The following is a 72,089-nucleotide window of genomic DNA, read 5'->3' on the forward strand; positions in this document are numbered from 1 at the left end:
CTTAGTGTAACTTTCTATTTTTGTTCCTGTTTCTATTATTACAAAGAGCAATGATGAACATATATATCTTCCAGGAGAGCATAAAAAATTCCAATGTGTTATGTTGTCTGTTATGATTAATTATCACTTAATGTAATTTTAATAACTGTATCTTAAACATCAGCTGTTAAAAAATATGTAAAGGTATGTCTATTCAAAAACAACTTTGTGTAGTATTTCAAATTTCAGACTTTAATAAAGTATTTAAAATACTACTGCTTTGAACTGTATAGTTATATTAATTAACCATACCCATCCGTAATCAAACATTCATCTTTTCATGGTGAAATTTCTTCTGCCTGCAGACAGATATTTTTACTTGGATGTAATATATCTCACATGTATTTAAATAACAGAAAATAGCCAGTAGGATGGCTCAATTCTTTCCATGGACAGAGAAGATTTGTACTTTTTAAAGTGGTAACTGGGTCTTCTTTCATATGAAACATCTTCCTACTTGTGAAATTTCTATCAGTGACTTCTATCCTCTCCCCAGATGTTTTTCCTGCATTATATTTCCTTCTTTGATTAAATTTTCAATCATTGTCCCTAAAATATCTCAATGCTGATCACTTTCAAAGAACTTTATGATAAGACTATTTGGAACAGACTACAGTTTTAAGCGCAATCCATAAATTTAATATGTAAATATTTTTCTTCCATTTTCACATTGTTTTTAAGATTAAGGATGTACAAAAAGATCAAGATATTGGTAGAAAGATGGGAGAAGAACTTGTCTAGAATAACAAATATACCACTTCGTTGCATATACAATGAAGATTCCAGTTCTGAAAATTTTAGCAAGAGAAAAATATTAACTGTGCCAAATAAAAATAATTCCTTGTTAAATCTATTTCAGTTTACCTATCGACATCTTGTTTAGTGTCTAAAGTCCTAAACAAAATTCCCTGTATAATGTACATAGCCTGTTTTGGGAGTTTCTTGTGGTTAATACAGCAGCTTTCTCACTTTTGCTGAGTTTTCTTCATCCTTTTATGCAACATATCAGTTAAGATTATGTTTTCTCAAGCAACTCATTGTAGAAAAGGTATGTCTAAAACTTGTGATTTTTGTTGGCTGCTGGGGGCTTGACTGGTGAAGTGACAGATGCTCCAGGACTATCAGAGACATGAAGGTAACTGACTGAGTTAGCTTCTTGTTCCACAAAATCTTCAGAAGGTGATCTCTTTATGTTGGTGTTGAAATAGGTTAAATGTGAAGATTTTCACTGGAGCAGAAACATGGGTGCTTAGCTACACATTATCAGATAAAAGGTAAAGAAAATTCTCTGACAATAATAAAGAAAGCCACCACTATCAAATATGTATTTGATGATAAATTTGAAGAGAGGAGGTTGATTTGTTCATTTTTGCATTCACGTTGCAAAGAAAACTGCCCCAGAAAAAGGCCACCACCAACCTTTGGAGCCAATATTCTCAGCAAATGCTGCTGCCTGCTACTTGAGCTGCAGAGGCAACATAGATATGTTAATTATTCCAAGAACCATCTGCATGTTAGGAAGTCCTGTAGATCCAAAGCAGCTACAACAGTATTAGTCTGAAGAAATATTTAAAAGTGCCTCACCGAAGACCACAGGTTAGAGAAAGATCTTAAAGCATAAAGAGACAGGGAAGTTAAAGGTATACACAGTAATATATTTTACCCACAAATCAGTGAACAGCTAGAAAGATTTCAGTTCAACAAACATAAGAAACACCCTCTGTCAAAGCTATAAATGCAGCTAAAATGATACCTTAGGAATCACTTTTCTGTTTTCATAATGGGTAAGGAAACATAGCTTGTTTTACCAAGGCCTCCTAATCTCACCATATGCTAAAGCACTTGGAAAAATCGTTCTGTGCATGCCTTCACTGCAGTCACTTGGCTTACACAGGTGACACATAGCATCTGTACACTAACATTGACAGTGACCATCAACCTGACAGGCTGATAGACTTCTATCCTGCAGCAGCCTGATCCAAGGTACATGTATCATATATTCATTTATATTACTGCTCATGCAAAGTAGATTTATATTTGGCTCTGTTTATAATGTAGTTTCACCTTTGGTTGAAGCACAGATTTGCACCTTGTATTACTTAGGGTTGGTAAAAAATCTGGTTGTAACAAATTTTTCTCCTGGGATAAGTGGTTCCCCAGATTCTCTCAGTCATTGCTAAACAGGGAGTGTTTAATCTCTTGTGGCATCTAAAGCTTACATGTTTTTAATAATCTCAAAATAAACCTGAAAAAAACCCCCCACACCAATTTTCCTCATTTTTTTGCAGGTGCAGCCATAAGTTTCCATTTGAAAGGCTGCCCAACTAGCTGGACAGGCAAATCACCTAACATACTAGAGCAAGGCTAACCTACTACCTACCTGGTGTTGGTAACTGAGTCCCATAGGTGTGTTTACCCTGCCTATAAAGCAGTATTTCAGAAGTTGTACAAGCTTCTCTGGACCAGGTCTCGTGATGTTTAGGATCACCACAAACCCTCCAAAAAATATATTACTGTTTGACATTCTCTTTGTTGTTAGGAGAACTTGCTCATCAGTGCTCATCAACGTAAAGTTCCTTAATTACCATATCCTTTTTTCACCTATCATCTAAGTCCTAAGCCTTGCAAGCTGTATCTTTGAAAAGGGAAATATAATATTCCATACATTAGTTTTTGCATTCTTATTCATTTGTAGAGAGCGTGGAAGTTTCCTAATTGTAAAAGCAATCCAATAGGAGAGGAATTTTTCTTCAGAAACGTCAACCCCTTTTTATCCAGCATTAAGATAGAAAGTTCTCTCTCTTCTCAGAACTACACCACAATCCACTAACTCACTGGTATCTCTTGTAAGTCTTGTCTCCTTGTCCCAGCCTTCAGAAATCCAAGTATGAGAACACTTCTGAAAAAGCACTCAGAAGTGTGCTGCAAGTGCTATTGCTTTTACCAACGGCAGGTGCTGGCATTCAGGATGGAACAATTTCCATTTCATTTGCTTCTCTGCATTGCAGCAAACCTTGCCATTTCTTATCACTATCCTTAAAGCAGTCTCTCTTCCATCCTCTTTCATATAACCATGACAGAATCCAAAATTGCAATCAAGAAGGAGAGCTCTTAATGGCTAAAGGCACTGATGTAATTCCCGTCAGTGCTTATTATCACTACTAGGTGTTTCAGTAACTAAGTTTCTTTGACTACAGAAATGAGTGAAGTCAGTGTTAAGATCTTATACTGTAACTGAAAAGGCAGAGAATTATTATGCTCATGTAAGGGAATTATAAAGGGTCGTGTTTGAGACTGGTCTTCTATCTGCATGACGCAGTGAGAATGATCAATGAGAAAATATGCAGGTCTTAATGGAAAGTATGATTGCTATGCTTTCTACACAACTTAACTTTCACCCCTGCTGACTCTGACAGTCACAAAGATCAAACCTTTTCAAATTTCTTTCACTGCCGTGTCAGAAAAACCTAATTTATGTTTTGAATCTCTGAAAAATTGTTCATTATGCAAATCCTATTTTGTGAAATAAATGTGAGAGTGACAGAACTGATTGAGGCTGAAAGGCAAAAGAGGCTATAAGTTATGAGAGATAATGCACTAGAGTGAAAAGAATATTTCTATTCAGGTGCTGCTGGAAAAGTATTTAAAAGTCCAAGTTCATGTTTTTGTTTCTCAGCTTTGTGCCTTACTCATCAGAAAATAAAGTAGCATACAAAACCCTTTTATATTAAACACAGCTCTTTAAACCCCTTTCAGCTTTAGGGAGATACTAAAATCTACTGTCTGCAGTACCTCTGCTCAGCTTAATAGCGTATGACTGTCCCGCAGCACTGCTACTTCATAACTCTTCCTTGGATCATCTCTTGTCCATCAATTTGCTCCAAATGCTAGTGCAAATTTGCTGATACAAGAGCTGCCTTCAGCCCTTTAATCAGATAAAGCTGCTATTAACAAAAGATGGTGGCATGGCTCATTTTATTGCAAGGCTCCTACTACATGTGTTCATATTTCCTCGAGTATGGCAACCATTGACCTTGGCAGGCTGGATTGATTCATCTGGTTCAAGGATCACTTAGCTTCTGTGCTGAGTGATGGTTGCTTGGCTAACTGCAGCCTTTTTCATTTCCTGTTGATTTAATAGTGTTTCTTATTCTATAGATTATCATACCATTGAATTATAAGTTTGGACCCTACTTCAATTTCAGCCTCTCTCAAAGCCCTATCCAGAACACTGTTAATCAAGGAAAGGCTCTGGTCTCTGGTTTATTTCCCAACATACCCTAAATACAGGTATTAAAGAAAACATGCATATGCACATTAGAGAGAAAGAGAAGTCACATGTAATATAATATAAAGCAGTAAGCTCCTCACTAACTTTGATTCATTATTTTACAAATAAGAAGGCTTTGGCTTTTGGAAATTTTATGTGCCGAACTAGAAATTTTTAATATATACTATAATCCAAAGCCAAAATTTAAAATTTGACATGAAGTAAATTTTATAAAATATATTAATCGATAAAGTTATGAGAAGAGAATCAGGAAATGAGAGGAAAATACTAATTTAAAGTATCTGTTCCAAATTATTTTCACTATTATTTAGTCTGGATTTTGTGAGGGCTTTTCCCATTATTATTTTCTTACATTACAGGATTTAAAATTAGCATCAGGGAAATATCTTCAAAACTGATAAATACTTTAAAAATACAAAGGACTATTTTCCTAAGGATAACAATCTAATTTCAAGCATAAACTCTAATAATGTGATAAGCTCAGGAAAATTGGTAGGATAATAGAAAAAGCTGATGCAGTTACTCAGTTAAGAATCTGCCTCTACCAATATGCTGGAATGAATATTAACTTCTTTCTGAGTTCCAAATACAGTTTTGGCTGATACAAAAAAAATCCAGGATGTTACTAAAATGCCACTATTATTCTTTTATAAGTAAATATGTGCAGTAGCTTTCAGTGCAAGGTAGCCATCCCTGAACTACGTGTAAGTGAAGCTATATGCAAATGAAATAGTTCAGGCATTCTCAGCAGAGTAGCTGCAGCAGCATGCAGCTCCTTACAGACTAATTTATTCAGTTTCTTGGCACGGATGCTGAGCTGAATGCAGAAGGGTACTTGGCACAGTGTGCTCTGCAGCACCATGACCTCCAAAAGGGCAGGGCCCTGCTGCACAGCACACAGATCTGCTCAGGCTGTGAGCCTCCCTCTATACCCACCAAGTGCTTTCTCAGGCCACCCCATTCACCTTCACTTGTGTGCAACAGAGTGAGGTTTACCACTTGCACCATACTACAGCTGCTTATGGAAATAAGGGTGCAATTCTTTCTCTATGGTCAATCATTTCTGACCTGACACAGGATGTGTATTTTGACCTCTTGGCGACCCTGAGTGATATTTAAGTTTCAAAGTTTGCTTTGGCTGACCCTCTCAGTCAAAGAAATGACTGTGCTCTGCTAATCAAGCTTTTGGAAAGCTTGCCTTTTCCACACTTCGGTGATTCCTAGCACTTGCCTTTTGTTCCACTGAGCTTCCATGTTTTGATTTTATTTTTTTTCTTCTCATACACTCAGCCTACCAGCTCTCTCAAATCAGCCATTTTACAAATTTCTGTCCTTTATCGGTCATCCCATCCATCTGTCTTCCTCTAGTAATTTTCAGACTACAGGACTTTAGTAACATTTTCTAGCATATCATTTCTCCCTGGAGCCTCTCTAGGCTACTCCATAAAACTGTCTTACTTATGTCTCACATCGGTACCCCCAGCTTCACGCCACGCATCAGCGGCCTCTGGCACATTGCTCTGCATCACTGCCCTTCAAGCCTTTACTCATGGATATTGGCCCACATTTTAATTAGGATAAAACTGAAACCAAACAAGAAATACATGAAGTAAAAATGTAAACTATGTTCAGTGAGTTGCAGGTGCTATCATTTTATCTTAATGAGCATTTGTTATATAAAGGACTTTACAAACCATAAACAATTCTCCTTCAAAAACTCTTGTGGGCTTTATTAACTTTTTGCCAACAGCTTAATTTTGGACCTAAAGAGAGCAGACATCCTGTCATCCAAGACTGCTTCCCCAAGCCAGTAATACACTCCTGTTTTGAATGATAACTCAGTATTATAAGTGTTTTTCAACACCTCCTCTCCTGTCCACAATAAAATATGAACAACTAAAGTGAGAAATACACAAGGATGCTTTCCCATTCCCTGGTGCTGAATGAAATTAGTAAGGTATTACGAGACAAAAGCATACCTAAAATTTTTGTGATACTGTCTAGCAAAGGAAAAGAAGAAAAGATGGAATGTTGCACTAAAGTGAAAATATGTACAGGGAAAAATAATTAGATTCATTCCCTGGAAAGTCAGTGTAGGTTATGCATGTTAAGCCATGTTTCACTTCTTTTGAGTAGTTAAATTCCTATTAATCCTTATGTATGAGCCTAATAGTTCCCAAACTTTACATCATTTTCACATTGGTGCTTTTTGCTTCAGCAAAATGTCAAATTTTCATTCCTTTTATTTGTCCTAACATGTTTATAAAACAGTGTATTAGTTATTATTAGGCACTTACGTAGTCTTTTTTTGTTCCATAGATAAGGGAGGAAAATTATGTGAAGTGCAGGTCAAGGACTTATACTTTATGTCAGTCAAAGTTGTAGTAGTTGTCTTAATCTCATTCTTAAAGATATAAAATAAAAATAATTTCTGCAGTGGATTCATTAATAATTCTGGAGTAAAATCCATAGAAGGGAGAAGAAATCTCTCTAATATTAAAACAATAATTTAAATTTTTTGGATGTTTCCAATATTTAAATTATTTTAAAATATTTAGCTAACTGAAAACAAGAATGCTCAGAAGCTAAGAAGAATTAATATATTTATTCAGGTCCTATGCACAAATATCACACGAATTATAAATTTAACTCTGTAGTGCTGCAGCTACCTCACTCATTAGTGTGAACAGGATTTAAATCAAATCAACACAAATCATGGATTGCTGTCTTAAGAAACCTGCAGTCTACCTTTGCCATTCCATAATCACCATATTGCACCCAAATGTACAGACAAGTTGATCAAGATATCACAGGGAAAGTCCTGTGAGGGTCCCTCTGCTGCAGTGTGAAAGACCTTTCTGTCTGCAGAACATGCAGTGCTGCACACCAGTGAGAGCAAGGCCAGCTTGGTTGCAGTCACCCAAGTAGCATTTTGCAGTCTTGTCAGTCTCTGTAGAGCTAAGCTAACTAATGACACTCAAAAATAACCACCTCATTTTATGCCAAAGAGGGAGCAAGTACTCAAATATTTCTATGCTGTGACTGCATCAGGTTTGAAGTGAAAGATGTATGTGGTGCTAACTCGTTATATGCACAAAGTACTGGAAACAATATTGGTCCTATGTGACAAAAACTCACAGAGTTGTCAATGCCTCCTTGGGGGGAGGAGATGAGGAGGAATACAGTAGCAGACACTACTGTTTAAAGTTTGGGTCATTTTTCTGACAGTAATTAGGAAGAAAACTCATTTTTATTTCACATCAGCTTCTAGATCACTTCATTCTGGATATGGAAATTCAAGTCTACTTGAAGTCCGCTTAAAGACATAAGACTCTTCAGGAAAAAAGAAAACTAATGTCATGGAGTTAATTTGTCAAACATGAAGTTGATCTTTTCATCAGTTTTTTAGATTCAAAAAAGCATTGGAATGAGTGACTTAAAAGTTTTAGAATTGGAAGGTGTACAGAAGTTAAGCAAAGTAGAACACTTCATTTTTGTCATCTCACTCACACCGCATAGAACGGCTGAAAAAGGCTGTATCTCATCATAGCAAAGAATAATTTTGTCCAACTGAAACACCTACTGTAGGTAAACAAGACCCTTGAAAAAATCAGTCCTGTTATTTTACATTTATTCCAAAACTTTCAGCTAGAACTATATGCAAGATTTTCCCACCATCCAGTGAATAATAATAATAAAAAGAAGATGCTTAGCATTGACATTCTAATGTTTCCCCACTCTGTAGACTGGGATTTTGACCAGAATCCTGATATGTATGTGGTCAACATACATTCTAAACACATGAAAATTGAGAGACAGAAAACACAGATGGCATAATGCTGTTTTTTTACAATGCCTAAGATTTGTGTTAAATTCTCAATTTTCATCCAGTTTTGTTCTTCTTTATTTTCTACCTCTGACCTCCTTTTATTCTCTTGTTTCTAACTTCTTTCTCAAATTTCAGTGTTTGCTTTTTGCAGTGAATAGCACATTCTTCTCACTTAGTCTTGCATCCTCCTGCCAATTCCAACCCCCTCCTCAATCAGCCTATGTCAAAAAAAAGTGTCTCTCTTGCTCTAATGGTGTTTAGTATCATTAGCCAGGCATCATTCATTATTCAAATCCAACCTTATTTTCTGCTTCAGTGATGGTAGTTCTCAATTAATTTAGCAGGTTTTAGACAAAATAGATGACACATTAATGTGTCTTTTTTTTTCTGTCAGAGTAAACTAGCATCTGTCTGAATAGTAATCATAGAGAAAAATATAATTTTAGAGTAAAACCAAAATCTTTGTTGTAAGAAAGAAAAACACACAAGAAACTGCGCCATTCTTTAAAAATGTGTTGTGGAACATCACACAGATTGTTTATTTTTTAAAGAGGGAAGGAAGGAACAATAAATAGCCTTAAAATCACACACAACAGAGAATAACATTAATATGTGTGTATGATGCTCAGATTGGATATTGTGGTTAGATGAAAGGTTCAGGAGATTCTACATCCTTTCTTTGATGCTAACTAATAGAGACACCTAAAGAAAATATACAAACAAGGAACACATCCAGAGATGCTTCCCACTACGTCCTTCCAGCTTTCATCAGGGGGTGGATGTGGCTGTGTAGTGTTTTTAGAGTCTTAAATTATTTTCCTCAAATGACTTGGCCTTACTGGTGCTTTGAACACATATTTATTTAACATCTGCAGTGTCTCCTGTCAGAGTTGCAGCACTTTGCAGCTGGCTATCACTGCAGCTTATCTGTGCAGTGTAGAGTACTTCCTTATGTTGCTTTGATTCTGCTGTCTGATAATTTCAGTTTTTACCCTTCTTTCTCAAATTAACAAAAAAATATTGTTTCTAATAATTTTCTCTATATTGCTCATGATGTATAGATTTCTAGAATACCTCATTTAAGTAAATTATTTTCCAGACTGAAGATCTCTGAATATTTCACCAATCTCTCTGCATCTTTTATTCACCTCCACCATCTCCCTCCATGTCTTTTCTATCATTCCAGGAACAGTATGCCTGTAGGTCCAAGATAGCAGTAATTGCAAAGTAATGCACAGTATTTTGACCATAATATTTTCTATCCCACTCCTTGTAAATGCTGCCTTTTGCTTTGTTAAATATCACCCAGCAACAAATTGATCTCATTACAGAACAGAAAAATGAAACCAATAAATATTTTTTCTGAGTGCATAGCCCTTCCCAAAAACAATATTTCCACAGATTTCATTTTTTTTGCATCTGGAAACTGAAGGTCATCTGTCATTTTATTGTCTCAGTATCATGAATACACCAGCAGTTCCACAGAGTCTTATATTGCAGTTTATTAGCATTGGCACAGTTGGTCATTTTCTTTTTTTCCGGATTATTTACAAATATGCCAAACATTGTAGGCCTTGACACTTGAACCCTTCCATAGCAAATACCTGGTCTTTTAATGCAAAGAGACAACAACACCAAAATAAAATATAAAAATTAAATTATAAAAGAAAATTGATTAATTGCTAAATATATTAGTTACTATGGGGCAGATGGACCAACATAAATATATACAGCACCAGCCACTGTCAAACAAATTGAACTTCATCAGTTCTATGAACAGCCTGATTAGGTAAAACCCAGTTATAGAGAGAGATTTATGGTAAAGCATTCTTGAACCATTATTAAAATGAATCCATCTAGAAAAAAAATATTAAAAAATTACCTGATGTTAGGGCTGTCCATCAAAACAGCTCTGCCATCAGTACCTTCAGAGACCACATCCAGGCTCCAAAAAAACCTCAGGTGATTTGGCCTTTTCCTTACAAAAAATGGAGAGTGAGTCTAAGGTGGTTTCTAAGGAAACCAAGATAGTAACCAATAAGATCTTTGTAAATAAAAATCTGCTGCTGGTAGGAAAATTAGGGTTCAGAGCATAACTGAGTGAAATAATGAGTGTGTGTGTTCCTTCATATCTTTTTGGTAGTTGTAGTTTCATTTGTCTCTGTTAGTAGAGACTAAGGCTGAGAGAGAGACATGTATTTTAAGCACTTTTTTTGGGATGTAAAATATTTTCTGTGGACACATCATTTTCTTCCCAGGGTCTGTTTATTCTCTCATACAGTCAACTAGCTTTAAAAGAATCTCTTCTGAGACTTCCCAACCAATTTCTCTGTCTCCAAACCCACAAGGTGTGAACTGCTGCTAGAACACCTTACTAGAACACCTTGGTTTACAGTCAAGCTCTGAAAAAGAAGAGAGGAACAAAGTTTCAGAAGGGAAAAAAAGGTTAAGGCAAGTATTAATTTCATGGTCATGGCGTAAAAGTTCTCAAAGGACAGAAAGATAACTTGTCTGATAGCATACAAAGAAAGTTCAAGGAAGACCATTCATTTCTGCTTCATTAAGTTTATGTTTACAATTAAATTACTTAGATAAATCTAGCAATGGTTAATGATAAGAAGTGCTATGCACAGACCAAGAAAATTTAACCTTAGCAGCAACTTTATCAAAAAAAGAAAAAGAAAAAGAAAAAGAAAAAGAAAAAGAAAAAGAAAAAGAAAAAGAAAAAGAAAAAGAAAAAAAGAAAAAGAAAAAGAAAAAGAAAAAGAAAAAGAAAAAGAAAAAGAAAAAGAAAAAGAAAAAGAAAAAGAAAAAGAAAAAGAAAAAGAAAAAGAAAAAGAAAATAAATGGCCTGACAGCACTGCCTTCATATATTATGGTCAAGGTCAGACTGAAAATAAGCCAGGAAGTGGGGAAAAAATGGGTGCAAGTAAACTACTAATTAATGGGGTTTTCCCAAGGTCATTATGTGTTTTTCAGTTTATGCCTTTAGCTGGGTTAGATCTTTTAGCTCTCCGAGAAGACACAAGAATTCAATGACATGTAAGTAAACTGAATTGGCAATATTTACATATGTAACCATTAATATAAGATAAACTTCTTTTGAGGATATAGTCTTTATTACCAAACTTAAGAGCCCTAATCTGGATAACAGACCTCTTACCATGTCCTTGGTAAATCCTTTCAACTGTTATAATTAAAATGTTCTAAAATTCATTTTAAATACCTGGTTTCAATTGTGAAACCTATGTTCATCCAATTTAATTAGCTGGAGATATATGAATATTTAGTGCTCAATTTTTACAGTTCAATCAGCAGAAATTATAGGTTTGTGTTACCTTATCATTAGAAATCTTTTGCATGTTCTAGTCTTTCATGTTTTTTACCTCTGTTATGTAGCAGGACCTCTCACTTTTTGATAGAAAAAGTGAGTATTTTTATTGCATGTACCTATAAAGTAAAAATCATATAGATTATTTTAAAAAGCAACAGTAGCATAAGTGATTTTTCGTCTCAGGAAAGGGTGACAGTCTTAGAGCAAGCTGGTCACGTGTTTTAGTTTCCATTTTACGTAAGTAATGAGAGGTCTTGGACATAGTTAAATGCTGGAAGGCCTGTGAAGTGTAGAAATCTCTCTGACTCTTTAGGTAATCCTAAAAAAGTTGTACTGTTGCAGAGATGTAGCTGAAATAAACTCCTTGCAAGAGAAACAGAATTTAACTGGGATAGGGTTGTTCTTCTCATCAAGTCTGGTTCACAGAGCCTGTCAGCAACAGAAGATGCTTTTCTATTAAAATTAACTCAACTAAATCACAGCTTGACTGTTCATTTAATGTTGCTATTAAGCACAATACCAAGTTGTCATAGCATCCATTTTTTCTCACCAAAGTAGATTCACAATTTTGAAAAGAGAAAACAGTAAAAGGTAAATAAGTAGCTTAAACTTTTTCTCAACCTTTTTGAAGGTTGAATATCTCACTAAAATATTTTCAGTTGACTTGCCTGTGATGATATGAGCTCCTACCTACTTATATTTGATTCAGATAAGGGAATTACCTTGCCCCACCAAATGCTGTATTAGACCCCTCCAAAAATAATTCTGTGGAATTTTCCTTGCACATAGATAAATTTTTAAAACTTATATTTCTATCCTTTTTTATTACTGTACTAATTCATTTAGATTTAAAATAATAAAGAACTCCTTTCAGAGGATATAGATGATCTGTCATAACATTCATAATATAAAAATTCAGAAACATATTAAAACAATAGTTTCAGAAAGAAGACAATGTATGTTTCAACTCCCTTCTCTTTTAGCTCCAAAAGTCCTCTTGTCCTTCTTTCTTTTTACTCTCTGCTTCATGAGGCATTATCCTCTCCCTGAGTAGTTTCAGCCTTCCCAGAGTCCAAATATAAAATTGTTTTAAAGTGACTTAATTTTATGCTGTTAAAAAGTTCATTGTTACAAATCATAAGATTTCTTTTCTTTTGAGGATGATGGAACTCAAGGAAAAGACATAAGATTTGAAGAATTTATGTTTTACCACCCGCTTTTAACTTTTGCAAAATACAAAGGATAAAGAAAGTTTCCAAGTGAGAAACAAGTAAAAGATCAGAATATCCGCAGTTTCAAAGTTGCTCCAGTTTCGTCATTTTGAAAGATGATTTAAGATCATGGAAAGGAAGCAAGAAAGTCCAAGGAGGAGCACTTTGACAAACAAGTAATCTTGTATTATTTGGTATGCAAGTATACAGAACAGTGAGACAGAAAGAGCAGGTTATTGTGCCAAACAAAAGTATTCAATACAGTAGTTAATTTAATATACATACCTCACACTCTTTCTTTCACCTTTTATAAAACAACCAATTCCCATGAGAAACAGAGAAAATTAAGCAATTCTAAAATCAACAAATCGAAAACAAACAACAAAAACAAAACTTCATGGAATAGTTTGTATTTTGTTTCGTGCTTTAAATGGTAATGTAATTTTGCAGACTTTACGTTGGATGATCTTTTCATTCATTCATCCAGATCGCATTTTCCATTTCATCTCTACTGGGGAGATAAATAGTTATCACTTTTTTAGTTAGAGAACCCTAGGTGAATGCCATGTTTATACCATATGACTATCAGTCCCACCATTTTCTGAAGCTGACTCTTCTGCAGCCATTCTGGGGTTTTACTCATTTAGAAATGCAGACACATTGTCATGATTATTATCATATTCAAAGTAATTAAATAAATGTTATTGTCATGGTCCTTGTCTCCAAATATCAGGAAATGGTGAACAAGTGTAAAAACAAGTATCATTCTCTTCTACCAGTAATATGAAACAAAACAACTAAGAGCTCCTTCAAACATATTTTAGTTCTAATAACCACATTAAAAAAAAAAGGAATAAAACAAATACCCTCTCTTCCTAATACAGTTTCATCATAAAACATCCCTGTAAAAACTATTTAATTTTCTACTACAGGGAGGGAGGATTTGATCTCTTATTAAACATTTTATGGAAAAGTCTAAAAGTGCTTTCAATTATTTATCTGAATTGAAATCTAGGCCTGGGAAGCTGCTGGCATTACACACACACACATAGTATTATCAGCCCACTGAGTGCTATTAGGTCATAAAATGCTGCTGTAGCAACATCTCTGTTACAGCTGCTGGTGCTCATGCAACTTTTACTACAGTTATAAAGCCATTTATTACATTTTCTTTATGATGCTAATGCATTGTGGTCTGTTATTTTAATGCTCCCACTGTGATAAAGACTGAAATATATGATAGTGTGGAAAAAAATACAAACCTAATAACATACCCTGCTGCATTAAAAATCTCTTAGATAAGCTTAAGAGACTCATATAAATATTAACAGGGGATACCAAAAGGGAAATATTTGCTAGGACATTTTCTTTCATTTCTTTTATTGCTCCCCACAGAAAGTTTTTTAATTGTGCTTTGTCAAAATATACAAAAGATAATATTAATGTGACTTCTTTTCTTAATTATAATGCCATCATTGTGGAAGGATATAATTTGCAGTATGCTATGAGGAAACATGACTAAATAATATCTAAATAATCACTGAAAAGTAGAAAAGTCATTAAAAATAATCATTCTCTTATACACAGAGGTACATAGCAGTAGATAATGACAATTTCTTCAAATTGTCTACATTTACCTATTCATTTATCATAATTTTCTTTCAATAAAATTCTGTTTCTTTTTCAGAACAATCACTTCACCTAATTAACTATTAAGCTGGTGCTAAGGTTCATTTAGAGACTCACCCACCAACAGTATAATAATTCAAATAGAAATTCATTACTGTTCAACTAAGATGGAATCTTTAGCTTTTGATTTGGAATTTCTATATGTACAAAATCTCTTTCTTTTTTCTTTAAAAAAACACAGACCATTCTGTGACCACACTGTGTCCCAGAAATAGCACTGTTTCTTCTTAAAATATATGTGTTAAAAACAGGATTGTGAAATGGATTTTTAAAAACTAAATTTCCAACAACTTTTCACAGAATACGAACATCAAAATAATATTTTTAGTTTTGAAATAAACATTATTCTCACAACCCTAGGAAAATGGAGTGGATTCCTCCTTTTTTTTCTGTTGCCTTTCCTAATGTTTATAAACTTTCTGTTTCAATCTAGTGTGGCCAAGCAATAAATGTTTTAAAATCTAGCTCTGAAAATATCTGATCTTGCTATCTCATTCTTGACTGTATCCATTGACAAGAAATAGTAATGGCATTCCACATAGTTTTGAGATAAAAACACATTTATTGACCAACACTCTCTTATTTCTATAAATATCTGACTCCAAGTCACCTTTTTCGACAGATGCACCCACAGCTGCTCGATGTTCTTACAACTTCATCATTTTACAGCGAGTCCTATCATTAAAAGTGTCAGACATAGACTATGATAACTAACAGAATAAAAAAGGCAAGAGGAAAGTTTTTATAGCTTGTTAAAAAAAAAAAGGTGCAAAAGCGAACTCATTAGAGTTTAAGAATTTTCTGGTGCTGTTTTGAAGATGTGCAACATGAAAAGCTTCTATAGCAGGAAATCTGTTACACAAATATTTCAAATTTCTTTTATAAAATATTTCTGTGCTAAGCAAAATATCAGAAGGATATTTTCTGTGTTGTGAAGTACTTAGGCTGTTAAACTGCTGATATATTACCTGAAAGGATGACTGCTAAGAAGTAATAATTTAGCAAGATTCACCCCAGGGTGCAGTCATGACTATAAAGCAGTATTAGAGAATGTTGTAAGAAATAAATAAATCAGCCATCAAAAAGACATCAGTGGAAGATCCAGTGGCAGAAGGAAAAAAAAACAAAACAGAGAATAAAAGAGAAGGTGACGAGTAAGTAATAATATATCTAAGCAAGAAAAGAATTGAAAATTCCTACTGTTATCATTAGGAAACAGCTATTGAAATAATCAGCAAAGCTATAGACAGAGAATCAGCAATATTTGGAAATTATCTTTGGATATTTTTCTGCTCATTTGATAAAGAAGACTGGAAATATGATGACTAATTTTTTTCTTTTTCGTTTTTTTAATATGCAGTACTAAAGTAAAAGTAGAGCTTCTATCTGCTTCAGAAAGTGAACATGAAAGAAGGAATTCACATTAGAAGGAGCACAAAAAACATATGATGAAACCTAAAAGGTTAAAACCCATACACTGTTTGCATCTGATGTAAAAGAAATTTCTGATACTCATCAGTCAGGTTTTTTTAATATAATGGTGTTTATTAAGTACTAGAAAATATGAGAAGAATGGTTGAAGGCTGTCAGAGAGTGGGAGACAATGAAGAATTATTTTATGGTGACAAAGATGCATTGAAGAATGTGAAAAAGCTTTCACGTACGTTGGGTAGATTATGTGAAGCTATGTATTAGTGTGTCATGATTGAACTTTAAGAGTGGTAGAAGTTATGAAGATTTATGGAGTGTTTATGGTATTTATAATGTGCAATTGCTAAGATACAGCTTTGCTTTAAGGATAACAGTAAAATGCCAGATAAAGGAAGAATTTCCCAAGATGTTTTCCATCATTCTAGTTTTCTTGCCTCTCTCTTTCGAGTGCTTTGAGGCATCCAAAGGAAAGCTACCCTAATGACTGCTAGGTGGGAAACCTATGCCACTCTTTTTTTCATAGCTGGACAGAAATTATGATGCCACAATGAAATGTATGTTAATTCAGTAATTAAATCTGTATCCATTTTTGAAAGAGAAAAGAGTAACCTTCAGGTTAAGACATGTACTTATCTCATCATGGTCAGAGAAACTGTAGAAAACTTAATGTAGTAGGAGTCCAAAAAGGTATAATAGAGCAACATTTTGGGTACTGAAAGCTTTTAGGAGTTCTTGAGAAGGAAAATGGCTTCCAGACTACCATAAAAACTAAAGACTCCACAAAGGCTGCTTGAGGAGTTATAGAGTTTGTTGGAAGCAAGGATGAACTAGGAAAATACATTTCATTCAATCAATGTATGTTTGAACTCAGTTTCCCACTATCCCATCCAATTCCATTGTTTACAGTAAGTTATAGAGAAAGCAGGCCAGAAAAAAGGTTTCAACTAAAGAAGAGGCCTGATAACTAATAAGGGGGCTCTGGAACAAAAGTGTATAATTGTAGAAAAGCATATGAGATAGATCTTGGACCTGGTGCCAAAACTAAATGAGGAATTCAGTCCTACTGCGAGCACTCATTAGACACGTAGCAAGAAGAAGTACACAAACATAAACTGATGGATAAAAGACCTGCATAGGATTGTGGAAAAAATTACAAAGACATTGTGGCTAATTATAAGAGGACTGTTAGCAGAGGACTGAGAAGAGAAACTGAGTTTTATGGCTGTGCAGAAAAAAAGATACCCTCAAAGAACATATTGCTACAGATGGTAGAAAAGTTGTCAGTCCAGAGTGCAGGATATGGGCCAAGCTGTGGGGACAATTAGTCTTACTGTAATTGTATTTGCTGACAAAGAAACCTGCTATACAGCAAAAACTGCTATTTCATTAAAATTAAAGTCATCTAAGCCAGTCATTGGGAGTTTTAGAAACACTGCAGCAGTGGGATTCACAAGTGGTTTCCTATGAGCTAAAAGAGGGCAGGTGGAGAGACAGATGTTTATATCCAGTTTGATTGAAACACCCATAACAATCCCAAACCTGAGATGTCAAAAAGGGTTGCAACAATACTAAAAAATGAAAATGTCTTGACCAAGAAGAATATTTGCAAAATTATGTGAAATACTGCCATCTATTTTAGAACAGAGGATCATTCACAGAAGCAGGACAAAATCTTTTCTTTCCCCTTCCAAAGGCTTCATCATCCCGGGATATGTCATCCCACAAAGGAGTGTCCTATTGAGTCTTTTCTGTTGAAGATGTTTCTGTTTATGTTCTGCAGTCACTGGAAAAAAATACTTGAATTTAGAATAACTCATTCAATACCTCAACTGACAACTAATTATCTTGTTTTGCAGCATTGTCTCTCTTCTCTGGTTAATGAAGTATAATCGTTTTACAAAGCCCAGCAAAAATTTTTGTATGCACTTTATTCAATATAAAGCAACATCAATTAAAATGTTGAAAGGGAGGTTTTTGGCAGAATACCCATTTGACTATTTTTAGGGTATTCTCAAAGGAGGTACGATAAAGCTCAAGCCTTTTCTTCAAAGCAGGGGTTTGGCTCTTCTGTGGTCCAGATAACTCATCTAATTGTGGCCTTTGAAGAAAAGCATAACTGTTCTCCCCCAATTCTTCCTTTTCCCTCACAGGATTTCCCAGCTCTTTTTCTATTTCTTAGTTACTGACTTCTAAGACATGAAATCACAAGTGCACACACAATGTACTCTTATCACACTCCTGACTCAGGCAGTCCAAAAGAGATAAAATGAGAAAAAGCCTTATTTTTACATCCCCTGCAGACTAAGGATACAGCAAAAGCCAGGTAATTAAAGATTTAGGCAGCTTTATACATGTTCTGGCACAAAATTCAGTCTTGAGGGACTTTAGACATCACAAAGGAAATTCAGCAGCTGAAAGGGGATTTTTCTGCATGCCAGTGATCCTTAATTAGGAGTTAGTAACCTAATTGTCTCTTTAAGAATCTAAGTCTCTGTAGTGAACCTTCACCTAATATCATGTTGTTCACCATAAAATCAACAGCCCTGTGGTAACTCCTATTTTACTATGCCCCCATAAGAATGCTTTAAATGTTTTAATATATGGGGTTTTAATGGGTTTTCCTGCTAGTCTAACAAGTTGGAGCTGTTATCACAGCACTAATATTTTGATATAACAGATTTCACAGTTGGCTCCTTTGGCTTTTACTAACACCTGATGTCTCATCTACCAGCCTCAAACATTATGTTTTGTGTTATTGTTGTCACATGTTATGTATCATAAGCAGTGAGCTTATTATATAACTGTGAAGTCAGCAATTTTCTAAGCACTAGTGGAACAACATATTTCTCATGCAAAACTTTCAACTTTTTGGTATGCCTTTGTCATATAGAGGGGCAGTGCTCACAAAGTGAGATGAGGAGATGAGGGAGTAAGCTATGTCTTGTTAACAATACATTTAATACTCAACTGTCTACTTTAAAAAAAAAGTTTCAATTTCCTGCACAGAACATCACCAAAACTTAAATCCCTTATATGAAACTAATTCCAGAAGCAGATGGTTGTATACAACTTTGATGGCCCTTCAGTTTCTTTATTGCAAATAAAATACTTGCTAGGTTTGGTAAAACAAAAGTAGAGCACAGCTGTCTTATTTGTGTATTTTTAGACTAAGCACACATAATCAGTCTATAAATGAAGTGGTACAGTTAAAATGCAAAAAAAAAATAAAATACTCACAACGTGTCATTACTGAACATATGCCCCCAAATGAGCAGGCACCAGGTACCTGTCCTCCAGGGGCAATTCATCAAAGCAAAATAAAAGTAAACTACAGTATACTTCTTTCTAATAAGAGGAGCAATCCTTCTGACATGTAAAGGATCCTAAAGCATGGAGGCATAATAAAAGTTATAATTAACTATCATAAGCCTTAAGCAAATGTAAAGCACTATCTGATTTATGAAACTTTGATCAGACTGTGATTAAATTATTTTTAGAGATATGCAGTATGTGTCAGATCTCAATTGTCCAGTGCTACCTTACCTTCAGGGAACTCTTGTTCCATTCAGATGACATGTTTTGTATGGAGTGGCTCTATAAAGAGAAATTTTGGTAGGTTTCTTCCACAAAGATTCATTTTATCCAGCGGCAAGCCATCTGATGATCTCACGTTATCTTTTTTGCTGTTCCTGAAGAGATATGAAGGACAAAACCACTATAACAGATTTTCTGGACTAGAAGAAATAAAAGTATTTTTTGAGAGGAAAACAAATGAGTTTTCAACCTGCAAATCCCGATTGCCTGCCCTATCCTTATAACTGAGAGTAGTGAGCAACAGCCATACCTTTCATGGACAGAAGGACTGAAAATGAATCTGTGGAGCAGAAAGGTCAAGAGTTAGCCATTTGCATCAGCTAATATCCACCTTACACAATGATGCAACACTGACCTGTCACATGCCTTTCAGCAATCTAGACCTGCAATAGTTGAAGTGTACAGGATGCATATACCCTTCACATACCATCTCAGACTTGTTTCATAACTTTCTTCCATCACTGATTTTTTTTCCAAGGCCATATGGCTGCCTTTCTGACAACCCCTCAGTGTCTTTCCCCTTTTTTTGGTTTGTAAGCATGGTGACTGCTCATGCAAATTCATGAGATTTGTGTTGAGCAGGTCCCAGACAAAATTACTTCTCATTAAAAGGACATATTTAATTAATGGGAGAAATTGCAGAGGACCTTATTTTATTACTAAAGGTCACCTTGTTTACATTTGTTTTCATTTCAAAATTTTTTTAGGTGAAATGCTGATTTTGATGAAAATGTCATTGATTGCTTAGCATTAAATAGTACCATCTTTTTCAGGTAAGAATTATGAATGGTTTGCACAATGTCAACTCAGATGGTAGATTTATAGATTTATACAGAACAGACGTACAGAAGACTGCTATACCTATAACCTCCCAACTTATTGTATTCACAACACAAAAGCAAAGTTTCCTGTTCTGCTTAAAAGCTAATTCCCCAGGTCTTTTAGCTTCTAAAGTGAAGTTTACTTTATCACTTCACATATGGTAAGCACTTTTTATGTTCTAGTTTTTAATCAGAGTTTAAAAAGAGTTTTTCTTTCAGTTCCAGTGCTACATACCATTCTAAGTAGAAGAAAGAGCTACTGTGAAAAAAAAATCAAAACAAAACAAAAAAACAAACCCACAATAAAGACTATTTGCAACAATCTAAGCTACTTTTCCAATTCTCTTGCATCTTCCCCAAGCCCCAACTTCTTGTCTACATATTTTTTCTGGTGGATTTTCTGCACTTAAACTTGTCAGCATTAAAGTGTTTTGTTGATTTAATTTTACTGCCAGAGCCCCGCCACTAAAATTGTCTTACTGATTTTTACTATATTTGCAAAAAAGTGCTTTTGCCGGTATCTCTTATTTCAAGGAGCAATATATGCTAAAGTGTCAAGACTTGGTATATGTACAAGTCTGCTAGGGCTTTATTGGCCTCACTGCATCATAAAGTAGCTGGAAAATAACCAAAGTAGCTGAGAAAGCAAAATCTATTAGAGTAAATCAAACATGTCTTCTTTTTACTTTATATAGCTACTGGTAACTAATCCTAATCACCTTCTCCATTATCTTTTCTGGATTTTCACCTTTAATGAGCAGGTGTGTCCTTCACCAGATGGGAAAAAAAAAATGAGGTCTTGTTGCTTATTTTCATGGAATCATAGAACCATTGAATGGGTTACAGCTTAGAAGGGACCTTTAATACCAGATATTTCCAATAAGACCAGACATTCCTAGGAATGCTACCCACTAGATCGGGTTGCTCAAAGCCCCATCCAACCTAGCCTTGGGCACTTCCAAGACTGGGGCATCCACAATTTCTCCAGGTAATCTGTTCCAGTGTTTCACAGCCCTACAGTAAAGAATTTCTGTCTATTATCCATTCTAAATCTATAATTCTCCCCTTGTTCTACCTGCCCACCCTTGTCTAAAGTCCCATTCCAGCTCTCTTTTTGGCTCCCTCCAGCTACTTGAGAGCTGCTATAAGGTCTCTCTGGCATTTTCTCTTCTCCAAGGTGAACGTGCCCAACTCTCTCAGCCTGTTTGCATTGAAGATGTGCTCCAGTCCTTCATGCCCCTCCTCTGGACCCCAGCATGTCAACATCCTTCTTATTTTTCAAACTTTCAGTAAAGCTTTCCACTCTTCCAATAGTATTTATTGTTGGGATTCCAGAGACTGCAAGTCTGGATTCATGTGGGAAAAGGGAAAAGGGTAGCTAAGCAGCCTCCCAAAGCCATCTACAGCATGGAGTCAGGGGTATTGTCAGTACCAGGTCTGGTCAGTCAGTGGGTGCCACAAGCCAGAGCCTATCCATAGCATTCCCCACTTAGCTGTGCATCCAGCATTTAACAATTTGCTAGCTATTCCTACTGGCTTATCAACAGCAGGTTTTAGAAGTTTTGATGTCTCGTTTCCTTTCAAAGGCAGTTTCTTTGCCTTCAAAGTACAGGAATCATTAATTAAGCATAGTGCCCTCTTGGACACCTTTGTCATTAATTATGAATGAGAGCAGTCAAATATTCTATCCTCATAATAATGCCAAGATTAGATTAATATCAACTCTGAACTCTGGGATGCCCTCCAAAGTTCAGAAACAAAAGAGCAAGTAAGAAACAAGAAGTTTTAATGGAAAGTCGAATCTTCTCTCTGAGTTGGCCTAAGGTGGATGATGACAGGTTTTCAGAGCTTCATCTGTCTCAAAATGTGCTCTTACACTGAATAAGCTGCACTGGTTTATATGGGAGGAACACCGGATATTAATTAAGTGAGTATGTGTATTTTTGCTCCATAGGATTTCTTTTACTAGTGGACAAAGAAGCTGGTCACAGATCTACATAACTACACTCAAGAATATGTAATCATGTTCTTTTAACATAATGCAAAATGTGGCTTTGCCATATCAATAGACTTTCAATGTAAAACTCCGAACTTCAATGAAAAACCAATCAGTTTTCCAAAGTTATTTACAAGTAAAAATATAAAATAAATAAATAAATAAAATAAACATTGAAAATTACAGAAATCAATTATCAATCAATTATATTCCTCAACAGTAAGTTACGTCTTGCTGTGAAAGGCTTCACTTTCCTGTCTCAGCCTTACCATCTGCGCCAGGTCTGCAATTCTAGAGAAAGCCAGACTGTAAGAGGAAGAGGGAGAGAGAAAATCCCAGTGCATTCTTGATGTACTAACTCTAATCTATGTAACACTGCCTGCAATAAGGGCACTAAATGAACTGTCCTATTAGCTTCAGTTAGAAAGCCTAAAATGGTGATTTTCAGGGTCAACTGACTCACCTTGGTCATATTAATAAACTATTTTAATAAATATGAATTATGCATATAACTCCCAGATAAAATATATATTAAGACGCTACATGCAATAACCTTATCTCAGCTTTATAGTGACACAAGGCAATAACTGTATGGTTATGAAAAATACATTTTAAAGCTTGAAACTCTGGATTAAATTTAGCAGGTTTTTAATGGCATATTTTTTTATTATATAGATAATTTTTTCTCACTAGATATTACTTTTGGACCAAATTAAGACTGTGTGGTGACTTTAATCTCACACTTCTGATTTTAAAATTATTAGAATTCTTGTAAGGGTAAATTAAGTTTAATTTGGAAGCCTTGAATCCTTGCACTGGAAGTAATGGCAAAATTCCTGTAAAGTTTGACTTCTTTATATTATTGATACATTTCCTGCTTTAGAACTCTTATTCTCTCCCTACAGAATTAAAAAGTAGTTGAGAATGCATGCTAGTATATGCTATCCCTAGCTGGGTGAAAATGCAAATTATTAGAAATAAGTAATTTTTAAAATTACTGTTTGCTTGAGGAGCAGATTTACAGTTCCATCTGGCCAGTGGAAAGCAAGTAGCGTGCTCTGACCCATAAACCATGCTGCTGAACCAGAGCAGGAAAGTCAGTGTGATCCCTGACTTGTCAGGCTCTGTTTGCCCATGTAAAGCCAAAAGCAGGAACAGCCCAAGGCGTGGACCTGCTGGGCTGTGTTCCCACTCCCCTCCATCCCTGCACTGCTGTAACCAGTGAGTGATGCAGGGCATCAGAGCCACATGGAGCCCGCACAGGGCAGGCGTGGTTAATCCATCCCTCACCTGGGGGCTGGTCAGCTTTCTGTGAAGCTTTCAGGTGATTCCTCACCCTGCATCTGCTTCTGATAGCTCTGTTCAGCGATTTGCTGAGACACTCTTCAGAACATCTCTTGTTTGTACAATTACTGCAAGCACAATAATATTTAATAAGGTAATTTGATTACCATGTAAGCAGAATTTAGATGAGATTTCGCTCCATTTCAGCTCTATAGACACAGACTATTATTTTGATCTTATCTATAGTGATATAGAAAGCACGAACACTGGTGCTAAATTTCCTAGAGGAGCCAGTGTGTAATTAATATAAGTTAATAATTGAAATCTGCTCTTTGCCCAAAAAACAAATGTTGCAATTTTGTGAAGAATGTGGAGTCTTGGTCAAAGAAAGGAAATATGTTTAATACCTGATTTAAATGCAGAATCAAATTCTTTAACTCAGGAGCTATGGCAAAGCTCTTTGTAACTGCAAGGAAAAAGTTTAATTATTATTTCAACAGTTAGCATACTGTTATGTAGAAATAAGTCACTGTTTATACTGTATTGTACTTTACAATATTAGAAGAGTTGAGAGGGATTAGATCAATGGAATAAGGCAGAAGACACATTACTTGTGACTTTGGTGGAGTGCATCTCAGAATTTTTGCTCCATATATATGATTTTTCATAATCTGTGTTTCATGATGCTTTATTATGATAACCTGAGAAGTGGAGAACATTATAAACTGCAATATTCATCAAATGGGCAGGAGGAAAATAAGGACCTTCATTCATTTTTCTTTTTCAACAATTAGTTTGGTATGCATTTTTTACTCCTATTGAGTATATAACTGATATTACCGTGAGACTTTCTAGTATTACCACAGGATCTCAAACTTGTCAAAGTTCATAATTACTTATGTGAAATTAAAGTGGATTTTATCCAATAACATCACTTTCTACTTACCTGCAATGAATTTTTATATGCCATTTTGTTAACCACTCACTCATCGTCATAGTGTTCTTCTCAATTATTGTGTTCTCTCACTGTCAGCGATGTGAATAATTTTTTATCATCAGCAAATATTCCCATCTCACTGCTTGTCTTCCTTTCCCAGGTCACTGTGACTATTTTAAACAGCACAAGTTCCAATACTGATCCCTTGCAAAACTTTACTGTGACCTCCTTCCTTGCCAAAAACATATATTCCTATCACTGGGTCAATTTTTAAAACTATTTGACAAGTGAGTTTAAATGATGATTAATCTATGTGGGGAAACTCCTGAAATCACTGCCTAAATTTCTTAAAAGCTTTTGGTGAGGGATGTGTCCAGAATTATAGGAGAAGTCCAGCATGTTTTATCAGCAAGATCACTTTTACAGACATTTGCCGACACTTTCAAAACCTGCAATAAGCAAATTTCCCCTTCACACTGACTCACTTCAGGTAGGTTATATTGACTTATGTAATTGTACATACATGTCTACTAAATTTGTTCTACTAAATTTGTACTTCTCTTAATTGATTTTGATAATTTTCTTTGTATAATTCAGGGACTTTTCACTGCTGAACATAATGTGTGCATGTCAATTTAATCTTCCTTTAGACATCAAAGACATTTGTTCACCTCTATCTCTGACTGCAGTTGATTGAATCTAAAATTAGAAGATCAGTCTAATTTCATCTGTCTGATGTCTTTCATTTTAAAATTATCTTGAAAACTACTGACTAAAGTAGTACTAAGTAATTCACATTGTGTTCTCTAACCATAATTATTATATAGCCACATAACCATAACAGCCATATTTGAGTGTAAAAAATGTTTTGGTCCATACGATACAAATGCTTTGAAAGACAAGCACAGAAAAGTTACCAGCATTCTCTTTTCAAAAAGTACCCTTACCTGTGAAATCAAAGAATAGCAGTATTTTGTACTTACTTGTCCCTCATCTCTAATCCACATCTAGTTCACGTATATACTGGCCAGAAACAGCATATGCAGTCTGTCCCTTTATCGTCGTAGACATCAAACACAGCATTTTAAGTGTTTAGACTACAAGCAATTCTTTTTAGTCAGCTCCTTAAAAGCTCCTAAATTACACTGAACACTACTGATAATCCTCCCATATGTCTAGTGATGTTGTTGCCATGGCTTCTGACATGATGACATTGGGATATTAAGACATCCAGAAATAACATTTGGGGGGTGATTTTCTGATAGTATATCTAATTAATTGATGTTCCTGTTCGTGAGAGGAGCTACTTGTACTGCAGACACATGCTGGGTGGAATTCCACACAGGCTTGCCAATTCACCTGACTCATGACCCATGTTTGCTCCCGTCTTGGCACCAAAAGATTTGTGACAAACTGTGGGCCGATCTGTGCCCAAGAGATATCGCTGGTAGCTGAAATTATGCTACAGCTACAATGCTCATTTTGCATCACTGTGACCAAAAATAGGCTAAGAACAGATTACACACACTGACTGTACTGTTTATAAGAAGAATGAGCTATGTCAGACATGTCTGACATTATACCCCCGTGGTAATGTTAATAATGGACAATATGCATGATTTTAGTAAATCATATACATATTTTTAAAAATAGTAACTGTTTGAGCTCTGGTTGTTAAAGCTTGGATTAAAAGAAAAAAGAAAAATCAGATTTCCAGCTTTGATATTTTACAGACGTAAGGTGCCAGTAAAGGGTGTGAAAAGTCATAAATACCCTCATCATAGAGGAATCAAGATATATTGTAAACCTAAGAAAACCTCAAGTCCTGTAGGAATTCTAATCATGATTTACGGACAAAATAGGCCTGGGTGTATTAGGATGAATGCACAGTTTTTCATAATTTGTCCTGTGAAGCTCAATTTCAAAGTATTTTAAGTTAATGCATCTCTAACTGGAAACAAAAAAGGGATTTTCTTTCTTGAGATAAATGGGAGGTATCAAACAAGACAGAAGAATTCTGAATCCATCTTCCAAAATTGTCTTTAATGCACGTTCCATCAAAATAAATACTCATGTTATAAAGGTTTCTTCCTTCTAGATGTTCTTTCCACTGTATTTCTAAATATTATTGACAGGATGACAGAATGCTTATCTTTCACCTTTTCTTTAATATTAATAAAAATTCTATCATGAACTTTTGCAAAAAAATCCTCATGCAGAATTTTGCATCAGAGATCTGTCTGAGAAGTAATGGCAAGATATCTTTGTAACCACACAGACAAACTCTTCAAGTCCTAAATCACTTACTTAACATGGAAAAAAAAAAAATCTTCCTTGACTACTGGATAATTGCATTCCACTTAGAAAAGGCTTTTTAATGTATCAACAATGCTGGTGTTGACATCTGCCAAGGCAATTTTGATGCAGTCTTTTATAATTACTCATTTTCATGAAACCCACATAGACTCAAAGCGTGCCTTACTTTCCTTAGAGACGGCAATAATGGAAACCTAACAGCATATTGAAATGCTTACATTGTCATGATAGAAGTTGTTCAGGAATTAATATAGGCATCAAGGGAAAGAGAAAGGATACTACACCTGAATTTCAACCATACTAGGAATCCCTGGACTTTTGTGCATATAGGCTGAGCTATGGATGCTATTTAGCTGTCTCCTAAATGTACAAATGATGTATTTCTCAGATAAAAACATCCATCTTGAAAATGGAGTCTCAGAAGAGATCTCTAGACATCTTAGGAAGACCAAATGATTGAAGAGGTCAATAGAGACACTAAGAAAGAAGCAACCTTAAAGTTCATTATGTACTACTTCAGCAGAGGGCTCCAAAATACTTCCGAGACAGATAAGGATACAACAGACTTCTTCCAAATTTACTGGAGCAGATCTGGAACTTGACCAGATGCAGAAGCCATGCTTAAAATATTTGAGAATCACTGGCTGCTGATCAGATTGATCTTTTCCACCTGCCAGCTAGTCATCTGCTTCTATTAGATCTTGAAGATTTACTTGAGGTTAAATTGTAAAAAAAAAAAAAAAAAAAAAAAATATTTTTTAAAAAAATAAAATATGGCTACTTATAAAGGAATCATCCTGAGAGGGAGAATACCTTTAAAAATTCTATGATGATTTATCGCATCAGGAACTAAAATTGGTTTTAGATATCAATTCAACAAAGATGGAAATAGGAGGGAGACAGAAAGGGCAAGTAAACAAATCACTCAGGAAATGTAATATTCTGAGATAAAAAACCTTTGATTTTATATAGAATTGTACCCAACCAGTTTGAAGAACTGAACATTGTTAGAAAACTGCATCATTTTCCTATGAGTCATGTAAGCCAACTCAGCTTTACAGTTTCCTGTATTAAATGTAATTTTGAGCAATGCCAAAGTGCTAGAATGAAATTATATATATATATGTATATGTAGTTAATGCAATGTGGGAGGTTGTTGTAACAGAGAGAACAGCTTTTGTTACTAAGCTATTGGTCAGCAAGAATTACCCTATTTAATCAAAGCAGACAGTTCAATACATTGATTATTAAAAGTATCAGTATAATCTGCTACTTTGAGTGGTACACACTGCTGAAATTTCAGAGACTAATATTCACAGTATTCATTTTCATCTGGTTTGTGTTTTAAAAGGTGAACACATGAGGGGGGATAAAAGTATGTAAAGTAAAATTCACCCTTTGGTTTGTTCTGTACCTTGACATAACAGGATCCAGAAAATGCCAATTTTTGCCCCTTCAGTCAGCAACTGAGCCCAAGGACAGTACTCTAGAAATGGCAGTATCTGTGCCACTGAATCTGAAGCCAGGATCTGTTAAGATATGTCATTTCTTTTGCTTACCTATGATTTAAGAACCTCTATTTCTTCATATACTGAAAAAAAAACCAGTCTAAAACAGGGCATAAACTAAATTACATTACTTTGCTCTGCACAGAAACATGTTTTATAAAAGTAATGGTGGATGACACTATAGACTTTGCAAGTGAATATGAAGTGTTTCTCTCATGTCAGTACAACCATGAAAGAAAAATATTGCTATGCTTTTATTGCCTGTCCAGTTAGTGTGTGTATAAATCGTAATGGTTTACAATACTTGGGCAGCCACAAACACATACAACCTAAATGTCATCTTCACAATATTATCCCACAATTTAAAATATTTAGTTCCTCCGAATCCTTCTTTATTTGATTTACCTCCTGCACATTTCTTTTTATGATTAGCTGTAACAAATATAAACCTGGAGTAGTAAAGAAAACCTTTTGCTGCAGCATAGTAACTGTTTCTGACACCTTCTGTCTGAAGCAGATGGATGATCTCAAAGAAAGCAACTGAAGAAGGAGTTTATAGGATAGGCCCTCCTCTAGTATGCAATGAAGACACTTCACTTTTCAATAATGAAAATTATGTTTTCAGAAAATATAGATACAGGAATCACTAACTATAAGTATAGTGAAAATAATGCTTACTTCACTTTATTTCTGGTATGTAATTCTTGTCCATGTTCACTGAAATAAAGTGTAGTTAAAATATTACCAAATATAATCAAAAAGTCATTACATGCTCATATGAATAATTGCCCCATTGTTTTGAAAATATTTGAACACAAATCCACATTATTGGCTTATTTAACTGATTACACACTGCGTGAGAAAAGGGAGTAGTGTGCTTTCTGCAGAGCCACAGGCTAAAACATACTTACACAAATCATCTAGCAAATGCTTAATTAAAAATCATTTGCACTCAGAGACGCTGTGATTGGTTCCTCAATTTGTGGAAAGAAGTAGAGAATTACTTGGGCAATGGCATTGCCCCCCGCTATACAGCATTGTTACCAGCTGCTCTCCAGGAATTTAGTAATGGTGATTTTGTAAAAGCAAACAAAAAAAAAAGTTTGTTTGAACAAATGTGGTTGAGTACGCATGACTGGCATCTAGGAAGAAATTTTGGACCACAGCCTCCGATGCTGTGCCAAGTTCCAACAACAAGAACGACTCCTGCAGGTGACAGTGTGGCTTTTGGCTTGTCCAGAAGCTTCAAGAAGGTGCTGCAGTGGGACAGTGGCATGTCAGCTATAGCTGGCAGCATTTCATGAGGAAAATGCATTTCCCAGAGGTTTTGTTTGAACACCTTTAAAAAATGCACCCACTCACACAAATCTAGATTACCCTCCCAACTAATATGGAATCTAGCCTGCACAGCAGTTCTTCAAGCATACAGCATTAATCCCATGGATTAGAAAGGGGTAGGAAATTAAGAACAGATGTTTCATAGCAGTGCTGTGCTAATGATGACTGAATTAGTGCCAAGAGAACTAATATATCCACAGGATATCCACTATTGCCAAGCCGGGGTTCTCAATTACCTTATACATGACATTATGTTTCTGGATCCAAAACCATCTAATTCAGAGCTCTGGGATTTCTTCATAGCAGTGCACTGCACTTTATGGACATCTCTAGTGTCTCTTGATATTACTCTCAGTTCCTCTCATTCCACCATCTGCACTGTGCATGGTCTGCTACATCAGGGAACATTTCAGCAAGCAAGGTGAGTTCTACCATTATGAGCTCAACTAACAGCAAAAGGAGCATCTTTGAAATAGCAGTTAACATCTTAAAAGTTGTTTAGTTGTTTTTAGTTGACTGCAACTAGGGGCACATAAAATCTAAAAAGTAATAGAACTGTTGTTTAAAGACTAGCAAATGTGTCCAAGAAGAAAAAATGGGGGAGGAGGAGGATTAAATAACACAGGAGGCTTCATAGGAAAGGAATTAAAATCTTCAACTAGTTTTAAATCAGACAGTGAGATGTCAAAACATGGCACAAAACTGGCATCCTTAGGAGAAATTTCATTTTACACAGGGTGTCAGAACCAGGATTCTCATCATATTAAGATTATCCCTTTTTTAAAAGTGTGAAAGATGGGACTAGGGAAAGGGGAGGAAAATACTACTGCTAGGAATATATCAGAGACATTAAAAAGTGATATGCGAACAGTGATGCACACCAAAGAAAGCATCAGCAATGAAGGTATATATGCCTTGCAAGGGGTGAAATGGAAACAGTATAATTTCAGAGTCAAAACACTGAATCTAAATCTCTAAAGTGGCAGAGCTTCATGCTTCATTTGGAAATCAGCAAGTAAAGATTGCCACTACTGGTTAGTCTAAGAAGTAATGCTGAAGAGGGAAAGTAAACAATTAACCATTGCCTCAGGTATATTCGTACACCAAGAAGAGGAAGAATACCCTCTGTATCTCCTGCATTCTGAGGGAAAATAGGCCCGGTGATTTCTTACATTAATATTTTTCTTAGATTTTTGTTTTCAGAAAATTTAAAATTGTGTGTGCTTTAAATAAATATTTTTATTGCATTTGTTTCATGTTTTATTAAACTGCACCTGCAAAAAAAGAAAAGAAAGAGAAAATACTGTTGAAATTCAGCATTTTGAATTTTCAGAGAAAGTTATTTTGAAATAATGCTGAAGAAAACCTCCAAATCTAGAAATCAATATATCTAGTAGCAGCACATTTTCTGCAGGCAAGTTAACACAAAAACCTCAATGAAATATGTCTCCTAGAGATAGTGTAAAATAAATTCAGAAGAAATATGAAGAAGCAATACTGAACATGTATTGGAATTAATAACAGTGCTCACATAAGAGATTCATATAGTGATCTTCAGCTACATAATACCAAAGAATGATATTTAATATCTACATACGTTTTTAATGCCCTTTGAAATAGAAGAGTACTGCATTTGGAACGCAGAACTCTTGCTTCTTTAGATAGGTTTTTTCTTTTGTTAGACGGGACTTCATCTCAAACACAATATAAATTATCTTTTCACAGATTAATACAAAATCACAGAATTTTGGGGGTTGGAAAGGACCTCTACAGATCACCTAGTCGAGCCTCCCTGCTAAGGTTCACCTTGAGCGGGTTGCAGACATTAGAATAACATTTCCCAAAAAACCACAGGAGAGTAGGTCAGTTCCTCTCTCCTTGGCATCAAGATGTTTTGCAATATGGGAGTTGTCAAGTTTCAGTTAATTGTGAAGCAATTCTATCTAAGGTTACCACATCATTTATATCACTAAATATAATCTGGCATAAGTGTGTAATGCAAACAGTAAGAGTCATATCTTTTGCAAAATATATGTATTTTTATTAGTTCTACTCACCACTATTGGTTATTGGGATCAGATGAAACCTACATTAGTTTAATTTTTTATGGACTAAAATTGTAGATGCTTCAAATTCCAAAATATTTTAATTACAGAAACCTATTATAATTCCTCTAAAAAGAAAGGGCAAGCAGACTATAAAGTGACTGAGCAAATAAAAGTATATAAAATACAAAATGATAGTAAGAAAAGGATGAGTTTTATTTCCTAGGGAAGACCTGGAGTGCATTAAGTGTGGTAATGAGATTGGAAGAACAGGCAGATCACACATGTAATACCAGTGTTCACATTCAACTCTGCATATAAATAATAGAGTGGTTCATTTGGTATGGCACAGAGGGTATGTTTAAAGACATAAAGGAAAAAGATAATCTGCCAAAGAAGGCAATATTGCTTTGCTTGTAATCAAAATAAAAATAAAATATAAACAAAAGTTCCTTAAGACAACCTGATAGCTACAAGATACATTTGGTAAAGAAAAATTATGCATGCATAATAATGCTGCTTGGCAAAAATACATCAGGTATAATGCAGAGTTTGGGCATAAATAACACAAAGCAAAGAGTATTTAGAGAAAAAGATAGTTTTATTGAACACTTAAAAGCCCAAGGAAAAAAATAATGATTAGTGTATAAGAAAGCATTAAAGACTAGATAATCAATAAGTACGGTTGTGCAAATCAGTTAATAATATAAAAAAAACAATATAAATAAAACATACATAATAAAAAGTTCTTCTACTTAGTCATGGAAAGCAAACACAGAAAGGGAATTAATGGAACATTCTAGAGTTGGAAACTGAGATGGTTACCTTGACTAGGGAAAAAAGGAAAAAAGGAAAAAAAAAAAGGTGAAAAAGGTGAAAAGGGGATAGAAACCAAGTAGAGATAGGAAAATATTAAAATCCTTCCCCACTGTTCACTGAACAGGTAATCAGACAATTAGAGCTATGCAAAGCAGTTGAGAGCTCCAGGCTCAGGGGAATCATGTTTTTTAGAGTTTTGCAGAAGGTAGACAGAAAGAGAGGAAAAGTATTGGCCAAATTCAATAACGCACTAAGAGCAAGGAGGACACATAATGCCACCCCAGTGCTGAGGAATGGAATGAAGGGGACAAGCAAAAATCTTAACAGAAGAGATACCATACATAAGAGGGCACCTGAAAACCCAAGAGTTGCACTTGTAAAACCAATAATGTGCAAGTCACTCAATAGCAGCCAAAAGGGTTTCATATACCAAAAATCATTGCTGGATTCATAAACAAAGGCATAATAGTAAATATGATGCCTCTATATTAACTAAAAAAAATGTTTCTGTGCCTCAGAAGAGATTGAATTATGGACATACTTTAGGCTGCCATTTCAGTCTCTTCAGGACCCTTTCTTCTTACAAGATTATTTTTCAATACAAAAAAGAGAATTTTCATATGACAATTTCACTAAATTATGAGGTTTCACATATGTAAATTCATCAATTTTTTAAGATAAAAATAGATTAGCAATCACAAAAATCTGATTAATTTCATGTCTCAAGTATGGATCATAAACACAACATTTGAAGCCAAACTTAGCTGTTTAGTTGTAAGTATACACTAAACTCACTTAGATTTCTTTTTTTTATATATAGAAGGGTTTACTACTGAAAAGAACAGAATTCTGAAACATTCCATTTGTGAATGACTTCATTCATTTAGATGCCAAGAACACATATAAGTTTACTGCATAGGAGTTAGATCAAGTGATTACTTAAATGTCTGCCTAACTTAGCACTTTATTGAAAGGATTAATTTTTCTGTGTTTAATTTCTGTCATCCTAAACCAAAATAATAATTCCGTTTTCTCCTTACTGCTTTTTTCTGAAGCATAAGTGCAGCAGGTAAGGCCATGGGCTGGGGCCCTGACTTTCGATTGCCATTTTCTAGAAAGAGCCATTGGATGTAGCTGGGTCATGGGCCCCTCATCTAATTCAGGGTCTGTTGATTCTACCACAGTGTTGGCAGGAGTTCTTAAACTTTACAGATTATGCATATAAGATTGCACAGGCACAGACTGAATGGAGATCATCAGCTTGAGTATCAGGGGAACAGGATTCATGGCACTGAAATCAAATGATGCTTCCAAAAAGTACAATTAGTTTGGAAGGAGAAAGTTCAGGACCCTGATACAAAACTGCTTCCTAATCTGATTAAACTACATTACAGAAGAAATGTGACACCCACTCATTGCTTTTGTATGCATTGCAAATTTAAGCATGGGCTCTTGTGTGATTTAAAATCTGTGCAAAATTAATACAAATACTGTTGAGAAAATACTAAGAAGCAGAACAAATTAATTAATTTTTAATAGTTTTAGTTTATGGACTGATAAATTGTTTCAGTTTATTACACGAAGTATATGGTAATGATGAGACTGGAATCAGAATATTATCACAGAGACTCAACTAAAAGCAGTCACAGAGCAGAACACACACCAACAAAAAAGTTTCAAGGTAATTATGGGCAGTCTTTAAAAGACTGAAAGTGCTTATTTAGAATTACACACCAATTTTGTTTAATTTCTATAGATATATACTACAGTTTGGAGCCATGCATAAATGACAAGTTCACTGGTGGACAGACTAGTTTATGCAATAAGCATATATGCTTTGCATATAAGCAGCTTTTAAAAATTAAAACAGCTGATAGTATTTTTTCAAGAGTTAACTGCTTACAGTCCAGTTAAAAAGAATTTATTGTAGAACTGTCAGTGACAGTCATCTACTACCATAGTATATTTATGACGGGAATTTTTAGAAGCCTGTGCAATAATCAGGAATGTAGATTCATAGTTAGAAAGAGAAGTCATGGTTTCCTTCCACAGCTTCACCAGAAAAAAAGATATCTCCTGAGTTTCAGGTGAGAGAAAATGATAAAAGCTCTTTAAGAATACCCTTCCTCTTCTAGCTCTTCAAAAAAGCTTATCCTTTCCATTGCCTTGGAAGGGTGAAATAGAGGTGTCTATTTGATTAAGTGAACAGAAGGCATCACTGGGAGTTTCATTTTAACAACCCCTGGGGTGACACCTCAACCTTTATCTCTGTGTGGTGTGTTTTGTGCAAGCAGCTGTGGCTGTCTGCTCCTCCTCCTCCACCTGAGCTTAACAAGCATTTGTTTGCATACCTTACTACACACCAGGTTCAATTCTCTCTTTGGGATCATGAGAGAGATTTATTCACTTCACACTTAGAAAAGCCTGAATAGAGCAGGCAGACTTCAGTCTCCTTTTAGAAATGTTTAAGTATATGAGGATTTAAGACATTTGAGTCACCAGAACTTAGGAGATTCCTGGTGCTCACATTTTTCCCCATTCTTCAATACACATAAAGTAAGGGCACTGGAAATAGACCTATGCACATGTATATATTTCTTTTCCAGTCACTTTTTAGGTTTAGGAACAGTCACAGTTCAGTTCAGTCCACCCACAAAGGTTGTCCACACAACCATGAGATCTTGTGAATGAAAATTTTGATTTTGAAACAGAAATCACATTTCAAAATTGCATATTTCTCCAATACACACAGGAGCACTTAAGCTCTAGACATGTATCAGAACATGTTTGAACTCAGTAAAAGGCTTCTGAGTTTGAGCAAATTTGTGGAAAATGGAAAATATTATGGTTACAGAAACAGCAATAAGAGAATCAAGTTATTCCTCCCCTGAGGGAAGCAATACAAATAAAAGACTTGTCACTTGTAAGTAAAGAATCTGGGCACAGATACTAGACAGAATGATATATACCAATAAAAATAAAGTAGGAAGGGTAATGGCCAAGATATGAAACCTTGAGTGATAATCTTAGTAAAGATACAGGAGTTGTAAACTATTTATCAATAAAAGGAGATATTTAGAAAATGGTGGGAAAACACAGAAAATCATGTCATTTTCTCTATATTACCTTTTTGATGTTGTTATGTGCATGAACTCCTATAGTGTTCCTGCATGACTTCTACTGCAAAGGAGAGACAGAATATCACTTCTTGAAAATATAAATTGCTCTCAACACTTGATGCACTTACAGTACAACTATTATTTGAGCTCCATTCTTCCCTAAATGTATGCCATATTTGGTTGCATAAAAAAACCTTTTTACTGATAAACCAAATAGCAGAGACTTATTAAAACTTTTATGGTAGTTTATCTTATGGCAAGTTGATTAATTTTATGAGTTTCTTAGAGAAACAAGGCTTGTTTGAAGATATTACTTGTGCACATTTACATATATGGGGAAGGGTGTGTGTGTTTGTCTTTGTGTCACACTGCAGTAACTTTCTAGACCACTGAATGATTTCAGGCAAGCATAAGAAGAGGAGAGAAATATATGATCATTAAGTTACATATAACAAAATCTATTGTGTTTTTTTTTCTAATAAGTGCCTTTTATGGAAAAAAACTGTGGTATCTTTTACTGAGGATCTTGTTTATCAATAGATTCTTTTCACAAAAACACCTCCAGACAGGTAGAACTCTTCCAGCTTTTCCACACGACTTATCAACTCATTTGAACTCCTATGGTTCTTGACATTAGATATTAGGAACAGTGTATGAGTACAAGGAGATTTAAAAAGAAAATTAGTCTCATTTTAAAACTACTTTAATGATTTAATTTGGAGTAAAAGATAATAGACTTAGCTGACCCATGTGCTATAGTACAGCATGTATGTGGCTGTGCAAGAATTAATCCTAGCGCCAATATTGTACCTAAAAGCATTAGACTTTAATGTGGTATTTCACTTCAGAACTTTTATGTAAATATATAACAAATTCCTATTGCTACTCAAAAATTTCTACATCATACCATGCACATACATTTATTCACAAAATCTTGCAATGAGCAAAAAGAAAGCACACCCTAAGTGTAATGGAAAAAATTATAGACATCTTAACTAATAGAAATAATTAGATCAAGTCAAAGCATAGGAAAAAAAAATCACCGTTACAGAAGTTGTCTTAATAATCACTAATACATGCACTCTGAAACTATAGCTACTCTATCCATAGTAAGTGCGGAAGCTGAGTCTTTGACTGCTTCCACAGTTACTGTGTATCAGTCACAGAAGCACAGAGTCACAGAGTGGGTCAGGTTGGAGGGACCACCGTGGGTCATCTGGTCCAACCTCCCTGCTTGATCTGGGTCATCCCAGAACATGTGGCACCGGATTGTGAGGAGATGGTTCTTGAATGTTTCCAGTGCGGGAGACTCCACACACTTAGACACTTTTGGCTTATCTTTGTTACCCTAAAACTAATTATCCTAAATTTCAAGACCAACAATTTTTTAACTATCTCCTGGTGATATGTTTACAGAATCCTGGCATTATAAACTCTGAGACTAGCTCAGTTATTATTTAGAGAATGGTGCTAATAATGCTAATGTTGTGGGTTTGGTGGGCCATTCACTTAAGAGTTGGACTTGAAGATCCTTGTGGGTCCCTTCCAACTCAGAATATTTTGTACTGGTGTCTACCTCACTCTCTTACCATCTCCTTCCTGTACACTGCACTGTTCTGGGCACCCCCCTTTTGCAGCCTCTGCTGCTATCCCATTCTCTCGTTACCTTACACTCTATCATTAAGTTGCATCCCTAAATAGTTCAGTCTTCAGAACATGAATCCAAGAAGTCATGACTGCTACCAAAATAATTTTTTAAAAATAGCCTGAAGAAAAACAAACCAAGCCTAGACACTAGGCCATGAGAAAAATTGCTATTCTAGTTAAATCAACCAAGCCCCAAAACTCCAAGCAAGGCAAAGAAAATTTTTACAAAGTCTGACAAACCCATCTGTAAAGGCTTGCAAAGTGAATACAAAGACTGAGACCTGTTACTAGTAATAGCAAAATTATACTTACATGGTACAGTACCCTGCGCACTAAAATCCCAAGAGAAAGCAAAAATTTCCTGAAAACTTGTCAGAACCTTTAAAAATGTGTAGAGCATGATTCAGCATGGGACGAAGCCAAAACATTTTGTCTTGCTATCCACCATCACTTTGTAGAGATGGATTGGTTTCTCAGGTTCAGTACCCTTCACTTACCTAATTCCTTCTTTTTGTGCCATGTACCCTCTCACCAGCTGTTTGCACAGCACACACAAACTTAAAAATAAAAAACAGCTGAATGGAGCATGCTTCAAAGACCTTATCCAGTATTTTTAATAAGCCTTGCTTGGATCAATACTATCTATACTTTTTTAAAAAACACATTTTAGCACTGCAAAATATAGGATGTTAAAAAGTCAAGTGAACTGAAAGGACCAGATGTTTACATTGGTGCCCAAGGGTACCATACCATTTCAGTATTACATTATTATTGTATAAATTCTATTTCAGGCACTTATATATACTACCAAGGAATTCCCTAATCGCTGTAACAGTCAACATGATGGTTAGATAACATAAACAAGTGCAGCTACATTTCTGATCTACCATTCTGAAATATGTAGCACTGTTATTTCGTTTTGTTACAATAGTTCTGAATGATCAAGCCTAATATAAAAGGAGATCAAATTAACTGAGATTGTAGTGGACATCATCATTACACATGGGTTCTTATTGTCAGTAAAGATGATAAAATCTTTGATATGTTTCTTTGAATTATAATCAGTCCTGTTTTGAGTTTCCCCTCACTATATGTTTTATTTAACCATACAAATATAAATGTCTGTTTTCAACGAGAAAGATTATGGCAAGGTCATTAGTTTATTAGACCATTGCAGTATGTAATATAAGCCTTCAGAAAATGAGTACACCTGCTATGTATCTGAGCAAGAAAACATCACCTTGAGCAAATCGCCTCTTACATAAAGATTTCTCAAAGTAAAACCTCAGATTGCCAAAGCATATTCAGCCACAGCATAAATATGTTTTCTCAAATTTAAGTTCTTCAGATATATTTTCTTGCTATTAATTTAAATGTGACTTGAAATATTTTATTTAAAATGCTATCTAGAAATAAATCTATTTTTAGATGCTGTAATAATTGCTTTGTTATAAATTAAAATCATGGTATCTAAAAGACTGATTGAAAGGAAAGTGCAGTTTCCTTAAGGGAGTCCATGGTAATTGAATTTAATTATCCCATTCCAACAGGTGATAATATCCAAAGGGAAACTATTTCTAAATTTACTTTCTAATCAAAAACTTAATTCAAGCACAGCTAGGCAAATGCATACGTACTGCAGTGCCATTGTCCGACTCATTACCTGTCACTTCAATGAGGAGACAGTCCTGTTATTCTAAAATACCAGAAAATAGAAAAACACAAAATACTGTGTTAAACAAAGAAATTAGCAAATAGAGATCAAAGTGATATTTTTTCTTCTCTCTGTAATACTTAGACAGTTCTGTGCTCCAGTGGTGAGGAAGCTTGCCCAGGGATTCTCTGGTATTTCTTTCTAACCATTTCCAGTGCCATTTTCAGTAGCAGCCCCAGTTCCCTCTCAGTTTGAATCCAAGTGGTGCACAGCTGATAGCCAGCAGTGATTCTTTAAGAGACATGAATACAAATGTTTGAAGGGAGAAAAAACCTTCCGAGGGCTGTTGGCAATAAATGTAGGGAAAGAAAGGAATTGCTTTGTATGGTACTGTACTGGTTTTCCACTACCACTTTTGAACTTGACCCTATACCCACAATTAGTTAGCACACACCAACCACTTGAGAAAAGATACTCAGTTTGGTAAACCATTAAAAATATAAGTGAATAAGGCAATTAGGAATTATTGGCAGCAAAACTATTCAAAGCCCTTCTACTTAAACTGCACTGTGCTTAATTGGGAAATGCCCACCTGGCATAGCTGCAGCCAAGACTTAATTCCAGCTCTCCTGGAACAAATAGCTGGTTTTTTCTACCCTCAAGGTGACATCTCCCATGTTGCAAAGCAATTCAAAGATAAGAGATATTTTTAGCTCTCCTTGTAGTTGTTAATACAATTATGGCCATTACACAGCACATTAGTTTTTCTCAGGGATGTTCTTAGAAATAAAGTGGGCTTGGGGCCTATTACATTACATGATTTATTCTAGCACATCCCTTTGTTTATTTTGGGGTTTTTTTCTTCAAATAACTGATTTTGTACTGACTTTTTAGGGCATTTTCTCTGATTTTAATTCCACTGATATTTTGAATTCTCTTCCTAATATATTTTCCAGTATTGTTTCTGCTCTTCAAAAATTTTACAAAAATTTTGGGGTTGAGTTTCAATATTTTGAAGCTAAGGATTCATTTTTATCACAAGGGTAATGCCGGAAAATGGAAAAAATAAGTAATGTATTAGCACATTCAACAGTTGGCAACTAGAATAGGGTGGTGTTCTGACTTCTTAGAGTTGGAGGCCATTCAATCCATCTCGTTAAATTGCCATTCAGCCTGAGTCTTGCTTGGGTGAGGTATCTTTTCAGAAAAGACATAAAATCATCTGATTCTGCTGCACACCAAAATACATAATCCATCAATCTTGTTCAAAGGGTGAACTGTTATCACCACTAAAAATATTTTTTCTAATTTTATCTATATTTTTACTCATCTTTCAGCATTGTTTGTGCTATGTGTTTCATTGCTTTCTCCTGCAGCTTTTTCTGTGAAACAGAAACTTCAGTGTTTTTATAGGTAATTTTATTAATAAAAGATACATATCTGTAAAACTTAGATGTGTTTGATAGCTTTCCCAATTTCCATAAAATTATGTCCTGTCTTGATTACTGTATAAACATTCTTTCATTCTTACATTTAAAAATTAAACCTTATATCATGTTTTGCATGTTGCCAGTTAGACTAGGCAGTCCAATTTTCTACTTGCCTTCTTTGAACAGTAGCACTGTTCTCAAAATTTTGCATCCAAAACTACAGCCAGTTTTCAATATATATAATTAATTTTCACCAGTAGGCCACAGATGTATCTGGACTGTTTGCTACTGTGCAATCTGGAAATTTTAAAAGGTTGGGCTGCAGTTAATTTTATTCTTTTCAGTTAATAATGGACCTGAAAGCATACATCATTAATGTATTATCCCTATTCTTCCAAGTAAAGAAAGTAATATTTATTCCTCACTTCTTCATTTTCTACATCGCTGCTAAAATTTTACCCTTTTACCTATCAAACTGCTCACATCAAACTTAAGATTAATTTTGTATCTAATACACTATAAAACTTGATTCATATTAATATCTGAAATACCAGCTATGGATTTTATTCTGACATCTTTTCTTTGTTTATTTTTTCTTATGAATCTTTCCATTTTAAAAAAGTCGTTGACTTATTTAAGTTTAGGTTAAAACCCTCTAGAGTTTTCTTTATTTCTAATTGCTGTCATTATTGGTCTCTGAAACAAGTGTAGGCATATAACAAAATCTGTCCTCTTGCTCACTGTAGTTGTATAGATGTTCATATATATACAATTTTAAAACTATTTTTCCCTATTAAGTCCTATTCTATCTCTCTTTTTTTTATTTTTTTGCTAGTCATAGACAGTCACACTCTTCTGATTTTGAATCAATTTTCTCTTTAGACATGTATATTTATGTATATACATATAGGCCCTTTGGCCTATATGGCCCTTTCCCTTGCTTATTTGCACTGTAAGATATCAGGTCATAAAAAATAGTCTCTAAGCAATCACTAAAATCCAGGTGATTTATTTACCTCCAGAATTATGTTGAGTACAATACTTTGTTCATATCAATGTTTTTAATCAGAATCATAATAGTGAATCAATGCAGAGCTATTGTATATGAAGCATAAAGGTTTAAATGTGTGCATAGACTTTTGCTCGTTAAATGTTTTCATTTAAAGCATATTTTTTTCTTTTTTAGAGTTATAGATGTTTTCATTAGTTAAAACATTCCTCCTTTTTTTTTTTGTCTGTTTTGCCAGTGCTCACCTGGCTTTATAATTTGCATTCTTGATCCTCTTTTAATCATTTCTACATCCTTGTTGATAACTGAATTTAGATAACTTTGCATTTGGAGAAAATCTTATTTAATGTAAACTCTGTTTCAGTTATCTATATATATTAATAAATTTGCTCTCACTTTGTGTTGTTAAAATATTATTACTATCATTTCAATTTCATCTCCTTCTAACTGATTCTTTCTGACAGAGATGGCTGTGAACTAAAATAATATGGTCAAAGTCACAGACTACAGATTTTCAAAGTCCAGATTCTCTGCTGCAGTGCAAAACCTGTTTTAACACACACACGCACAAATCTGGTAAAGCTATACTCATAAAAATATTGTGTCCAAATCGTTCTTGAACTCTCGCAGACTGGTGCTGTGACCACTTCCCTGGGAGGCTGTTCCAATGTCCAGCCACTCTATGGGTGAAGATCCATTTCATAATATCCAACCTAAACTTCCCCTGACCCAGCTTCAAGCCATTTCCTCCTGTCAGGAGAGGAGAGGAGAGGAGAGGAGAGGAGAGGAGAGGAGAGGAGAGGAGAGGAGAGGAGAGGAGAGGAGAGGAGAGGAGAGGAGAGGAGAGGAGAGGAGAGGAGAGGAGAGGAGAGGAGAGGAGAGGAGAGGAGAGGAGAGGAGAGGAGAGGAGAGGAGAGGAGAGGAGAGGAGAGGAGAGGAGAGGAGAGGAGAGGAGAGGAGAGGAGAGGAGAGGAGAGGAGAGGAGAGGAGAGGAGAGGAGAGGAGAGGAACCAAGTGGTCTCAGCCACTATGCATATGGCTTCCCCTCCTTTGGACACTCTCTAAAATGTTAATGTCTTTCTTATATTGTGGCATCCAAAACTGCCACCATCACCTCAGTGCTTTGAGCAGAGCAGAACAATCCCCTCCCTTCCCCAGCTGGTGATGCTGTCCCTGATGTACCCCAGGACACAGGAGGTCCTCCTGGCTCAGATTCAACTTACCATCAACCAGGACCCCCGGGTCCCTTTCTGTGGCACTGCACTCCAGCATCTCATTCCCCAATCTGTACATCCAGGGTTGTCCCATCCCAGGTGCATAATCCAGCACTTTCCTTGGTTCAGCTTCATATGGTTGGGGATTATCCAGCCCTCTAATTTGTTGAGGTCTCTACAGGGCCTCTCTGCCTTTGAGGGAGTCAACAGCTCCTCCCAGTTTTGTATCATCTGTGAATGCTTCGTACACTTCCAGTACTTCGTCCAAGACATTTCACACTTGAGTGTCTTACTTGGAGCATGCAGGAAAGAAATCTTCCACTTGTGTCACTACAGCACTGACTCAGAAAACTTGCTTGGAGTTCTTAGTTCTGTGTGCATTTCCAACTACAATGTGACAGTCAGAAGTACCTTCACACATCTGAAGTCTTTGCTACAGCAAAACCACACTCATTGACAGGCACAATTTTTCTTGCCTGAAATGATTCTTTCCTGAATCAACTAATAATTTTAGGTATTTCCATGGAAAGGTCAATTCTGACAAATGATTACTCAAAAAACATTGCACATCTGCCTTGTCATCCTGCATCTTTTTTAACAATTATCTCCTAGTAAAAAACAAAATCTAGTTGCAGTCAGTGTGAATCTGCCTTTTATCAACCACTTATTCATCTAGTTTGGTGAGTTTCTATCTGTATTAAAGCTGTCTTACTGGATTTCACCAGATGAGACTTCTGGCATGCTATTTTTAATAGCAGAGATGGGGGCAATCAAATACAGTTGCATGTGAAGAAAATTGGAAATTAATAGCCTTCAAGAACTTGTGTATGCCCCCACAAAGTATTTGCCTAAACATAAGACAAGTACTTCAGTCCTTGTTCTCCAAGTAGTTCAGACATAAATCTATTAACATCATGGAGAATCCCATGGAAAACTGATCAACAGAGAAGCACTAATTGCATTTTTGCCACATCTAAATACTCTCTTTAATATCCAGGATAAGAAAATATCCAACAAGACTGCATGTATATTCATCACTGACCAAGGACATAGAGTGCTGAACCCTTAGATCATATGACTCACATTGCTTCTCTGTTACTTAGTGAGTACATTTTCAAGGTTATTAGGAGTGAGTATGATGTCTCAGTACAGGGCAAGAAAGAAAAAGGGTGGAAAAAACAAGCAGCAATTAATACTCCCATCTGAAAGAGTGCTTCATGGCAAAGTTAAGGTGATGATGGGATCTGCTATGATTTTGAAATCTTCCTGTGTATGGGGAGTCTTTGTCAAAAACCAGAAAGCTCAAGAACCAGGGAGGACCCCATAGAAACCAAGATGGATTGCCAAAGAAAAACTTCTGCCTGTCCCAGGCTGTAGAAGGAAAAAGACAGGAATACATAAGCTCTCCTCCTGAAGCTATGCATCCAATCTCTTTCTCAAAGAATTCAACCAGAAATTATTTTATTCAACTGCCTAACAGTCAGGCTTACTGCTCTGTAGAGCAGATAAAGGAAGGGATAAAGGAAGAACAAGACAGTGGTTGTAGCTTCTTGCTTTTGTAGCTTATATAATTTATTAATTGAAGTCAAAGCTAGAAATGTTAAGCCATAACTTCATTTGTTTATTTGTATGTTATGTCTGTCTCCTGTTTTGGCCCAATGAATGTTCAACCATTTTCAACAGAATGTGTCCTGAAAAAGTGAAAGATTTCCCCACAGCAAAATATTGTTTTCTGGTGAATTCACTATGTTATTTCTTTAGACTCGTGATGGAAGCAAAATCAGGTCTCTCCCATCTTTGACCAGAGTATTAATTGGTACAGTACAGGATGGGGAAGAAGGATGCTTCTTTATCAAAAGACAGGAAGAAAAAAATCACTTCCTTTACTTGCGCTTTTTCATTTTCCACTGCAGTAAACATGCTCCATGTGTGCCTACACAACTGGAACATAAACACAAAATGGACACAAAAATTTCTACACTGATTCCCAACAGGGTTTAAGCTTCAGCTCAGAGCTGACAAAATGTATATGCTTGCAGGTGTGCCCAGAAGCATACATTTACATGCCCTGGAGGAATCTTGACACAAATCAAAACATCAAGAAATTTTTGGTGTCAAGGGTCTTAATACGGAATGTAGATTTATAGAATAATGCACAGGGAATCGAAGATGGTGGTTTTTTACAAAGGCTATCTTCTGAAATGGAACTTCATGTTTAACTAACTAAATTAACAAGAATTCTGAGAGTGCTGCTACCATCAATACTCAGTAATGATGTGTCTTTTGACCTCTAAATGATGTCTCCCCTAGAAATCATGAGCCAGCATCATAATCTTTCATTTGCTTTTAACAAGGTCCTCTGTCCTATGCTCCACTTGCTGGTCTTTTAAAGCATTTCAATCAAAGGGAATTACAATAAAGGCACAATACATGATGGAACAATGCTTTGTCTCCTTATAACTATTTATGAAACATGAAGAACACAAGACTGAAGAGAGTAAATTTAGAAAATAAATATACTACCAATCCTTAAATGAATCTGAGTCAATACCTTACTGTCATAAACCATGTGTAAGGTTCACTGGCAATATATGAAATATATAACAGGAATGATTTTCTTTTCTGAGATCTATCTGGAATCCTGTCTACCTTCTCATACTCTATGTAAGTAATAAAGATATTAGATTGATTGTGCTCACAAAGCAAAATCAGAACAATTTCTTTGAAATCCTTAAAAAAGAACCTTATTTCTCTTTTTACTTCAGATTTTTATTATAATTTCTACTCAATCAATAATAAAAAACATAGATTTCTCAACTATATTCCCCACAGATTTCAGTTAGAAACTTTCATTTTGAAAGACACTATTACCTTCAAAGTACATCCTTTTAAAAAACTCTGTGCAATCAATCTCACTTACTGCTGTAAAAACTCAAGCATTATATAAGTCCAACTACTTCCACCTTTGTTAATTCATTGCTTTTATATCAACTTCAAAATAAAAGAGAATGAAATTATTGCTGTGTGTAGAAACATCTTATTATATTCTCAACTAGTGAATGCTAACAATATTCAGCCTGAACAAAAATTGAGGAATTAAATATAAATACATAACCAAAAACAATTGCAAGTTTTGCAATTTTTTAGGTACTAAAAATATTTTTATTCATTGCCAGTTTCATAATTCATGAGTCAGCCTCTGCATTTTTCATTGCTGTTAGGATTTTTCACCTCAATGAATTGACCAGGAGATTTTTGTTTCTGTTTGTATCTTTGAATTAGCTGTATGATGATGGAGTGCTGTTTATATAACAGCTACTAGTATAATCAAAATACATAATCAGCTCTTTGATTGTGCGCATATGTATATTAATGTCACTTCTGTCATACTGATTCCAAAATATATATATTATATAATATATAATATGTAATATATAATATATAATATGTAATATGTAATATATAATATGTAATGTATATAATATATAATATATAATATATAATATATAATATATAATATATAATATATAATATATAATATATAATATATAATATATAATATATAATATATAATATATAATATATAATATATAATATTATGTATTACATGTTGCAATATATATAATATAGTATATATTTGTTATGTGTTTTATATTATATAGTATGTATTACATATTGTATATTTATTACATACAATATATATTCCCTTATACTTCTTTATAAGGCAGTTACTTAGTTCTAATTATTCTTTCCAGATAAGTGGTATCTTCCTTCACCCTTCACAAGGGTGAGCAGGCTCTAGACAGCTAGCCAGCCTACCTACCTCTAAACCAAATCTCAGGAATCTCCTCATGCTCCATCCCTTCAATTTTCTTTCCTCTGCCTGATCACGCTTTTGCAAAAGAGGAGAGGGCAAACAATCCCAGCAAGCTGCCCTGTGCTGGGAGTAGATTCCACTGCACACTGCAGAAGGTGGAAACTCTCTGTGGAGCAGTGAGTATGGCCATGTACAGTCCACAGGGTCCTTTAGAAGGTAGCTCTGGTGCATTTGTGTTGAATATACCACAGACCTCTTGTAGAATCTACCAAACACCTTTGCTGAGGTCTGACTGTGCTTTGTCATCAATCATTTTAATGGTATCCCCAAGGAATAACTGGTAGCAACTAAAGTTTTCTGTTATTTTCCCTAAATGTCTGTCTGATCTTTGTCAATGTATCACAGCCAGAACCATATTGAGTATTCTTTTAGCAGCCAATAGGTGCAATAAAAATAATTGGTACCAGCAGAGGAAAATGAAATGTCATAGAAAACATTTTGCATTCCAATGCAAGTGCATTGTTAAACTCAGAAGTAGCAACGGAGCTTGGGACCAATCAGTCAATTCATTAAAACCAAGGGATATGTCAAAAATTCCTCAGAAGTAACTAAAAAAAAAAAAAACAACTAAAATGTTTTTGGGTTTTTATATAATAAAACAATGACCTTTAGTTGCCTAAAGCAGTGGTGAAAAAAAAAATTAGGTGTGAGTAAAACTGAAGTTTTCTGCTGAACAAAGCAGATAAAGGGAATTGCAGTAAGAATTTAACAAAACACCTAGGAAACATCATCTTCTGTAAAGGTGGTTGGAAGTTTAAAATAACAAAACAACAGCTACAATTAATCCTTTTTTCTCCTACACATTCAGGAAGGTGGAAATCTGTAAGCAATTTAGCAAATATACATATATTTTTTTTTCACCACTTATATATATATGCAAGCTTATATAAAAATTGCACCCAGTTCAGATCCCTGAGTTCCTACATAATGAAAAAGTACTAGTCCATGATTTCAATCAATGGAACACTAACACACAGTTAAAGTTCAGAAACTTAATTGGGCCTAAAATGAAAATAATATATCTAAAGCACAGACTTTCAGCCCATTAGCACTTCTCATCCTTTTATTTTTTTTTTAGTTCAATTAGTACAGATAATAGCCTGCCATGTTAGACTATGTGACCAGATAACTCTTCTCTCCTTTTCTAAGATAATACCAGTGTTAACCAAAACCTACACAATCTTACTGCAATCGTCATTACAATAGCTCTGTGACATGCTGTCATATTAAGGTATCCCTCATGAACAGAAAACCACTTACTCTTTAATAAATATTCGACAATTTCTTGCAAATATGACTCCTACAGTATTTAATACAAAGGATTTTCAAAGGTTTTGTATCTTTTCTGTCAAACCTGTAGTGGAAAGAAATTATCTCACATTTTCACACGGAGTACAAGAAATGCTTCCCCTGTCAAAATTCCTTTGCTAATCATTATATACTGCATGCTATACTAGCGGATGTGTGGGTCTTGAATAAGCTTTTAGTGAGGATTACTCTGTTTAGATATTGAAAAGGAACACAGAACAATCCATATCCACTGAGCTCCTGAATTCTTTTCTGTTCAGTCTTATTGTAAATATTGTTACTAAATTCGTCATTTAAGTGTATGCAGCCTCTGAATTGATATTGAACACATTTATAGAAATTTAATATTGAGGTTATAAGGGTAAGACAGTTAAAGAATTCTAATTTATGTATGAAAGCCTATGTCAGCCGGATTTTATTTTTGATTTTTTTACCAACTACTTGAACATAAACCCTGGAACCATTCAGAATTATAAACAAATGCCAGGTGTAAGTTGTTTTTTTTTTATTTAAACTATATAAAATTATTAAAATTGTTGACACTATGAATTAAATTCTATTTCCAGGCTCGTATTGTTAAATTATGATAATTTGTTATAAATGTATTGATAACTCCTTTGTAAATTTGTGATTAGTTTGAATTTCATCAGTGTAAAAACACAGTGACATATATTATAAACCCAGATTAAGTTATAATGACCTTATTTTGTATTATATCAGAAATATATGTTATATTAGAAATTTATATTATGTAAGAAAGTTACCTTCCTTATTTTCAGGGGACGGGAAGTAATTACTTAAATATCCTTTTTAAATAAAGATTAATAACAAAAAACACCACCTTTGTAGCTTTTGGTAACCAAAGTGTCAGAAGTCAGTATAATTACAGTCTTATAAAAAGGGCATTTTGAGTAAGAAGTTGACAAGGGTTATTACTAAGCCAGATAAAAGGATTGTTTGGGGGTATTTTAACATATCAATTCAGAAATACACCTGGCACTTTGTCTGGATGAACAAGCAAATATTTCATTTTAATTGAAATTTTCAGCATTTCAAGAAAATGTCTTTTCCTTAAGACGAATCCCCAGGTTTTAAAGCTTGTTTTCCTGACTCCTTGGCTTACTGGGGTATGAGTCTAATCAACAGAAGGATCAATTTAGATCTAAAGCAATTGCGTCTTCTCTGCATTTTCTTCCAATCTAATAGCTATTTTGTTAATTATCTCAAGGATAAGTATCATTTGTCTCTATTAATATTGCCCTTTTTTTCTTTTTTTTTCCTTTTTTTTTCTTTTTTTTTTCCCCTTCTTTTTCCCCTTCTCTCTTGTAAGCCTGGGAAAACACATCCCAGCAAACCATTCTGTTCACCTTTCCCACAATTGCCATGAAACACCTGAGATATGGTTTGGCATGGAGAAAAGCTGTGAGCTGTGATCACTTAGCTCCCTGCCCAAAGTTATACTCTCTGTAGCTGGAAATTTGTCAGTTTAGCCACACAGGAGGCACATAAACTCTGTGCCACCCATTCATTACCTCTCTTGATCACCTTTTCACGGACTAATTGGTCCATTTGTATTTGTTATTTAATATCGCATTTCTTTGGCAGTTCAGACTTGGCAGAAATTCAGAGTGAAAACTGTGTAGAGAATAAGTTCATACCCTAATGATAATACAGCTTAAAATTTTAACAATTTGCACGGTTTTAATCCTTTCCTTTCCTTTCCTTTCCTTTCCTTCTTCCTTTCCTTTCCTTTCCTTTCCTTTCCTTTCCTTTCCTTTCCTTTCCTTTCCTTTCCTTTCCTTTCCTTTTCCTTTCCTTTCCTTTCCTTTCCTTTCCTTTCCTTTCCTTTCCTTTCCTTTCCTTTCCTTTCCTTTCCTTTCCTTTCCTTTCCTTTCCTTTCCTTTCCTTTCCTTTCCTTTCCTTTCCTTTCCTTTCCCTAATTAAATGGACTACAACTAGCACAGGTGATTTACTACATTGTACCAGACGCACACACAGAATTTACATCTCAGTAGGGCTTCTGCTCCCACATTCACAAAGTGCCAAAGAAATGTTCAGTATCCTGGATAAATATGTTCCTTCTCAGGTCTGAGGGAGAAGTGCAGAGCAAGATTCAGGCTCCTTACACGGAGAAACTCTTGACACTACTTTCTGACCTTTTCCCCCCACCTAATTTCATCTGGGTGAAGGCAGGCTGGCAAAGAAGGCTGCCCAGAGCAGTGAGGGTCAGACAGCACAGAGAGAGGGTTCAGAGGAAATGACATACAATTTAATGGGGTTAATAATTTTAGGAAAGGCTGCAGTAAATGAAGGTGAATGGCAAACATCTTCCTTTGCATACAGTATTAAGTACAGCTTCCTTTCCTTCTTTCTTGGCTCCTGTGTAATAACTTCAGCTTGCAGTACAGCACTGTGTGGATCAGCATTAAATTAAAAGGTTCAGTCAGAATAACTTCTAGAGTCAATTGTTATATCTATGAAAGTAAAAAGTTGGCAGTGGAAGTGCTGACATAATTATAGCAAAGTAAGCAAACAATGCTATACTTAGAAGTACGTAAACTGATGTTTTTAAAAGTACTTCCTCCAGGAGAATAGGGTGGCAGGGGTTCATATTAAACACAGAAATTGGGGCTTTGGAGGCTCAGCTATCATTATTTTTGTGCAGAGACCTGAGTTTCTCTTACTTGAGCTTCATATTTACAGCACCACAGGGTATGTAGTGACACTCAAACCCAAAACAAATATGCATTTTTTAATCCCAAACTGAATGGGAAAACAGCATGTATAGAAAGTAATAAGGTGTAGCTCAAGTCTAGTGCGAAAATGAACAAATCACAGGCAAGCATTTTTTTAAAGCTTAGATTCTGATGTGTTTGTGTTTTCTTATGAAAGCTGACAGGTAGAACAATTTGCTTTTCAAGAGACTGATGGAACCCTAGGAAGACAGGTGACAGAAGCAAACAAAAAACAGAAACATCAGATCTGCCAGCCCTATTTAAAGAAATTTTGTCACAGGCCATGATTCTTTTGTTTTGTTTTGGTTTTTTTTCACTTTTTCACTCAGTGATGGAGAAAAGAGGTTCCATGTTCATTTTATGGTTCAAATTTTAGGTTTCTTTGATTGCATTTGTTAATTGAGGAGGAAAAGATAATGGTATGTTTTTGAGTGTGGTGGGATGGAGAGACGTTCACTGTAGACACATAGAAGCATGACTGTGAGTCTAAACTCCTGGCACTAAGACAGCAGAAAAGATTTTAATGGAGGTCTAACTAATAATAGGAAATGAAGAAGCTGCCTTTTGTTCTGACATCCTTATAAGGTGCTTCAGTAATAACTGTTCTTTAGAAAGCCTTCACTTTCATCCCACAGACTTTGACACAAGGCAGAAAGATGCTATTCCTGAAAGCTCTATGTGACTTACTTGAAAATAGATAGAGGAGAGAACAAAGCTTTCTCCTTTAAGCTCATAGAGGAATGCTAAGTAGCTTATTACAGATACACAGAACAGAGGAAGAAGAGTTCCTGAAAAGGCCTCTTTGCCTGGCCCAAAAGGTTCAGACCCATGGCTTAAGAATTCTTTCTTCCCTCCCTAAATCACAAAGCACTGGTTTAACATATCAAGAGAATATTGTTTTAATTTTTAACAAAGTCATAAGAATGGTGAAGTGTTTTCTTGAGATGCCCCTGAGCCACCCTTAGGCTGTCCTTTGCAGCATAAAAGACATAAATATGGTTGTAAAAGGTGGAAGTTCTCAACTTTTCGTGCAACAACCAGAGTTCTAAAAGTGAAACTTAAAACATATACAACCAGTTGACATTACAAGGACCAATAGTTTTGAACATAAGCAAAAGATTTTATTTATGAGTATTAATTTGAACTATACAGATACATCCTCAGAACAACAGATCATTTAGGCAGGTACATGGTGAAGCAAATAAGAAAATTACAAAAAGATGTATTAATCAATCACTTGTATCAACAGCAATCCCTATTTTTGTAGGATATGTGTACTGTCATGTCAGAGCTCTTACAAGAATTACATAATACTTCAAAGCATGGAGGGAGATTTTGGAGATGAAAGAAAAGGTAAGGAAAGGAAAACAACTCCTTAAAGAGGGCATTCAAGAAGACATAAATCAGTCCACAAATAGAAATGTGAGACATAGAGTTAGACTTGCTGTAATCCAAACACCAGGTGATTTATATATAGTGTTATTACTGTTGGCTTCAAGTGGTTCAGATATAAAGCATTAGTCCTATAGTGGGAAGGACATGAGTCCTCAATGTCTGAGACTATGCAGACACAAATGCATTAGCACATATTATTAAATCTTGTTCAGTCATGTCTTGCTACTATTTAAAGGACCGTACTGTGGTCTTCTCCACAATTACTTAGTAATTTTTACTTTAAAATCCTTTTACATGTTTATTCACATCATGCCATGCAAAGTATTTTAAGTCCCACAAAAATTATATATCACTGTGCACTTGTTACCCACAAAGTTGTCATGGATGCTGTGATGAACTTTACTTGTACTGGAGAAGTTGCATTATGATTATTGATATAAAGCAGTGATTTAACAAAGTTTGAAAGTAAATGTGACAGAGGTTTAACAAAATTCAATGGCAAGGTAGATTTGATTACTGCATAGCGAAGAGGTTCAGGCAAAACTGCCACGGAGACCCCCTCCTGTTGAGTCATGAGGTTTAGAAAGGACCTCTTTGTGGCCTAAAAATTCTCAGAAGGGAGTCTTGTGCTGCTGGATTCACACTTAGCCCCAGCTCAGTCAATGGTTTATGTTTACAGGATTGTATATGTACAGTCAAACCTTTCTATCACTTAGCTAAGATTTTAAAGTTAAGCACACTATCAATCACTTACTGAGAATCTATTGTAGCAAAGAACCTCTCAGACTTAAGAAGAAACCTTGAGAGTCATCCTTGCTCAGGGGGAGATCCTGGTGTGCACCTGCTGCCACGCTGGAGTGCTCAGTGGGCCCTTGGCTTTATGCTATGTCTATGGAGTGAGATAATTAACTAAGAGACACATTTGCATACCAGCTGTGTTTTGGAATGTTGAATGCTCAGCTAGCCTGTAGATGTTGAAGCAGACTTATTGAGCAAAATTCAAGGCCCTAAACTATGATGTTGTTATCTGTAAGCCAGATGCACCCACCACAACTATCACCTGTGGTTTTTGCTTAAGCAGGTAAAGGGGAGCAGGGGGATCCCATGGTCACACCAATATTACTGAATTCTCAAGCAGTAACTAACACATGATCCCCCTCCAGGGCCCCCCACCCCCCATATGTCTTGCGCCGTTTGCGCTATCAAGCATTTATTTCCAAGAAAACACTGACTAAAATGGGAGGGTGGTCTCTTGGATCAGTTCATGTACATATATCAGTTCATCAGTTCAATACTTGTTGAAAGAATAAATACATTAAGTTTCAAATTCTCTTTTAGGGGATGAAAGGGTTCAGTCTTGCTCCCTTATGTCGTGCATATATACAGTGCCAGTACCTCCTGTGCAAAATGAATCTACAGAATATACACTGCTGTGTCTAAACACATTCCGAGACAAGCCAAGCCATCATACCTGCTGAATTACAAGCAGCTTGTGTTCAGAGAACCTATAGTTGGTATGCTAAATGGATTAATTAATCATATTGATTATATTGATCCACAGGGTCTCCCTGATCTCTCTCTCTGAAACAAAAAAAAAAAAAGCAAACATACACTGAATTTGAACTTTGGAAGATATAATTTATATAATTATCTAATTTTTTTTTTAGTTCTTTTCAAAGAGCATTTTAAAAAGAAGGGTCCAACTTTTCTTTAATGTGAAAATATCTTTCCTTAAACATGAATTAATCTGACACAAGAATTTTGACTTTTCATATTCAGGATGCATTGCATACTTGCTATCTATATCCTCACAGGTTTATCACTGATCGCTAGCCTCTTACCCAGCTTCTATTCTAAAATCCCTTTACCACACTTATACAAAACTTTTACAAATCTGTTACATGGCTTTCGAGCCCGAGATGTCTCAAGGGTTTGTATAGAGCACACCAATTTTTTCTTTAAGGCAGTTTCTAATCCATTTCTTTTACAGTGGAAGTATACCTGAGACCACAACATTAAATTTCTTTTCCTCTCCAGTGTCATTTTACAATTGCCCGAGTTTCTATTTTCTGTTTGTTGTGCTTATTCTCTGAGCTCCAATGCCCTGAAGGCCCTCTGTGGGTTCATGGACAGCTGGATAATCATTCCATTCAGCCAGCACAGTTCAGATGGTCCTCACCATACACAAAGCCCTGCCTCAGTGCACTGTTACTTGTGAGGCATCACAGCCCTGCTGTCATGTGAGTTCAGCAAATGAAGCTGTGGGAAATGAACTCTTAGCAACAGCAGCAGCATGAAATTATATTGCAAAGCCTGGCAGAGGCAAGGTTCAAATGTACAACGTCATGGTGTTTTAAAAACATCAGGATACCTCTACAATGGTAATGCCTGGCATGTCTCACCTTTTTCCCTCTTTGGTAAGGAGTTCAGACATGTGCTAGCCCCAGACTTCAACTCACAGCTAATTGCTGTGTATGGAAGGCTCTCTCAAAGGGTTAGCTAGATGTTTCCCACACCAGGCAGAAGGTACAGAGCATATAAATGGGTAAACACATTTAAAAAAAAAAAAAAAAAAAGTATTGTGTGGAAGAAAGGCACTTATCACTGGAAAGAGATTATTTTGATGAAAAAAATCTGGCACCCTTAAAGCCCTATTCTGACAGGCTCAGAGAGAAAACTGTAGCTAAATCAAACCAAAATCTGAAACTGAAACTTGGTAAGCAGCCAATCCCACTAAATCATTTCTAGAAGGTAAACTGGGGGGAAACATTATATGATGGAGAAATGAGAAACTCAGGGCAACCAGTAAGAACAAGTTCTACTTAGCCCAATCTAAAGCTTTTCTCCTCTCCATTCATCAGCAAGCTGCGTATTCAGCCATCAATCCGAGACTCTCTCCATGGATATGCAACATTCCCCCCCTACCTTGCAAAATCTGACCCTTTTTCTGCTGCAGGTTAGTTCCAGAGGATTTGATCCTTTACCCTCTAAACCGATGCTAATAATAGCTCTCTGGTTTTAGCATATTCCCTCCAATCCTCCAGTGATGCTGCAATACTGTTTTCTACCTCATGAAATCTGAAATTCCTTCTGAAGTGCATGCAGGCCAACAGTCTCACTAGCAGCAACTCAGAAAAAATCCAATGCTTAAAAACTAAATAATGATACAATACTTAGAGGAAACATTTATCCTGTCTAGAAAACCATACTGTGAACTTTTAAAAAGGGCAACAAATACTCTGCTCTGTCTTCTGCCAGAAAGAGGCCTTTAGGCCTCCTGGAAAAAAAACCAAAAAATTGCAGATGGGAAAGAAAACTAAAGACCAAAAATCACAATTGTCTTTGAAGAAACAACAGCAAACTAATCAGCATATACAACAAAATAGGTCACAGCATTGAATTCTCTCAGGCATTTCTGGAAAGAAAGAAAACATCCACACAAAACACCTCTCATTTCCATTGCACACTGAGGACTCGCTATGGAGATGATAAGAACATTTCATAACAACTTGCTCAAGGACAGAAAATACTCTGTGCTTTAATGCCATAATTGGAGAAATCTCATTCTCGCAGATTCTGTGAAGGCATGGTCTAACAGCCTTACTGCACCTTAATTTGTGTAGTCACATAGGCAGTGACATCTTTGAGGCTAAGGTCCCAGGCTATGACCACTCTGCAAAACTCCAGTTTCTTCCACCAGGAAATTCAAAGCCAGCATGCTCACAGCTATGTCAGTCTATACTTGGACTTGGATCCTCTCTTTCATTTGAGTGTTGGGCAGCTAGAGGATATGATCATACAGATCTGTTTCCAACAGAAGACGTCCTGGTCACGCTAGAATTAAACATGTAACATTGAAGTGTACACTGCATAAACCGTACACACAGTAAGCAGCACCATGAAACACTTGTCTTTATTGTCACTCTCAATCTACTATATCCAGTCTTTTTCCTAATGTCCCATTTTGCCCTCAGAAATCACTAATTTAATATCCTCCCCAATACCTCCCTTGGTTTTTCTGAGCCTCCTACTTACCCTTTGTCCTGATTCAGATACCAATCAGTCAATATTGGTGAGAATGATCAGAAGCACCATTTGTTCAGAAAACATGAAATATCTTACAATTTAGCAGGCAGCGAAGCACACGGTAAATGAAAGTTTTGTCTCAGACTTCTGAGACGAAAGAATGAAAAACCAGAGAAACAAAAACCAGGAGCTAACTGCAAAAGGGACAGAGCACCCCACGCAGGCTCCTGTCAAACATGACCATACACCTTCCTGGGTTCTGTGTTACAGACATACCACGGAAACAGTACTAAGAATGACAGAGAGTAGAGAAAAACACAGGTCTTTAACAATTTTGTATACATGATAATATACTCAATTACAGGTTTTTCCTTTACTTGACAGAGCTTCTGTTTTTATGTTTCTAGAGCTGCCATTTTTCTCTGGATACAGTGCAATGGTAAACAGCCATTTTAGCTGCTGTTTCTACAAAACTAGTGCTTAGAAAGCATTCAAAACACATGTTTTCCAGTGTGTCCAATGTCTTCTGGACACTTCTTTTTTTCTGTTTCTTCTGCTTTCATTTTGATTTTTCATGTGTGATGTACCTATATAAAAGTCCGTGGTAATGTTAGGAATGGACTCTATCAGCAGACCGTCATTCATCGATAGTCATCATCAGCAGAAAGAGTCATCCAGCCATGATTACCAGCATGATTGAATAAAAAAGTGTCTATATTCAGAGAAACATTAGCTAAACCATCATTGTTTTGTGCAGACTAAAGGCTGCAGCAGGCAATTTTCTTTTACTTTTGAGTTCCCTCCATTTGCTTTTTCTGCTCTGAATCACTCCTTAGTCTTCTCTCTCCATCAAATACAGAATCACAGAATATTTTGGGTTGGAAGGGACCCCCAAGGTGTCAACGAGGCCAAATCCTGGCCCTGATCAGCACTGTCCCTAAGAATTACACCATGTTCCTGACAGCATTGTCACAGGAGGAAAGAAATGGTCAGTGCCATCTCCTTTGTCAGATGATCCCCACTCAACCTGAACATTATCCTTGGATCATCTTTCTGATAATAGTTCACGTTGCATTTTTCTTCTCTCAGTGTGCAATAACTAAGAACACAACATGAGGGCAAAATACACTGAAAATTCCAAAAGTAGGATCTTATTTTGATATCAGTCACTGTTTACTGGGGGAAATTATTGCTGTTTCTTAAATCCAATCTATTATGAAATGAAGGCATTACTTTGAACACTTGATCTGAAAAATGAATCCAGCAGGCAGAGCTAGCAGATGCTAGCTACATAAGTTGTACTCTGATTTCAAGCACACAGGTGATTGTAGAACACCATTAAGATAAATCAGAAAAAGACTGGGCTGTTCAAGAGAAAAATGCTTACTTTTTATTTGGAGTAAGTTTAATTCTGCAACTGAACCTTCTGGAACAGCACACTGGTACCTCTTCTGCCTCTCAGTTCTTCTCTTTGCAATTTTTATGTTTTAACGGACTAGTAACTTGTTTTCATACCCCTTTCCATACATAATAAGCCTTGCTTTGAGCTAGCAGAAATGAAGTCCAAAGTGAAAGTGAATTATATACTTTTGGATACAGCACCAAGCACCTAAGCACACAGTCTGCAAAATGTCAATGTAGCAACTGTGTGAAAGACCACAATGTTATTGGAATGTATAGGGGTCAGCAAGGCGATTGGCCGGCTGCTCTTGGAGGTCTCAATTAGACAGATGAAATGCTATGAAGCAATCATGGAATTTGTGTCTCAGAATGTCACGAAGAGCAGGAAATTTTTGCTAAGCAGCTTTATTTTCGGTTGAGTTGCTAGAGGTTTTTTTTATATATATTCTTTTTTCTCTGCTATTGAACATCAGTATCAGTCTCCTGGAAGGTAAGGACCTGGATATGATGCTATTCTGGAGGCATGAAAATTTTATTTCAACTTTTAGTTCATTTCAACAAGGCCAAATTTAAAGTCAGATATGGTAACAGCAAAAATCCTCCATGCTACTATAGTCTGCTCTGTCAGATAGTGACTCTAAAAGATTAAAGAGCTACAGCGACTAATGGGCTGCATGTGAGCTTTTAATATGATGCTCCATCCAATAGAATAGCACAACCCTTTAGATGTAAAAGTAGGTGAATACCAAATAAGAGCACACCTACCTAACACAAGTATGATTGCTGTCATGTCTAGTCTTATATCCTCAGATCAAGAAAAATGTTGAAAAGGAGTTACCAAAGGAGCAGAGAATCACTGGAGGATGAAATATATGTACAGACCAAAAGTCTCCAAGCGCTAAGTGTATTTATCTCAAAGAGAAGCAAAGAGGTGAGTTGATCACAACCTGTATGTGGATACACAGAGAACAGAGCACCTCACTCGAGAAGATGTAAGTTAATACACTTCAATGGCTAGAAACTGAAACCAGACAAATTCAGCCTAGAAAGCGGATAACATCTGAAAGTAATTAATGATTAGGTTTCTAAGAATTGTGGAAAGGCTTTTATTCAACATGGGTCGCCATTTTTTTTCAAAAGGTGTCCTCTAGTTCAAATGCATCTATCTAGGTTTCAACAGGAATGAATACTGCCAAGTCCTACAGTTTCACTATGAAAGAGGTTAGATTAGATAATCACACTGGGTTTTGGAAGCCTTTAAACATATTAGACCTACCATGAGGAGCTTAAGATTATTTATGACAGGATAGCATAGACAGCATGGAATAGGACGAACAATGCAGAAACTTTTCTTTGAGAAAGAGAATTGACTTTAGTGATCTACAGAAATAGTTTGTGTCAGAATTAGCACTCAGAACAGATACAGGGCAGATAACCCCCCTCATTAAGGGCACATGTCTATGAAATATTCCTGGAAGGGGATTATTCTTATTAAAATAGTTATCTACTGGACTCCCACAATGAGGTTCAACATCTTAATGTGCAGCCATTCTATCACCATGGTCTCTGCTGCTGAAAAATGCTGGTGTGCACAGTAATGGCAATAGGAAACCAGCAATGATACAGAAGCTGCCCTCACACATCCTAGTATGGAATCTGTACAGATGGCTCTAACTCACCAGTGTTCTCTGCTTCTTAATATATGTCACCTTTCAGCATAATAGAAGACATTAATCATTTGAGGATATCTATGAAATTTATGACATTTAGCCTACTAGAACTGAATAGAGAGTCAGGACTATAGCATTTGCAACCCACTTCTCTCAAATTCAATTTGTATGGAACTAAAATAAGGACAACTCTCTTGCCCACATCCCAGTACTCCGCACCAGTCTCTTCTGAATTCCAGCTCAGGACAGTGTAAGCAGTGCCAAACTAAATAGTATCAAAAGCATAAATCCATGCAAAGACATCGATTAAGAAATACAAGGAATGAGAGAGACTAATTCCTACAGAACCCTTCAAGTTGAGTCCCCACAGGACTAAACACAAGCTCCTTAAAATTTTCCATTCTCATTGAGAATTTTTTATCAAAAACTTTCCTGTGAATTAATGAGACTTCTGCTCCTTTTTCTGCTCAGCCCTTCTTTCTCCCTTCCTAAAAATACTGACAATTTCCATATATATATTTTTAATGATTCAAAATAATTTGTTTCCCTCTGAAAACTGGAAATTAAGCATTTTGTGGTGTGACTTAAAATATTTTTATTTTTTTATTAAATAAATGTAAAATAATATGAACATAATATATCTTATGGGAGCCGCACTCTCTGTTCATTCCCTCTTATTATCCAGACTCTGTTAAAGGCTGTATGCAAGCAAAGAGGAAAGGAAGAAGAAAAAAATTTGACCTGTACTCTGCCTACCATCTGCCTTAGAATACATTTAATACACTCTCACGGTTGAGAGTTTATATATATGTATCACGTTTTCACATATTTGGCCTTTCATAGAAAGTAGATAGAAACCCTGACATTTTAGCTTGACTTTTAGGTCTATGGGTACCTTTTGGTGGCCATTTCAAGAGTTACTGAGAAGAACCTTGCTCACAAGTGTTATAAATAATGTAAACAAGAACTCATTCCTATTTCTTACCTTGCCAGTATTGGGATTAGAAGCATTTTCCATTACAATTAGCAGCTACTGTTTACAGAGAGATTTTCCTGCATTCAGCACAAGTTAAATAAGATTTTATTTTTTTTTTGTCAACGTAGTCTGTGGTCAATATACTTCAAAGGCACTTTGCTAAACTAGAAACAAAGCTATAAACCCTTTCTTGCATGCCCATGTCCTCTAGATATCTAGCCTTCAGTTAAGTACCACAGACATGTAATTTAAGCTTGTAATAGAGATCTGAACAACTGAATATGTTTCAATCTTTTTTTCATTTCCTTTTTGCATACTCATCTTCCTGAATGAATAATCCATGGTAAAGTACAGGGAACAGAAAGAAAATACATGAAGGAAAATATAAAACTGAAATTTAGGAGCTTGACAAGATGCTTAGGCTTTACAAAACTGAGAATGCATGCCAAACTCTTTGCACCGTCAGTAAAACATACAGACTCCAAAATACCATGAATAATCTTCTTTGTAACTGAGCCACTTGCATGAGTTTTATTCCCCAGCTCATTCTTGGAAACTGATTCTCACTAGGACATTAACTGTACAATCTCTAAACCCTTTTGTGAACCAGATTTTAGAAACCTGCTATTTTTTCTCCTGCAAGAGTGTCTTTAACGCAGACTACATACCACATTCTGTTCTCAATGCAACCCAATGAACACATTTTGGCATAGCTGAGGGAAAAGAGTAGGAAAAGGATAAAAAGACTAGAGGTAAAGCAAATAAAGTTCTATTTAAGCTGCCATTGTTACTGGGGGAAAAATATTTTAAAATTATATCTGGAACAATCATATCATCCTAAAACCCTTTTCCCAGTCATCTGTTCTGTTAATTATTTTTCCCTTTCTCTTCTGAGACAAGTAGGAAAAGTAGTATTTTATTTCCTTTTACCAGCTCAAAAATCTCAGAGAATGAGAAAACAAGGTCTTCGAGATCATAGCATAAAATTTGCAGTGAAAATATTTATCAACACTTAGGAAAACTGCAGGTTATGACTATTTTTGTTTAAGGACAGACCAGATTTGGAGGCACTGATAACTCTGGAAAATGAGTTGTGCCTCCTGAGAATTATCTTTCTTCCTCGGAGGACAGGGATTCCTGATACTCTCCATCTGCCCTTTCTTACACTCATTTAGTAGCTATCAGAGATGGCTAAAATCAGTGGCTACTCCTCCCAAGCTCTTTACATGTCAGTCCAGAACCAGAGCAGGATGGGAACTTTGCCCACAGGAATGATTTTTGTATTCTATCTCCTCTGAGTGTTCACACAGCAGCCAGAGGAGACATAGACTTTATTCTCCATGCCTTCATTGCAATCAGTTCTAAGACATGACACAGGTATTCCCACAGACTTGTCTACCATTGATAAAAAATGAATTTTATGGTCTGTGGTACAAAACTCTACTGTACACTCTAGATTTAACTAGCATTCTTAAAAAATGTACAGACTAAAACCACTTTCTCAGTAAGTAGAAATATAACGTTAATTGAAATGCATTTGGAGGTCTTTATAAGCAAATTAAATTGCAAGATTTTTGCAGAATCATCATTTTTCATTCCATCTAACAGTAACCAGGATGATGCAAACACTATGCCTTGAATGTTTAAGATTAAATTTTAAAATCTGCTGAGAGCTAAAACTTTAAACTTTGGATTTTGACCAAATGACTCAGTAGAGCCTACTACAGTGTCCTCTCTGGAATTCCTAGAGCAACCATGCTTGGTTTAGTTATGTAATAAGCAGACATAACTCATTTGTTTCAAAACATTTCTTAAGTCAGGAAGGAGGTGCTGCATACCTCTGCAATAGATTCTGTATTTCTGTTGACAGAAATGCTACCTGTCAAAAAGAATTTTTTTGAACCTATTTCATTTTTTGCTAAAATTCAACCTCATGTTGTTACATGAAGATAACAAAATACATGTCATATACCAGCTTTCCCTTTTCCTTAATTTGTCTTGCAATGTCTTTCCAAAAGGATCAATAGCCTTGATAGACATGTAGTGGGATACAAGTACTTCGAATGCCACATTTCTGGCTCAGACTTCACCCGGGTCAAACAGGAAAGAGAGAGAAGCTCATGCTGTCATCAGAAAGGTCCCACAGTGTCTCCAGTAAGGACTATGGAGCTCAGCTCACTTCCCAAAGGCCAAACATCGCAGGCTCAGAAACACCACTGCCACATCTGATACTAATTGGAATGTGCTGTGTCTCTCTCGTGACAGCAAGCGAAGGAAGTGATGAGTCAAGGAGAAAGAACAAACCTGTCATTATCTGAGATGAAGGCATAAGCATGGCAACTCGGTGATACACAAGCAATGTCACTGCCCAGGTGTATGGCTCTGTAGATCAAAGGTCTTCAGAGTTGTCAGTGTAGGACCATCCAGAGACACACCTACTCATTAAAACTAAAAAGAACCATCTTTTTGAGCAAGACCACAGATTTTTCATAGGAACCAATTAAGGAGAAAATAATACTTTTACATTATAGGAAAAAGTGATATGTCATGACTTATATTCCTTTTCAAGCAGTTTTGCAATGCAGAAGCTAGACACACTTCATATTTAAAGTATTCACTGGTAGGTTGGTAGCTTGTGTTAATCTTTTTTATTCCCTATCTCTTCTTAAAGGGCATAAGAAAGTGCTTGCATTGTAATTTTATATATGTGTGTGTATATATATATATTAACTACACTTCTAAGCTGGCAGTTATGCATCTTTTTTTAGAATGCTTTCATTAAAAATCACTGCACACATACATTTTCAAAAAAGAAACATACCATTTTGTTAATGTATTTCTGCAACACCTAGAATAATTTTGTGAATTCATTTGCCTCTTCTTCCATAACTCAACATGAGAATATCTCAGCGTTTTCAAATTGTGGAACTGTGTAGCCTTTCATTAGATCTATTGAGTCCATACACCCTTTAAATTCCTGGTTATAAATTCGAAACATCTTCTCAAATAAAGAAGCTTACTTTCTTCTGTAACTAGAGTGCACTTGATTAAAATATAAATTTATTTCATTCATTTACATTTTCTGTAAGTTAATATGTTGTAGAGCATTATATAACAATAAAGATATTTCAAAATAAGATATTATCTCGATCATCACTAATACTCAGTCAACGCTCCCAGGATTGTGTTGGTAAGTGGTATGCTAAGTCATTTTCCACTGACTGTTTCAGGATAACTGGCCACCTGGTCATTTTGACTCTTGTAGAAAATATATTTGCTCCTCATTATTTTGTTCTGAATAAAAATTTACGAAGTCATCATCCAGATTGCAAAAAAGAAATGTACATCAAACAAAACATAAACAAATTCAAGTGACATTTCTAATTAAGTAAAGGTGACTTTTTAGATGATTGCACAAGAATGGAAAAGAAATCTATAGACATGAGAAAGAGAAAAAGATATTTGAAGAGTGTTCATTAACATATTTAGCAAAGCAAGTTTAACTTATTTTCACAGAAAAGCTGAATACCACTAAAACTAAGTGTTCCATTATATTTTTACACCTACTTTAATATGCTGAGTCTTCTAGCATTTTGCATCTTAGAACTAGGTTAATTACTATAAGTTCCTTAAATGCTACTGAGTATCTCTGTTATGTTTTCATATAATTAACATAAACTTGATATATGTTAGTAATTAAAAAGAGAAAAAATTAAAAACCCGACAAAACCAAAAAAAAACCACCACAACAGACAATCTTAGGGAGCACTAAAATTGCAGATCTGCAATTTACTCCTAAGGATAGACAAGCTTAATCTTACATCCTCCCGTAGGACCGAATTTAGGTTGTTTCAATATATCCACCATTTAGAATCTGTAAAAGGAAACCATTAGCAATTAATGTTAATGTCTAAATGCAGATAGATGTACTGTACTGGTTCATAAGTGATATGCAAAAAAAACTTTACTCCTTAGGGAAAAGAGACTTGTATTATTCAAATAATTAATTTCAATCCTTCAATCCTTCAATCCTTCACATTCCTGCTGATGCAGGTTTAAAAACTTGGCTGCTATTTTGACATCCGATTGAAATACCATGTTCTTCAGTCCTGTCTACAAGATGACAGATTCATATTCTAGTCCCAGAATGTTACATAAATTATTTTCTTTAATTTCTATATTTGTACTCATTCAAGAACCTTACAAGATTTGTTTTCCAGTCTTCATTTGGCTTGACCTAAAATCTTTCATCCTTTTATAAGAGCTCATCTTAAGATTTCTGGTAATATATAATGTTATTTGGATTTGGGACACTGTCTGTGACATTTCCAAAACTTATATTCTTTTGTACATCAGTGTGGTTATTTTGATTCAGGTCTAAACACATTTGTAAGTTTCAATATGGTCTTTCTGTCCAGGCAAGTTAACAGATTGAAGTGTTTGATCATTTCCACTGTAAGCACCCTGATAGCCTATTTCATACAATCCAGAGTCCTAGAGGAAATCAGACAAATGAAGCAGACCATTCAAGAGAGGAAACACCACATCACAACAGAGGGTTTCCATTATAAAAGCCAAAGCACTATCCTAGAATGGATGCAAATAGATCCCTTCATTTCAGCTAAATTTCTACATATACTTAGATATGTTACTAACAAAGAATTATACTCTTAAAATTCCTAATATAATTCATATATTTTTAAACCTCTCCCCTACACTCAGAGACACAGAGTGTATAATATTTCATCACTGTGAGGGTGGTGAGGCACTGGAACAGGTTGCCCAGTGAAGCTGTGGATGCAGAAGTGCTCAGGGCCAGGTTGGACGATGCTCTGAGCAATCTGGACCATTGGAAGGTGTCCCTGCCCATGGCAGGGTGGTTGGAACTAGATGAGCTTTAAAGTCCCTTTGAACACAACCCATTCTAGGATTCTATGATATACTAGAACTAATACAAAGAAATACATATGTATATTTATCAAGATCCCAGAGTCAAATATTAAAAAAAAAAACTAATTCCCTCATGGTTCTGTCTTCAACTGTCTTGTCTCTGTGACATTATAATATTAGTCACTCAGAAATGCTGGTGTTACCACTCATAGGCGAACACTTTTTGCACATCTCATGAGTCTCTTATTTGTACTGGGGTTCCATTCCTTGTTCTTTGTTCATCATTTATGTTCCAATTACTCATTTTTAGGTGTTCATTCCAGGAAAAGAAAGTGTGATATGCATCCAACAATAAAGTGTGACTGAACAACAGATAAAATGAACAACAAATATTTTTTTAAAAAAATTGAAGAACGGAAATTAAAATCATGGGCTACTTTGCAAGAATTAATAAATGCTTAATCAAATTTCAGAACATAGGACAACAAATGCTACACTTAATAAAAAAATCCCTCAAGTAATTTTTTATTACTATTTTTAGTAAATTCTCTTCAACTTGTTCTTATATTCACTGTCTTATACGGGTCTTATACAAACTGCTGTCAACTGGAATGTCTTCAGTGACTTTAAACAGGCTCTATATCAATTTCTGAGACTATATAAATACTGCTTAATCCAGTCATTTATACTAATGCTGCTGGAAATATAGCAGAGGCCTTAATGATCCAAACAAAGATAATTATGGTCTTGGTAAAATACTTACTGAAGGGAGACCAGGAAGACCAGGACATGCTAATTCACTGAGAAGGAAAAAACCCAGGAAAATAAGGGAAATATGCAGAAAATTCTGGACAAATAATTTGGAGAAGGATATTTTTTCATGATTACAAAATGTGGTTGGTAAACAATAGGAGAAAAAAATCCTTAGGTAAAAGAAAGATATATCCTATGAGATATGTTGCTACAAAATACACTTGAAACCATGAATTTAGAAATATGTAGGAAGAGGCAAAGAGAAATCATTAGACAGAAACCACTGTCGGAAACATTCTAAAAACTGTTGCCAGCAAGCAGATTATCTTACTGTTCTCTGAAACAGCTGTTCCTTGTAGCTCACAGATAGTAAGTGGAATACTTTATAGCTTGTTTCAGACATATTCTGGAAACATGGATGAAGAAGGTTTATGCTTAAAAATCTTGAGTATCATCTTAAGCTATTGCAAAGCTAGCTCTGCAACCAGACTTTTGCCTAGTTGTCTTTTCTAGATCATCAGCATCAAGTTGTGAATGCATCCTAAATTTAATTTAGTATTATATGCATGGGAAAAGTGGTGAGTAGTTATTGTATCTCCCAGTGAAGAGGAAAAAGGTGTATTCATATGAGTGCTGCAGTGCCTTTTGTACTTTTTCCATAGCTGTATTATGAGATGTATTATTTAGAGTCTTGATTTTTATTCTTTTTTTTTGTTCCCCTAGGTCCACATGAACTCATGTTGGCTTCACACCAACTAAGCAGAAGCTTACAGATGGGGGTAGGGATGTGTATATGTGTATAAGTTTAGGCATTTTCTGACCTTAGATAATGAAACAGCAATTCCAAGTAAAAATTTCAGATGCAAAAGCCACATCCTACAATGGCATGTGTTTGGGCACAAAACAATTCTTTCATTTCTGGTCTGGGGTAAAAAGAAAACCAAAAAAAAAGCACCCCGAACTTTGGGATACCATCAACACTAGAGCAGTCTCATGAGGAGTTCATGAAGCTTGCATTAACTCAGACATAAGGAGCACCTCAGTTCATTTTCGACATAGCAATGAATCAGATTAAAATTTTAGCAATAGCATTTGCATATTATAGGCTTTTGACTGTTGTCAGCTATTTAGTTTAGAGCTGATACTTCTGTTTCAATACCAGCTAACTTGTCTCAAAAATAATCATAACATAGCTCAAAGATCACCATTCTGAGAGAAAATATTTTGCATGATGGTGAGTAGGAAGTACACAAGCTCTTAAATTACTAGTCAGGTTAAAGTAGAATTAAAGTACAACTGAGTTTACCTAGAAGGATGAAATGCTACCTCAAATATCCCAGTAGGAAAACTAATTAGTCCTTTAAAGTTATCTGAATTAATCAAGAATAATAAGAGAGAGAATATATCAATTCTCCTTCTTCTTTTCTTCTTTAATTGCCTTCATTTTATATGCAGATACAAATTAGCCTTAGATCACACTTGTAAAATATTAAAACTCCAGTGAGATTGCTCTTGGGCTAACTTGTATTCAGAAATAGATTGTACATTGGATGCTTCTTTTTAAATATAAAAAGAAAAAAATCACTTATTTTATTTGAGAATTTTAAAAAATATGTTTGTATTTATTTCTTAGCACTTGGAGCAAATTTGCACACCTCTTCGTGAATCTGAAAGTAAAGGTGTATTAAACAAAAGAATCAAAGACCTAATTAGGTTATCCAGATAATCTCCTTCCAGTATGAGATAAAAGATTGTTGTTTTTTAGTATTTCTGGTGTCATGATAAACCAAAACAGTGTCACAGACTCGTTGTACAAATAGTGTTGTGATATTTCTTGCCTGGTGGAATCCACTTTTAGAACACAGAAGATACTGAGGACATGCTAACAATAGACAGTTATAATTGGATACGTTAGCAATCACAGCGAATGCAGTAATCATGAGTGATTGCCAGGATAACTATTCTTCTACTTGCCTTTGCTTAGCACTTCGAAACACATCCAGCCTTGAAAATCCCATCTACAGAGCATGCATTGCTATACTAAAGCCCCATGAGGTTGAATTAATAGTGTTCTTGTAACTCACACTTCCAGGAGTGGGGGTGGTTTTCATCACCACAGTGATAATGCCCTGTGTTTGTACTTGTATTTCAATGCAGAAAACACCTTGGTTTGTACTATTTAAGTTTGGCTATGATTCAATGAAATACTTAAATATGAGCTTAAATTTAAAGCATGAGGAATCTTGCTGATTATAATGAGACTACTCATGTGTTTAAGGTTAAGTATGTTCTTAAGTGTTTTGCTGCATTAGGATCTCAGATATTATTATCACTGATTTATTGGGGAATGTGGAGGTGGGAATGAAAGAGACAAAATGCATAGTTTGCGTATTTTGAGCTGTAGTGTGTGACTCTTTATATATTAATATTGCCTGAGATGAAATATATACTTGAAACACAGGGAAAAGGTGAGAATGTTTTTGTTCTGCATCTCAGAAATCCCAATAAATGTGCAATTGGGAAGATTGATTTTACATACACTATCTTCCTGTTTCATTATAAAGCCACAGAAACTTCATTTTTTAAAAAGAATTATTACTTCTGTTTGATTTATCAATAATGCTCCTGCTGTAATTATGGCAGAAATAATGAATGGATGTCCTGTCTGCCATGAATTATGCTACCTTGTGCACAGCTAGCCTGGTGGGCTTTAATGATGCTTCAGACAAATTAAACATATTAAAGTTTGTTATGCACAGCTACTTCCAGTGTAACAAAAATAAAGATCAATTTCTTAGCCAAACCTTTATGCAAAATATTGCTAAAAAAAGAAAAAATATATAAAAGAAAGGTGCTTCTAATTTCTCCCATTCTCAGAGGAGCAATTGACACAGGTTTGGAGAAGAACTGGTGCTTGATAGCTCATTGCTCTACATCCCACCAATGAAAGTTGCCCACCCTCTCCCACACTGCATTGTATCTTGTGGTTCAGGATTATTCAAATCAAGTGATGATGGATGGTACTATTACCCAGTAAGAAGGAAATGTAGCAGGATCCAGCCTCTCAGAACACCATCAGATGCATCCTTTGAATTGGAAGGATATGCCACAATTTTTGTCACACAACAGGTAACCTTCAAAAGACCTTACTATTAATTTCAGAGCCATTTTCTTTCTAAAAGTTTTATGATGGAGAAATAACTTGGCTACACTGATGGCATTAGAATGAAGGATTTCCCCGTCCCACTTCGTATTTTACCTGGCCAGTTGGAGTGGTTCCACCTGTCACCTCATCACTAAATCCAAGTAATGAAAATGGACCTTTTAATGAGTTACATACAATGCATAATTGCTGTAAAACTCTTAACATCCTCCATGCAAATAATTCTTTGGAGATCATTAATTAGATTTTGAGGAATATTAATTTCTCCAAACCAAAAAAAAAAATATATATATATTACTACAGGGAAATGGGCTTGAATCAGTTTTAACTATGATAAAATTAGAGTCTGTGACAATTAATCAAGTGGAGCACAAGAGAACCTGGTTTAAAATGAAAAGTATACTGTTACTACTGCTTCCCATGGTTACAATTAATTAGTATGCATAAAAAGTATTTTAAGAAAACTATAGGTTATCTGTGCATCAGAATATTTCCTGTTTGCACTTTGATGTGAAAATAGCACAGATATTGATAGTTCAGAGCTACTCTTGTGGCACCATGATTCTAGGAACATAATTCTAAAACACACAAATTTTAATCAGTGCCCCAAGAGTTCATCTATTTGTATCACAGGGCAGCTACAAAACAGCTTGAGTTCAGGCTGTTAATAAAAAAAAGAGAGAAACAACAAGGCCAAGTGATTCTTCTCTAACAAAACTGTGATCAAGACACTTGAGTACAAACAGTGGTGTCCCTAGGGCATCCCAGAAACTTATTGTAAAGTGCTGAAATAATGCTAAAAAGTTAATTTTATTAAAATTAACCATGCTGCCGTCTCCATCGTTCGAACATTAAATGAAGTACTGAGAAAGGGAACCGTTGATCCAGTTTGCAAGATTATAAATAGCCACAGATTGTTTTCTGCACACTTGAAGGACACTGTGCAATGGAAACAAAACAAACAAACAAAAAAACCTCAGTGAAAACCACAACTGTGTTGCATAACCATTAAGTGAAGCCTTTTTTTCTGGAAAGCTGAGGCAAATAATTTGCTTGTATGCAAAACCAGAGCATAATGCTGTCCCCAGATGCACTCACATAAATCCAGACTATATTTTATGAATTCTTTTAGAATGTAACAACTAGTGTAACTGAGATAAGAATTTGAGAATTGATAACAGACTGACACTTCAACTCCTGTTGATCCCAAGCACTGAATTCTGCAGCTGAAGAACCCCAGCCTTGCCTTTGTACTATGCTGGTGGGATATCAGGGTTCTCCCATCTTTCTTTATCCTGTTTCACCACAGAGGTATACAAAACCCTCCAGAAAGCTGAAATATTCTCAGAGAACTAAAACTGTCATTTTTATGTGCGAAGCGGTGTGGCGGCAGTGGTAGTAGCAGTGCTGGTGGTAGTGGCAGACAGGTGACATCCTCAGCTCCAGGACTGGTGGCAACATTGACAGTTTCCAGCAGGCAGCACCGAATAAGTGTGTTTCCTTCCTCTCACGCACAGTGAAGGCAGGTCTCTGAGGCTGTGTGTAATTTATTCACCATATGCACTCTGCCACGTGTCCCAAGATCAGCAGAGGCAGGACAGTGATGAGCAGCCATGAGAAGCAAGATGTGCTTCCAGCTCTTCCAGCCCAAACACAGCACGGGCATCTCACAGCTTATTCTGAATATTCTTTGGGCTGAAAGTCCAGCCTTTGGGGTGCAAGGCTCTTGCCATCACTCCTGACTTATCCTTCCTTATGCATCAATGCATACTTTCCATAAACCTGTATTGCTCTTGACTCTCTTGCAATAGCAAGTGTGAATAATAATGACAAATAATTTATTGGGGTTTTCTCAGAGGACAGCCTGAGACATCTGATTACTCAACATTACCCTTTATGCTATGGGGTTTAACATCTAAGCAGCTATCTGTGATAGTGATAGAATGCTGTGGCCTTGGGCAATCATGACTTTTTCTACTAAGAATATTTATCCTTATGTTAAACTTTAAATATTCATAAAGACTCTGAGAGACAGGATAGATTTTTCTGAAGAGTTCACAATAAATAAGTAAATGAACAAATGTGTTTTGCACATTGTTTGCTGCTAACTCCAATCCCTTCCCTTCTAAACAAACGCTTTTAGTGCTCTAAGCAAGTACAATACACTATGAATGGGAGCAGGCACTGCTTTTCCACAGACAGGTGTAATATATTTATATCATGCATCAGACTTCTCAAGGGAATGAAAAAAGCTTTCTCTTTCTAATGATTTCTCTTCTTATATATTAAGCAAATTATTCTTAAAATGTACTAATGACCAAAACTAAATTAATATATCTGTGGGTCTGTAGCTCAGAATTTTCTTAATTACAAGGAAAAAGCCATACCAAATAATTTGTTATTTGGTATATGTAGTTATTTGTTATATTTGGTATTTGTTATATGCAGCTGCTTGTACTTCAGTGTAATCTAAGAGCCTCACAAATATATTTAAATCACCGCAACTAATGAATTACACTTCCTAGTAATACTAGGAATACTTAACTGTATTGGACATAAATTGCATTTAGCATCATATTATCTGGTCTTAAAGAGAAAGTAAGATATGCACAAAACTACTCAGCAGAATTGAAGTACAATAATTATACTTTTCCTGCAATGAGAGACAGTCAATGCAAAATCTCTCACTGCTACAAAATCCTTGAAATGTATTTAATGTGTTCAAAGTAGAATTTCTTCCAAATACATACTCAAGTGAATTTTGCCCAAATAGGGTGATACTGGGTGGGTTTTTTTTCAATGTCTGGAAGAATACACTAATAAGTATTGATGTGCAACAAAAAGAAAGAGTATGAGAAGCTAGAAGAAGCTGTATAAGATCTGCTTTAGAAGGAAGCATGAGGACTAAGTTCCAGGTGTATACAAGACAAAGTGTTTATGTACAGACATACAACATATGGGCTAATGGATTGAAATCTCATTGTACTCAGTGGAGGACACAGCATCTGGGGCCCAGAGAAACATGCAGCTGTCCTTAGGCATTCACCTCAACTGTTTGGACACAGGCAGCTGATACTCTTGCAGATACCCATGGGCATCCTTCCCACATGTAAGATGGAGCTGCAGAATCTCCCTCTGTCAGATCTTGCACCTGATAGAGGTGTCACAGCCTGCAGCACTGCAGATGCCTCCAGATGCCAATGTTTAGGCAGCTCAGTGAGCTCCCATTTTAAGGTGCTCTTTGTGAGATTTGTTCAAGAAATTATTGGTTCGCCTTTTTTAATGTCTCCATAGAACTATTTTATACTGTGGACCTTCAGCACTGCTCACCATGAATTGA

This window comes from Cinclus cinclus, chromosome 5 (assembly GCF_963662255.1).
Source record: "Cinclus cinclus chromosome 5, bCinCin1.1, whole genome shotgun sequence".
Classification (NCBI taxonomy): Eukaryota; Metazoa; Chordata; class Aves; order Passeriformes; family Cinclidae; genus Cinclus; species Cinclus cinclus.